Below are 72,089 nucleotides of genomic sequence, written 5' to 3' on the forward strand. Positions count from 1 at the left end.
GTTGTGCAGGACATAAAACTATAAAAGACAGAGCCTGCTGTGGGTTTTGTGTTCCATCTGTGGTTAGCTCTTTTGACTAGACGTAAGACAACTTACCTTGTTGGTCTCAGTGTTTTTATCTGAAAAATGGGAACTATAATCCTTACTTTGACTGTTTCATGGGACATTTGAAAGAACCCACAACACTGATAAAGGCGAACTAGCTTGCTAAAATATAAAGAGCCATAAAATATGTTGAATAGCTATTGCTATTTTAGTACAATTTGTTTTCAAATGTTTTGTATTATCTTCCCCAATAGGCTTAGCTGTTTGAGAAACATCAGGAGAGTTATTGTTTGTTTTATATTTCCTCAAAACTGCTGGTACAAAGGGACTAGACTGATTTTATGAACCATTTCATTTCATGGAGACACTGTGTTTTGTACCAAAGGTCTCAAACTCTAATTCCTACAGTGGCTACATGGAGGACATAAATTGGACCATGGTAGGAAGTGGCGAGAAATTATGGCCAAACTGGAGAGTGAATACTAGATTAAAGACATTCAAATTCAAGTTTAAAAACAGTGCTGAGTGAAGTAAACAAACAACTGAAGGCTACATTCAGTAACCTTTGTGCCCAGTTTGTGAACTGTGGTTATATGAATGTTACATTTGGGAGAGAAACCTTGTTTCTTTGCTTCATTCATACTCTGGATGACCTTAAAGATGTGGAATATTGGCAAACACAACCAAATCATTATAATGATCATGAGGAATCAGTAAACTCATTCTTCTTTTCCCTTTCTCCTTATTCCATTTTGCTTTATTTGTATACTACTTCAAAACATTTTTGGAAATAGGTGAAATATAAATGACAGAATTCCCAAAGTACATACATTTGGAGATATTAGAAAGTAACAGCTTTCATATTGTTGTCATTTACAAAGAAATGGTGCATGTAGCTGGTAGAACATTAGTTTTTTATAAAAAGACTCTTCACAATGAAAAATGCAGGTTTTCCTGTGCTTTGCTATTCAGCTGGCTTTTCTCAACCTTCCCTACAACTTATTTGAAAGAAAAAAAATAGTTCTTTTAGGGGACTAGGATGATCCTTATTTCTATTTCTCAACTTTTTCTGGCTCTTTGCCTTCAGAAACATTTTAGGACGGTATTTCCTGGCCTTTCTTTGCTGGGACCGCATGTGTAGCTCTAGCCGATGAGTTGTAAATAGAAATGCCTGGTACATGCTCTTCTGAGCAAGAGCATTGAATTGTCCTTGTGAGATGGTTCTGCACCTCCTTTCTCTTTGGCATGTTGACTGGCAACAAAGAGATCATGGCTGATCTATCCACCAGGGTCCCTGAGGGTAGAACACTATTATATCATATTTAGCCACTGGATTTTGGGCTTTGCTACCAAAATCCAATCTAGACTATCCTAAGAGATTCAAAGCCAATCCATAGCAAAGATCAGAGCCGTGGATTTCTTATCATTTATGCTTACTCCTTGATGGGTAGTGAAGAAAGAGTCAAACTTGAACAGGTATCAGAATTTACCGTGAAATTCAAAGGAAAAGAATACATTCATTCAGAATGAAAAATGTTACCTTTCAGGCAAGAAAAATTTTTATTTTTACCTGAACCTTTCCACTGTGCAGCTTTGCTTACATTAAAATCAAGAACAACAACAAAAAAAGCTCCCTGTGACAATCTGAGTATCTGGATAATATGTTTACATACTTTTCATCAATCCTGTGTTTGTGATGCTTCCTGCAGCTAGAGGTGAATGAGAGTCTAAGGGGAAATAATGAGTGGATTTAGCCCTCATTTGCCTTGACTCTACAGGCAATTTTTACTTTTTCAGAGACTCAAGGGTGTTATTTGGAGAAATTACTCAGGAATAAAGATATCCCACCAGGCAAAAGAGGATTGCATGTTTTTGAGACACCTCTTACTTCGATTTCCGGTTTGCAGGTGGGACTGGGGGACAGCAAAAGGAGTTAAAGATGTCTAGGCCTGTTACTAAGGGCGGCAAGCAACCCCGCCACGCTCAGCTCAGCGGTGAGTGAACTCTCAAAGCAAACAGACTGCCCACAGGTTTTTTGTTGTTGTTATTGAAGTATTTTGGAGAAAAGCATTAAGGAGGAGATGTGTTCTCCTTTGAAGGAATGTTTTTCATTAGACATTTCTCTATTCCTGGCATACAGGCCTGGATGCTGCTTTCAGAAATCTAGCCTTGGAGAAAGGATTCTCTTGTGCTCTCAACTTGAGGAAGAAGGTGTTCTCAAATATGACAAATGGCAGTGTGACCAAATTCAGTGAGATCAGAGAGAGAGACAGGGGTGTGAATGGAGACACAGGTGAGCCATGTCTCCAGATCTGAAAGATGCTCATACCTCATTAGGAGCGTTTGGATACTCTGACATTCTTTTCTTTTCTTGTTTTATTAATAATTGATGTTTAAGGTGTAAAGCATGATGGTTTGATTTATATATAGGGAAATGATTACCACAGTAGGTTTAATTAACACCCTTTATCTCATATAGATACAATAAAAAAGAAGAAATATTTCTCTTTGTGATGAGAACTCCTAGGGTCTACTCCTTTAACAATTTAAAAATACGGAACGCTTCACGAGTGTGCCCGTCCTTCCTGCGTGGGGGCCGCGCGCATCCCTGCAGTGGCCCAGGCTTTGCATATGGGCTGCCGCAGTGAGCGCCACCCTGACTTTCTTGGCAGGGCTGTTAGTGCAGGCTAACGGGAGAAAAGGTACAAAATAGAATGGGGCAGAAGTTCAAAAAATTCCTTAAAAGCCTCGTCCTCATGGAAACTGAAAAGCTTTCATTCCTAATGTTGAAATTGGTATCTATGCTGTTACTTGCAGCTTTAACTATTTAAGGTTGAAAGCAAAATCCAGACTTTCTTTTTAGTTGTTTGCAAAAATAAACAAAAAAAACCCCACTGCATTGTGTCTCTTTTCTTAGCTATAAGTGATATATTCATTTAATCGTTTGTGTACATTTAGCACATGTATCGTGTAGTGTTTCTTAGGAAATAAAACTTTCACTAAAGACATACAAGAGTGTTTATTGTAGTGCTGCTAATCGTAGCAAATATTAGAAATCACCTACATTTATAAAAATAAGAATTAGTTAATAAATTTTAGTATGGCTACAGAAAGCCACATTGTATGCTTATTAAAGTTCTTATCTCAGAAGGATATTTCTCTGAAAAAAATGCTTAAAATAGGTTAAGTTAAAATCATATTTAAAACGCTATAATTCAAAACTTAAATAAATAATAATTCTGTGTGTGTATGTGTGTGTGTGTGTGTACATACAGAAAAAGAACTCTTTGGTACTTTTCAATACTTTCTCCCTTAGTCATCATCCATTGCATTTAATTGAAAGTAAAAGGTAAGATTAAAAAATACATTTAGTTGTTTTCAGCCCAAACCTCCCCTTTGAGCACCAGATTAATTTATATCTGTCTTTGATGCCGTCACTTGGGTATCTTAGGGGCCTCTCACAGCCAGTGTGGCCCACACTGCCTCCAGTGAATCCGTGCCCCTCCGGTGCTTATGCCTTGGAAAATGACAACTATACTCATTCCAGACAAGCCAGCTAAGGGCAATCTTTCCACCTTGCACAGCGACAGCCATCTCCACGGCATCCAATTTATAACCACGTTCTGTTTCCAACACTTATTTTAGTTGTTATTCCAAACAGACTGTGAATACACCTGTGTCTCTCCATCTGAAATGATACTGCCTCAGTCCAAGGTTCCCACCATCTCTCACCTGGCTCACTGCAACAACTTTGTACCACCACGGTGTTTTCTCCCTTAAAAGTCAGGGACGGCCTTCTGACATATCAGAAGGTTAAACTCAATGTTCTGTCATAACTTACAGAGGCCTGAGGGTCTGGTTTTGCCTTTACTCCAGCCTCATCTTGTACTTGGTTCTCTTTTACCCACAATTCTCTGGCCTCTCTAGCTCCTCCTTGCTCCTTGAAGTGCTTCTCACCAAGTTCTTACCTTAGGGCCTTTGTATAATCTTTGCTCTCTTCTTAGAATGCTCATGTCCACTTTTCATGTTTAGTTCTGGTCCAGATGTTGTTAGTTTAAAACTCTTCCTTTTTTCAAATCCCATTATGGGTACTTGACTTATTATGTGTTCGTTGTCTACCATCTCACTAGAACGAATGCTTTGTAAGAGGGAAGGACTAAGTTGTTGCTCACTGTCTTAAATGTTGTGGCACAATTTCTGGGCATAATGGAGAAGCTAAATACTAAGTATCCATTGAACAAATAACTACATGAATAGATGTGTAATTGTGTCATTTTAATATTAAAATGTAAATTGGCAGCTCTTAGGCTATGATATAGTTGAATTTTTCTAAATTTCTTTTTCCGGTTTTGACTAGATAAGTAGTTGGAAATAAAGTAATATTTTCATCACTTCTTTTTCCATAAAAAATGATTAAGTGATTTTATGTTCAAATTGACAGCAAAAAATAATAGGAATTTTAATAAAAGTACAATGTTAACAGCCCACAACCTTTGAAATCTGAATCACACTGTGCTACATGATATTTCACTGTGATCCATAAGAATTTTAAAATATCAGACTAGCCGCAGGCATACTCCCCTATTATCCTCTGAATGTAATAGGAACATATTGAAAATTACAAGTTAAAATTGAATGTAAGTTCTACAGAGCTCAGAAAAAACCTATTTTCCAGTTTAGGAAAACTGGAATTAAATGTTGATCATGGTATATACATCAGATATGAACAAAATAATATTAGGTATTTAAAAAATGAGTAGGTTTATATATAATAGGATAAATAACATTTCAATAATGTAAATAAATTCTTGAGGTTATAATGATCTGTTTGATAGACATAGAGAATAGTAAGAACTTTACATGGAAATTCAACTGCCAAAGAATTTAAAGCTCATTATTTTTAATTTGCACATTTTACAGACATAGAATTTATGTTTATATTTCACTGACTAGCACACCATCCAGTTTTAACATCCCCTATATTTCTGTTAATAAGCTTTTAGAATATGTGTGAATATATGTTATAGTTAAAGGTTATGTCTAGATAATATCTATCAATGTTAAGCAAATTATTGTGTAAGATAGCATCTTTTTAAAACTCAATTTACCTTGTTGGAAATCTATTTGTACATCAAAGCATCATGGCATTTGGAATTAAAAATATTCAGTAGCAACTATTTGTGTTCATAAAAATATGTTATTTATCAATTTTCTGTAGTTAATAAATATAACTAGTAAGCTCACAAGTGATAGCATAAATGAGTGATATATTAACTAAATGTAAATACATTAATTCAAACTCTATGTATGTGTACATATATGTGAATATTCTTATTTAACTTAATACCTTTGAATAGGATGATGTCTATATATTCTTTTAAAAATTATGATTTTACTATATATACAACTTGAGATCACACCATTTTCCTATAGCATAATATCAAAGACATTTTCCCATGTAATTAAATTTTTCATCCTATATTTGTTTCATTATTTATATTAATATCTCACTTCACTGGGCATTGAGGTTGTGATTCTTCTGTGAATATCTCTGAGGTTTTCAAATCAGTGATCTAGCACTGTCTCTCTGTAACCTTCAGCTGCAGGAGAATCACCTATTGGGCTTGGTAAACCAGACTGCTTACTCCTGTTTCAAACCTTCTGCCTGAATAGGTTTGAAATAGGTCCCTGAGAATTTGCATGTGCTGGTGCTGCTGGTCTGGGGACCATACTGTGAGAACCGCTAATACATTTTTAGAAGTCAGATTAATGAATATACATATATACATAATATATGAAAGCTCTTGGTACATATTGCCAAATTGTTTTCCAGAAAGACTATGTCAAATTGTAATCCTACTAGTAAGTCTCATCTTCATGGAGTATTTTAATTTAAATCCCTTGTCTTTTTGAGGTACGAAAAATGTTATCTCCATGGAAGATTCTGTATAATAAGAAAACATTGCAAATATTTCCATCAAAAGGAAAATGAATAAGTAAACATAGGTATATCATTACAAGGAAACTTAATATTAGCAGTTTAAATGAATGAATTAGCTCACATGTATCAACATGGAAAAATAGCAGACCAATAATTTGAATAAAAACATTTTAAAACATGCTAGTAATACTGATTGCTTATGAGTACATATAAGTAGTAAATGTCTAAAGAAGACATATATATGTAGTAAGAGTATGAAAAACATATGTGAGAATAATAACACACCACACAGAACATCTGTCACTTCTGGGGAAAGAGATCAGCAAGGTGGCCATCAGGGACTTCCGCTGCATTGATGATATGTCTTTAAAAAATATTTGAAGCTAAAATGATAACATGTTAAGACTTGTTAAAGCTGGGCGGATGTTTTCTTTATTCAGCATTAAAAAGAAAAATGAAGTCCTACCAATGTTATTTGCATTTCTTTAATGAGTGGTGAGGCTGAATATTTTCTAAGACAATTGGCTATCTTTCCTCCTTCTTATTCCTCCTATTCACATGGAGTTAAATAGAAAACTTAATTTGGAATCCTTAGGAACAGAACTTATTTTAATTAAGCTCTTGTTATGAGCTTTAATTTTGTGGACATTATTGGTTGCATCCATATTTTGTTAAGCATCTCTCAATTTAAAAAAAACCTATGAAAATGGAAACAAAAGAAAAAGTTAACTAAATTACTCTAAAATGCACTAACAAGAATAATGTATGTAGCTATTGATTGAATGTTTACAATAAGAAAAAATTGAGAATAATCAAAACATGGCAAACTTAATGAGTCTCTGTAATATGCTAAATAATAGTCACACAAAGATAGCAGACCCTAATGCTTGGAACCTATAAATACCACTTTGTAAGGAAAAAATACCTTTGCAGTTGGGATTGAATTCAGGACCTTGACATGAAGAGATTATTCTGGATCATTTGGGTGAGCCCCAAATCCATTCACAAGTGTTCTTACATGAGAGGGTGAGGGAGATTTCATTTACATGGAGGAAGAGAAGGAGGAGGAGGCAGAAATTGGAGTGATGTGGCAGTAAGTCAAGGAATGCTGGCAGCCACCAGAATGTGGAATGGATTCTCCCTTAGAGCTGCTGGAGGAGACACAGCCTTGTGACACCTTGCTTTTAGCCTAATGATACTGATGGAAAATTTCTGCCTTCTATGACTGTGAGAATAAATTTCTGTTGTTTTATGCCACCAAGTTTGTAGTAATGTGTAAAAACAGCTATAGGAAGGAACACACTTTCAAATTCAGAAATTTCACTTTTCTAATGTCTTAAAACTTTTCAGTCATTTTTTCAAGAATATTAAATACAGTCTCAAAAACTGAATCTTTTAAAGGCATTTTTGGTTTAAGAAGTATATATAAAAATGACCAATTTTCTTTCAATTACCCTTTAAAGTATAAATGACACCATCTTTTATCATTTCAAAATGAACTATTTTGAGACTAATAGGATTCACTGAAAAAATGCTTTTAAAATGAAGAAAGTATAAATCACTTATGTTGCCTCCAAATGATTAACTTTTGTAATTTTTCTGAAACAGTTTAATCTTAATTTAGATATTCCTATGACCAAGATTACTAAATACTCTAAAAAATAAAGGGATTATAACACAAACAAATTAACTATAATAATCATTTGACAATTCACAACATTTTAAAGGGAGAAAGGGTTAAAGACAAATAAAATTGATGATTACATATATGGATTTTGACAAGCATGTGACCAAGTTAGTTTATGCTTCATTATTAATAAGAAAATGATATGCTAGCTGACCTTAAAAATAGTCTCCTTTCATAGAGTGATGTTTTAGAATATCTGTATTTGGCTTTGAATTTGAATGCATTTGAGACCTTATTTTACTTGTTTCATTTACTTTTTCGTAAAACTTTTTACTTTAAAATAACAATGTTCATAGCAGCACAATTTACAATAGCCAAGTGTTGGAAGCAACCTAAATGCCCATCAGTAGATGATTGGATCAAAAAATTATGGTACATATACACAATGGAATACTACGCAGCAGAAAGAAAAAAAGAAGTACTAAACTTTGCGACAGCATGGATGGAACTGGAGAGCATCATGCTAAGCGAAATAAGCCAGGGGGCGAAAGACAAATACCATATGATCTCACCTATAAGCGGAACCTAACCAACAATGCAAAGAAGCAAGGCAAATATGACCAGCAACACTGAAAGGAAAAGAAATCAACAGAGACAAGAGGGAAGGGGGGGGCAGGGAAAGGGAAGGGAAGGGGAAAGTCAAGGAACATATAGCAAGGACTCATGGACAAAACCAAAGGGGAAGAGCTGAGGGAGGGAAGGTGGGAGGGGGCAAGGGAAAGAGGTGGGGGGAAGGCAGAGACAAATGTATTTAAAAAGTAAATAAATTAATTAAAAAAAATAAAATAGTATAAATAAACAAATTTTTTGAAGTGTACACTTCTAAAATTAAATAAAATATGCATTAAAGTTATCTTCCAAAAAAAAATAACTATATATCCACAGGAATTTGTGAAGAAATTTACAGGGAAATCCAGTTCACCCTTCACCCAGCGTCCTATAATGTTAATGTATTTCACAAATATATATTATATCAAACCCAGGGAATTAACATTGGTACAAATCCACAGAGTTTATTAAGACTTTACTAGTTATACATGCAGATATGTGTGTGTGTTGGGGGGTAAAGGAATAACTATGCAATTTTATCACATGTAGCTTTGCATAACCACAATAAAATACGTTACTGAAACAATACTATAAGATTCTCTCATGCTACCCTTTAATAGCTACACTCATCCTCTCTCTCTTAATTCACAGTAACACTAGTATATTCTTAATGTCTACATTGTGTTATTTCATAAATATTATATAGATACAGTTGTGCAGTATGGATTATGTCATTGCCTTTTATTGTTCCACATAATTTCCTTAAGATACACCCACATTTTTGCTTTTTCAATAGTTTGTTCCTTTTTATTGCTGATTGGTAATTCATGGTATGGATATGCCACAATTTGTTTAACCATTCATCATGGAAACACATTTGGGTAGTTTCCAGTTATTGTAACTAAAGCTGCTATGAACATTTGTGTACATATTTTTGCATGAAAATAAATTTTCATTTCTCAGAGACATATGTCCAAGATTGTAATTGCTAGGTGATATGATAAATTCCATTGTTAATTTCAATGGGAATTGCAAACTATTTTCCAGAGTAGCTGTATCATTTTACACTTCTATCAACAATGTATGAGTGGTCTAGTTTCTTTGTAGCCTTGCCAGCATATGGTTTTATCATAGTTTTCTATTTTAGCCATTCTGATAGGTATAAATTGACATCTAATTTTAGTTTTAATTTGCATTTCCCTAATGACTGGTTATGTTGAACATCTTTTCATATATTATTTGTCATCTTTAGACCCCCTTTGATAAAATATCTTGCATACCTTTTATCCACTTTCTAACTTAATCATTTCTTAATGTTGAATTTTGAGAGTTTTTTTATAATATTCTAGATATTAGCATTTAATTGGATATGTAATTTATAAATATATTTTCTCTCAGTTTGTAATTTATTTTTCATCCGCTCAACAGGCTCTTTCACAGAGCAAAAAAAAATTTAATTTTGATGAGATTCAATTTATAAAATTTTCCTCTTTTGTATTGTGTTTTTGGTGTGAAGTCTAGGTTCTAAATATTTTCTCATGTTTTTAGATGTTTTATAGTTTTATGTTTTACAATGAGTTGATTTTTGTATAAAGTGTGATGTTTAGGTGGAGGTTCATATTTTTGTCTATGTAGGCCCAATTGCTTTAGCACTATTTATTAAAAAGGCTGTCCCCCCCGCCCCATTGTATTTCTTTTGTGCCTTTGCCAAAAGTTAATTGGGGATGTTTGTATGGATCTATTTCTGGGTTTTCCATTCTGTTATATTGGTCTAAATGTTCATTACTCTGTCATTAATTACCACTCTGCCTTTATTACTCTAGCTAGATAGTATGTCTTAACATTGGGAAGAAGAATTCCTCCCACTTTATTCTTCTTTCCAAAATTGTTAGGGCCTTTCAATTACCATAAATATTTTCAAATAAGCTTGTTAATGCTTATAAAAACCTTGTTGGGGTTTAGATAGAATTTCATTAAAGCTATAGATCAATTTAGGGAGAATGGGTGTTTTTATTATGTTGAATCTTGTAATCCAATGATTTTCAATCTTTTTCATATCATGGCACACATAAACTAATTAATAAGATTATGCAGCACACCAAAATATATTTTTGGCCAATATTAAAAATAGGTATAATTTTGATTTATTCACACTGGATGGCTATTGTGTTGGCTGTTGTCATTTTTTATTTGATAGTCTAAGGGAAAAGAGATCAGTGCCCCTGACTAAACAGTCAGGTATTGCATGTTGTAAAAATCCTTGTGACACACTGGTTGAAAATCACTCTTCCCATCTATGAACATATTTCTCTCCAAACATTTGTCTTTAATTATTTATTTTATTAGAAATTGATAATTTTTAGTATGTAATTTATATGCTTGTTTTGTTAAATGCATGCCTAAGTTCTTTTATTTTCTTTGGAGCAATTGTAAATGGCATTGCATTTTTGATTTTGATTCCTATTTGTTTGTTGACAGTGTGTAAAATGCAATTTATTTTTGTATGCTGATTTTGTGAACTTTCAGAGCCTAGTTATTAGTTATATGCTTTAAAAAAATTTTTTGTCGATACTTTGGTATTTCTGTGTAGACCATCATGGAATCTGCAAATGTAGCTAGTTTTCTTTTTCCATTATACAGGCACTTTTATTTCTTTTGCAGGAAATTTCATTGTAATGACTAGAACTTTCACTATTTTGTTGAATAAGAATGGTGAGAGTGAACAGCTTTTCCTTGATCTCAATATTAGAGAACATTCAATCTTTTACCATTAAGTGTGATGTGAGCTATAGGTTTTCTGTAAAGGCATTTCAGGGAGTGCTCCTTTATCCTTAGGGCACTGACAGTTTTTTTCATGAATGGGTGTTGAATTTTGTTAAATGTATTGCCTGTATCAATTGATTTTATCATATGATTTTACTTTTTTAGCCTGTTTGCATTGATTGATTTTCAAACATTAAACCAACCTTCCATAACTGAAGTAAACTCCACTTGGTTATGGTATATAATTCTTTATATACTTTGTTAGATTCACTTTGTTAATATTGTGTTGAGAGTATTTGCTTCTAAATTTATAAGAAATACTTCTCTATCATTTTCCTTTTCTATGTATTGTCTTCAACTGGTTTTTGTATCAGGGTGATGGTGACCTCCTAAAATGAATTTGGAAACATTTTTTTCCTGTTCCTAATCTTCTGGAATAGGCTATGTAAAACTGGTGTTAATTCTTCTTTGAGTATTGGGTAAAAATCTGCAGTAAAATCATCTGGGTTTGAAGATACTTGAGTGTGCTTATATGCTTTTAAATTACATATTTAATTTATTCAGTAGTTTCAAGGCTGCTCAGGCCATCATTTTCATGTTGGCTAGGATATGGCAGTTTGTGGTTTTTGCAGAGTTAGTCCATTCTTTCTAAGTTATTGTATTTATGAGAGTTAAGCTAGAGTATTCTCTTATCATCATTTAGTGGCTACAGAATCTGTTGTGATATCCCTATTTTATTTCATGTCAGTGATTTATGTCATCTCTCTTTTATATGTTTGTCAGTCTTGCTAGACAATTATCAATTTTATTTATTTTTTTAAAACCAGGTTTTGTTTTATTAATTTTCTCTTTTGTTTTCCTGTTTTCTACTTCACTGATTTCTGTACTTATGGTCATTATTTAGTTTTTCTACTTGCTTTGAATTTATTTTGTTCTTTCTCTTATTTATTCAGAGAGAAACCTAAACTGTTGATTTGAAAACTTTCCTGACTCTAATGCAAGCATTTAGTGGTATCCTTCCCTTTCAGTACTGCTTTTGCTGTGTTTTAAAATTAACATGTTATATTTTCACTTTCACTTAATTCTGTGTACACAGGTTCCAGCAGATGTAACGCCTGCTTGAGTGTGATTGGTAGGGTAATAATATGGGTGTAATAATTTATAGTTTTAATTTGAACATTTCACCTAAAATGTCATATGGTGTGCTTGAGTGTTACAGAATTACATGCTTATGATTTTGTAGTAAAAGATTTTATGATAAAAAGGGGCATTATTTGTGCTGGACCCTGTATTTTTATGGATATTTCCTCCAGGACAAAGATTACTTAAAGATATATTTTTAGTTAACAAATACTTGAAGATTTTCCTGTTATCATTCTATTATTAATTTCCAGTTTGAGTCCATTATAAGCAGGGAACATACTGTGTATGTTTTTAGTTTTTTTAAATTTCTTAACTTTTTTTTAACCATAAGAATATCATCTATCTCAGTGAATGTCCATGGACACTTCAAAATAACATGCATTTGCTACTAGTCGGCAGAGAATTCTGTATATGTCAATTAGATCTTGTGAATAAGTAGTCACAGCTTCTATATTGCTGATTTTCTGGAATCAGTTACTCGTTACCAAACGGTATTCACTAGGTTTAAAATACAATTATAATTCTGACTTTCCTCACAGAGATGTGATAAATCATCAATGAATGGTTTTAAAAATTCCTGCAATTAAAAGGTTCACATCACATTTAATGTAATGTAAAACATTTACGTTAAAGATTGAAACTTACCTGCAAATAACTTTTGAGGGAGGAAACAATCTTTCCATTTTTGTAGTTTTTTATATCTTCCAGCAGTTTAAAAAAAGATAAAGTTTTGTTGCTGGCCTCTAGCCTGAATTTTTCAGTTCAGAGCCTCAATAAATTCATTAAAATATAAAATGGAAGCAGAAAATATGAATAGGAAAAATAAAAAATAGTTAGCTACGGATTAATTATAATGTTATTTTATACCAAGGAGAACAGCTCCAAATGCCTTACCAACCCAGGCTCATTAAAAATCGCTTAAATTATTAAAATGAGTAAAAGTAGGAAGCATTCTTAGTTCCATTTTATGTAGAGAAATACTTAGATCCATAGAATTTAGGTAAGTGGGATATTGTTTACAATTCAAGAGAAATTGACAATTCTCACAACTTGCAGTGCCTTCTCTGCAATTAATGGAACAGGAGATTGCAAACATGAAGAAAATAAGAAATCTAGAACAGTGTAGAGAAAACAGAACACTAAATTATTTATTTAATCCACTATTTCAGCTACTAAATCCTGCTCTATTCTTACGATTCCTATTTAATTCTCTTCAGTGTCTACATCTAATATAAAACTTTAAGAGAACTTTATCTTTTCTTAAAATGAAAGAAAGGTCTTGGGAGTTGCTATATACACTGAAGACTAGATTGTTGATTTCCCTGTACTGTATTTTTAAGCCAAATGTTTTTCCAACTTCTGCAACACAAAAGAACAACAAAGGCTGAGAAATAAAACCCAATAAAAGGCAGTTACCATGGAATCTTTATCATAAAACTCGAAAAAGAAAGAGGGTTTTTAATTCTTTTGAAAGAAAAGAAAAAAACGAAACAATAGAGAAACAATTGTACACACAATACTTCATAAATCTGCCATTAGAAATGTAAACACAGGTTTAACAGTGGATTTTGTACTTTTACAGCTGTTCTTTGATAATGTAAGAGAAAAATAAATTCCTTATAGCCCATGATTATCTGGTTATAGCTTATTAAAGATATCAACTCTAGATATTTAATGCCTATATATTAAGTTGTCCTTGAAAACATAGTTTTAATTTAAAATAAACCTATTCAAAAATATGACAAATACTGATACAGTTCATAATTAAAGTAAATATTAGTCTTTCACAAAATATAACCAACCAACTTTTTATAGGGACTTAGATATTATGGGTTTTTATAAAGATGGAGATGAAAATAAGTTTATATTGCCAATTTTATGAGCTCAGGAATCTAGGTGAAGATTATAAGTAAGTGTATTCCTTATGTTATCAGCATTGTTGGTTAACATTTCAACTGTGTATGTGAGATTAGCCTGTGGATAACATCTGTTATAAGTTGATAAAAGAAAGTACACTAATTAATAATGATTGAAATCTGCTTTTTCTTGTGAATGAGTCATGCTTAATATTATTCAAATTTATTATAGTTTATATGTTGAAAGCTCACCATTTTACAACTATGCTACCTTTGCAGAAAGGCACTTGGGAGCGGCAAAGAGTAAGGAGGGTATGAAACTTTGTTATTGGGCTGATGAGGATGGCACAGTTTGTGTGGTTTTGTTTTCAAGTATTTGGTTTGTAATGACTTTGAGAAATTGTGATCAAAAGAACTACAGGAAAAATCAATCGTGAAGCTAAGTTTTCAAAACATACTCTTAGCTACAATAGAAAAGAGGGTTTGTTTTCTGATAAATCTTTGTCAACATTAAAAAATAAATTCCCCTCCCTCTCTCCCCCTCTCTTTGTCTCTTTGCCATTCTCTTTCTAACAAAATGAAAGCTCATTGCACCTCCTGGTCAATGGGAAGGGAGGGAGGACGAAATAAAATTAATTGGGTTCCTACTATGCGTTAGCTACTGTGAGATTTGATTGACTCCTTCCAATGAGTATCAATATAAATATTCCCTTTTTACAGATAAGAAACTGAGTCTAAGACAGGTTTGTTGGGAAGGGATGCAAATGAAGCTTACCCATCATCCTCCAAACTTTGAGTCCTAACTACAAAACACATTGCCTTTGAAGCCAGTTTCATCAAGATTTTACTGATTTAGCTTAGGAGAAGCTCTAGACCCTATTTTCTGTGAAAAATGATGTTAAAAAGCACACTATTATGTTTTCTGCAGTGAAGGTGCTAAAAGGTGTGAAGAATCTTGTTTTCTCTAAAGGATCACAAAATCAAACTCTACACGATGTTGACTTTGCAGATACTGCTGTGTTTCCCAGAGCAACAGAACCTGCAAATGGAGTGTGATGACCCTGGGGTGTGGGGAGAGGGTGGGCGGATAATGCCGTTCTTCCATATTCTCCCATTCATACAAGGCCCTGCATATAGGAGTAAAATCATGTTCTGGGAGTTCTTTCGCAAATAAGTGTTCTGGTACATGAAAGTCTCTTCTTCAGTTAGACAACATGAGAAGTGTTGATTCAGCCTTTTATATGAGCCAGTACCTTAGATAAGCTACAAAAAAAGAAGCAGGCCCACAGAAATGTGTTCTTAGGAAGATAAGCACTGATTTGAACAATTTCTAGAAGAAAGTACATGAATTTTAGTTTGAGGACAAAGGGAAGATTCTGACTCACTGGCCAGCCATCGTATTTCGTTCCTTCCCCGAGTCAGTACTTCCAGTCTCCTTCCCCTTACCTCTGCTTCCCTGTATGGCCTCAGTTTCCACTGAGGTGACAGAATCTGCATGCCTCCCACCTTGCTATGCCTTGAGCGGGCTGCTCAGGTGGGTGCACTATTTCTAGTTTGAGATTTCAGAAAGTTGGGTACTGCTATTAAAGAAGTGCTTGGTAGAATTCCATGGCTGATTATAATTAAAACCAAAATTCTTTATTTCACTCTCACAGGGTCTCATAGGCAAAAAGGGGATAGTGAAACAATCAATAGTAGATATTACTACTATTAGTAATACCTATTACTATTTAGGGCTTTCATACATAGGGTGGTAAAATATTATTATTTATGAAAGTTTTAACTCATATAAGTGATGAGCAATATGGTACACTTTTAAAAAGTGAGATTGGTAGAAAATATATGTCACAAAGTTAAAAAAAAATTTATGAGTGGCCAAAAGCAGTGGTCTTCAATGGGGCATTTGGCAATGTCTGGAGACATTTTCGATTATTGTGCCTGAGGAGGTACAATTGGCATCTAGAAGGTGCAGGTCTAACATGTTGTCCTTCAATACAGAGAGCAACCCCTACAACGAAGCATCACTCCTTCCAAATGTCAATGATGGAAAGGCTGAGAAACCCTGGACTATGGAAAATGAAGTGCTGAAATTTTATTTCAAGACCTCAGACCAAATTAGTTATTAACTAACATTAAGTGACATGCAGTTTTACTGCAGTAGCAGAATTGAGTTTGCGAAATGAATTGCTTATATTCCGTTCTTAGGTCCATATTGCTTTTAAGAACTCTCAGAACAGACCACAAATGTAGTAGCATATAAGCAAAACACCATTTTTTAATTGTATTACTTTGAGGGAAAAATCCTCTTCCCAAGCCTAGAGTATATTTTCAAAAGCTATGTCTTAGAATGTTTATTGTGAGCTATAGGATTGATGTTTTATTGACTAAGAAAGAGCTACAGAATTGTGGGGGCATCTGGGTTGCCCGAGACACATGGCTAGTGGGCTAGTGTGTGCAGGCCTCTTTGTCCAGGAGATCAGGACATCATTTCTTTGTCACAGAATATTTGGAATTCTCTACAGTTAAAGCCAATAAATCAAGCCAAGGGACTTGATATGTTGGTTGAAGGAACTGGGATAGATATGGGTATGAGTGGTAGCTGTCTTTGAATATATGAAGTAATGCAAAGGAAAATGTTTGTTCTCTGGGGCCCTGATGGGTAAAAATATGAGCAATGGGTAGAAACTACAGAGAAACAGATTTTATTCAATGTAAATAAAAATTTCATCATAATTAAGATTGTATTTTTAAAAAGTATTTCTTGTGACATAACTTCCACCCAGTAAAGTACACAAATCTTTGTTTTACAGCTCAAAGAATTCTTACATATATGTGTACCTGTAAAATCACCTCTGAGAAAAAAGATACAGAACATTCCTAACACCCTTGAAAACTCCCTTGTCTCTCTCTCTAATTAATACCTACTCATTTGACTATAGAAAACCAAGTCATTCTGATTACAGGAAAATTAAAGAAAGGTGATGACTGTATGAACCCAAGGGAAGGGCCACAAATATTTAGGGAAGTGATAATAAGGGTATGAACTTAGCAATGGAGCGGAATATAAGGAAAATTAGAGCAGTATTTCATAAGTAAACAACAGTTTTGTAGCACCATGTTTATGTTATGGTTTAGAGAACCTAAGATATCATCAATTATAACATGCACCATTATTTTATGTGCCTCAGAGTAAAACAAAAATCTGGCAATTAAACTATGATGCAATGTCCTAACAATAACAATAGTTCTGTGAGACCAGATCCCTGTTTCTTGAAATTTCTTTGATCCATTTTGAGATTTAGCAATTTCTTCAGTTTTCAATTAAATTTCTTCAGTTTTTAATTACACTGGTATGTCATAGGCAATATTTAACTATTCATCAGTAACAAAACATAATTCATCTACATGTAGAGAGTTCCTTCCTATGGTCCATAAAACAATTAGTTGATGTTTCATAAGAAAACTAAGCAGTTGCAGTTATTTCTGCAATGACAAATATTTGTGTCACTAAAATTAATTTATACCCTACTGCTCCGTTTCCACATGTGACTGCTTAAGAAAATTTTTTTTTGTTTCAATACTGAATTTTAGCATAATCTTTTTGAAGACATTTTAAAAGATAATTAAAATTGGCACGTATAATATCAATAAAACACAGCACTCAATTGTTACGATGAAAACATGCACAGTTATGACCATTTTGTGTATAAATAGGACTTGACCATTATCTACTACATCCGATGATTACCGGCCAACAGCAATTTTAAGATGCCATTTGTTATTAGATGCTGCCAATTGTCAAAGATGTTAAAATACAATAAACATGTATGTCTTAGACCTGATGAAATAATATACCTGTTTTGATGAAATGGCTTCTGTAACTCTGGGTTCACCACAGTTGTGCAAGTTTACTGCCAGACTTCACAGAGGCTTAAGTATGTTAATAAGGATTATGAATCTTTAGTTTGGCAAAAATTAATTGTCCATAAATATTCTTTTGGCTCTCATCTTTTTGGACCACTGCTTTAAAAAAAGAAACAAACCAACAACTTTTAAGAATGCCAGTATAGAGAGACTAAAAATAAGAATGGAAAGAATTTCAAGGAAGGAATTTTCAACAGTAACACGTTGCGGAGAAGTCAAGAATAGTAAGTCCAAAAAGCAAACCACTGGATTTGCTTGAAAGTCACTGTTGAGTTTTGAGGATATTGTTGGAGCAGGATAGTGTGGATTAAAGACATCACATGGGGCTAAAAGAAAAAGTGAAATTAGAGTTCATTAATACAAACCGTATTTTTGAGAAATTTTGGCAATGAGAAATGGAGAACCATAGCTCAAGTTTCCAGTGTCTAACAGGCTTTCACACAGTGTGCTCTGCTGGACTGAGGTGAATATTTCTATCCTCTCTGCTGATTTGCTGAATCTTAGTCCACATAAAGAACATGAAAAGCTATTATCTTAGGCCTGTGCTGCTCTCAGCTTCTCTCCTATTTCTGCTGTAAATCAAATGCATTACATATAGCAACTTCATTATGCAGGATCCTACGTATCCCTCTTCCTTCTTGAAGGTTGTTACTGAGCAATATGTTTTGAAGAACTGCAGAAAGAGAGCACCTGATTTATATATGTGATGGGAGTGGTGGGGGGGGTGTGGGAGGAAATAACTCCAAGAAGACCCTGACATCTTAGAAAACTAGGGTACACAAAGTGGAATGCTGAATTTCTACTTCTGGGGTGGTAGTGGTAATACAGACCCCAGAGCTACTACTTAGAGCCAGTACTAGTTTGGGTTCATTGAAGACAGGTAAGGTGGAGACGAGGCTGATAGACGGAGGTCCTGAATGTGAACACTACGTATGGATTTGCTGCGGATTTAAAAAGAGATTATTTCTATAGGTCAGAAATTAAAACATACACAGGGTGAGATAAGGAGACTTCTGATTTCTTTTCTTTTTCAATGCAGCCTCATTAAACACAGTAGACTGCCCCCTCACCACCGCCACATTTGACAACAGATTAGTCTTAGTTTCTAGAGCATTGTGAATAGCAATTGACAGTGAAAAGGATTTTCAGAGGAAGTTTGAGTGGTAAAATCAGTTATTGTTAACTAAACCTATTGGAATTCAGAAGACCTTTGGACATAATCATTCAAAAAACAGGAGGTAAATTAGGAGGAGGTTGAGGAAGAAAGAAGACAAAAGTGGGGGCGCTGTGAGCCTAGGGAAAATTAAGGTTTGTTTTCAGGAATCCATCCTAGAGAATGAATATGAAATGAATAAAATCTTACTTGAGGAACAGTAGGGCTCAGAGGAAATTTGACAACATGGATTTGTAATAACCAGGTCACTATAGTGACTTCAGAAAAAAGTGATATTGACAAAAACATATGACTTATCTTCAACTGTACACAATGTCATATGTTCACAAATTTATGTCAAATCATCAAAGAAGCTTTTAAGCATTTTTGTATATCTAACAATGTATAGACTGAGTTGAAAACTCATGGTTATTCTCTACAGAATAATCTAAAATATCATAATATTGTCATAGGTATGTTGACTATATATTAAACAACTATATAATAATTAACATCGAATATACTTTCTCCCATGAAAACAAATTAATTGGTGTAACCAAGTAAGGTTACTCTAAGAAAATAAATGTGAGTTGGAAAATTGGGTCTAATTCCTTTATGGGTGAATGGAGTTAGCTCCTGAGGTCATTACAATACTTTTGATTGCATAAATCTCGCCATTAATTAGTTAATCTATGAAAGACAGTTAAAGTGAAGACTAGGTAGATGGCCAGAATTTTTAAATATCAATGGATATTTACTTTTTATTGAGAATTTAAAAACAGATATTATTATAGTTCAGAAATTAAAACATACGTATAATGAGTTAATGATACAATCCATACAAGTCTTTAAATGCCTGATTATTTCAAACATTTTTGATGAAACTCTATTCTGAAACAGAGTGCATGTTTCTGTGATTCTAAAAACAAAGAATAGGTAGTATAATATAGAATTTCTTGGTGACTCTGAGTCAATGTATGAACTCTGTTGTAGTCAACTAGTGGGTCTGGGCTGAGAGCTACCTGCAGGGAGTTTACTCCAACACGAGATGCATTAAATAACCTCAGTGACCTCTAGGCCCACACTCGCCTGGCACTTCTAAACTTTTCATCGATTCTGTGACTCACTGTAAAATAAAAATACTATCCCAGTTAGAATTTTAACTAAAATAATAGTAAATATGCTCATAGTAAGGATCTGTGGTCTTCACATGAAATATACACAATTGTCTAGATGAGGCTGGGTAAAACCTATTCTGATTGCATTTATAACTTTTTATTTTCTGGTTCATTTTTGTAAAGTGGATAAATTAGTTCTGTATATGAGAAATGCTGATTTACTGATAATTTGCCCATGTAACATGTGTGCTTTGTTAGTGTGCACACTCCCTAATCCCTATAGAAATTATAGGAAATGAAGAGGGCATTGTAAGATTTGCGATAAGGAAAGTTACCACATTTTCTAATTAATTTGCAAATTTTAAGGAAAAAGAGCTGCTATATGTGCATATATATATTTATTTGGGGTAAAACTATCATCAATGTTCTCATGTTTGCATTTTATATATACATCATTTGTAATTCAAATATTCTTATCATTGGGTTTGAGCTGGCCAGCCAAGCTTTTTGTATATTAATATTGACTGGTTCTTGGGGAATAACCTACATTGTGTACCTCCTGCCATACAATGATGAAAAGCGATCATGAAAAGTGCTTTTGTTTTGAAACTGGTGAACAAAAGAAATACCATTTCAGTTTCCCCTCAGACAGATATCTACTGGTATTTATTAAAGGTACAAAAAAGAGAAGAAAAGTAAGGTGATAAAAGTCTTAGGGAGACTGTTAATATTTAACATAATGAAAAAATATTTTACCCATGATTCCATCTAATATTATGAGACCTCAGAGAACAAATAACCCTTGCACATAGTACTAACATTTATATTTATGTATATAGGTATATAAATTAAAATATTTAAATACTATTTAATGGAAATAGTATTTTTGATCCCATTATTAAACTTCAAATAAATTAATTTAGAAAATAACAATGAATGAAGACAAGTTTAAAGATTTCATCACAGTATAATTTATAAGACTAAAAAATGGAAAACCTAAATAAAAAGGAATAAGTGAAAAATTAAACACATCTGTAACATATTTAATTTCTATGGGAAAAGTAATGATAAGAGAAGAGCACTAAGAATTAATTGAATGTGAAAAGAACTAGACATAAAGCAATATATATTGCATAACCTGTTTCATAAAACAACTTTAAAATAAATAAATAAACATAAATAAAAGTGAAAAGTAGCAAATACCAACAGATGTTGTCTTTGCTATTAGAAATATGAGTGCATTTTTATTGTGATTTTCTACTTCTCTGTAGATTTTTTACATCGTATCTGCATTTTTATTGCTAAAATGTTTTTGCTAAAAATATTTTTAAAAGCAGAAAAATTTATGCAAATATTAAAGTGTAACATCTAAGAGATTTTTTTAAAAATGATTTCACTTGAACTAAAGTATGAATAATAAAAAGTTGATGACTTGGGTTTAACGTTGGTTTGATCAAAGAATACATATACTGAACAAATTCGTATAGAGAGCAGACACTACCCTTTGAATGTGACATATGTGATCCTACTCTCTACTTTTCAAGCTCTTTCACCAGAAAGAATTTATTTTCAGAGAAGCAAATTTCAACTAAAACTCAATAAAACAAAAATAAAAATTTTAAAAATTATTGAACTGAGCCATCATGAAGAGTTCAGCATGCAATTAAAAAACTTGTCATATATCTGCTTAATATGCTTCCAGCAAAAATTAGAATGCATTGAAAATCTCAAACATTGTGCCAAGGAGTCGGTTGTTGTATACTCCACCACAGTCTTGGTGTCTCTGCAAGAATGTATCACCTTCTGAAAATAGTCCCCAAGATGTTTACCGTCTGTGTTTCTGCTTCACCTGCCCTAGCAACGCAGATTCTCTCCTTCTTCTTTCATTGTGGTTGTGAGAGAAGTTCTAGTTAGCCACAAAGAATGAGTACTCATTATGGCAAATATTCCAATTATTTAAATTCTAAATAAATGTGTTTTAGGGTCTTGATAATGTGTCCTGCAGCTAATTAAGTAATAATTTTTTTTATATTATGAAATTTTTTTGATTTGTCATTTAAAGCACAGACTGGTAAATTGCATTGGTTAACACAGCATTGTAGAGACTCAGAATTATATTATACTTCACCCATGGGCTTGAGAAAGGGTGGGTAAACTGGATTCTTGTAGAAAATAGCTCTGACCCACACTCACAGATTTTCCTTTAACATCTGGTCTGTCATCTTACAAATGTGTTACAGGTAAGAAGTGTTATTGAATCTACATAAATCCATTCTTAAAATACCCTTTTATTTTTTTATTTTTATTTTTCAAGTTCAATCATTGTCTCAGTTTAATAGACAAGAAAGCTCTGAGAGTTTCCCTAATTTTCTCAAGTTTACATAGCTGGTAAGTAACGGATCAAACTTAGAAGCTGTAGTGTAATTCAAAGCTCATGTTCAAACTACCTTCAGCCTGCATATACTATGCTTTCTTTTTTTAAAATTTATTTTTTAATTAATTAATTAATTTTTTCAAATACATTTGTCTCTGCCTACCCCCCACCACTTTCCCTTGCTTCCTCCCTCCCTCCCTCAACTCTTCCCCTTTGGTTTTGGTGGGAATGCAGACTGGTGTAGCCATTGTGGAAAGCAGTGTGGAATTTCCTCAAAAAGCGGAACTGCCTTTTGATCTAGTGATTCCCCTGATGGGACTATACCCTAAGAATCCCAAAATGCCAATTCAAGAGAACCTATGCACCTCAATGTTCATAGCAGCACAATTTACGATAGCCAAGTGTTGGAAGCAACCTAAATGCCCATCAGTAGATGAATGATTGGATCAAAAAAATTATGGTACATTTACACAATGGAATACTACGCAGCAGAAAGAAAAAAAGAACTACTTAACTTTGCCACAGCATGGATGGAACTCGAGAGCATTATGCTAAGTGAAATAAGCCGGGGGCGAAAGACAAATACCATATGATCTCACCTATAAGTGGAACCTAACCAACAATACAAAGATGCAAGGAAAATAAGACCAGCAACACTGAAAGGAAAAGAAACCAACAGAGACAAGAGGGAAGGAGGGAGGGGGGGCAGGGGAAAAGGAAAGGAAGGGGAAAGTCAAGGAACATATAGCAAGGACTCATGGACAAAACCAAAATATCCTTTTAAATGTTTATTTCTGCATTTTTTATGAATTAGGCATTCATAAAAATCCAGTCAGGTGAAGAAAAATCTAAAATGCTGAAATAAATCTAAAAATAATATTTAATAATATTAGCATGGCAGGGAAAAAGTTAGAGGTCAAAAATAACATATAAATATAATTTAATAGAATTAGTGGGGCCAGGATGCAGGAGTTATCTGCATCCCAATACCTAACGCAAAAATGTGATTTTTAAAGATTATATGTAGAAATAGGAAAGAGAGGTCAGAAATTGATGAAATGGATACAAAGATATACAGGATCAACAAAACCAAACTTTAGTTATTTGGGTAAGGTATTGTAATTAACTCCTGGAAGACTGAGCTTGAAAAGAGAGAAGAAATAAGCAACATTAAGGATAAAAAAGCAGACACAACTATAGTGTTCCAGATATTAAAGAGAAAGAGATTCCTATGAAAAACTTTACAATACATTTGAAACATAGATGAAGTAGACAACTTTCTGGAATAATATAAATTAATGTAATTGATTCAAGGATAAATGGAAAACAATAGTCTATGATCTTTAATGTTTTCAAATGGAGATAAAAAATCTTTCTATAATGAAAACATGAGTTCCAGATAATTTTACCTGTGAGCTCTTAAAGAAATCAGAATCAGATTATTTTTATCTTACTTAACTAATATTTTATGCCTAGTGCATAACCTTGATTTCAGAACTAAAAATGGATAGTATGAGGAAAGAAAATTACAGGTTGCTATCATTCTTGAATATAGATGGTAAAATTCCAAACGATATATTTTAAAAATGAATCCAGACAGTACGAAAACAAGAACTTTAGGTTTATTTCAGAAATTTAAGTTTATATATGAGAATCTATTACTGAATTCATAATATTAAAAGATTTTAAAAATTAACATTTTATTAAATACAAAAATAGCATTTAATTAAGTTCAATAATCTTTCATGATAAAAATTCATAGAAAACTAAAAATAAAGGGGGAATTTCTTAATCTGATAATGATATCTACAAAAAGACTGGAATTAATATCACACTAATAAAGAAAAATTAAAAGCATTCACTTTGAAAACAGGAACAAGGCAAGACAATAACTATCACGTTATACTTGAGGTGATTCTCAACACTGTCTTTGGAGTTCTAGTTTGTACAATAAGATTTTTAAAAAGGCCAAGAATATATAAAGGAAAAATAAAAGTTTTTCATTTATTCACTGGTAAGATACTTGTCCACAGTGGAAACCCTAAATAACCCACAAACTATTAGTGTGTTAATAAGTTTAATAAGTTTACTAAGTTCATGTAAGTTATTTGTATTTCTACATACCATCTACAAACCCAAGTTCCCAAAAATTTTTCAGGAACAGGACAAATTAATTCTAAAATTTACATGAAAGAGCAAAAGGCTGTGAACACTAAGATACTCCTGGAGATCTGCTGGCTCTTCTTACCTAATTCCAAAATTACTGTAATTGCAATTTTTATAATAATTAACTTGATATTGGCACAGGAATAATAAAATCAACCAATCAGATAGTATAGGAAGCCCAGAAACAGAGTCACGTATCACTTGATATCTGATATGTGGCAGAGCTGGCTTTTGAGATCGCTGAGGATGTGGAGAAAAGGGGACCCTAGTTTACTGTTGGTGGCAATGTAGACTGGTACAGCCACTGTGGAAAACAGTATGGAGTTTCCTCCAAAAATTAAAAATGGAACTGCCTTTGGACCCAGTGATCCCACTTCAGGGAATATAATCTAAGAATCGTGGAGCACTAATTAAAAAGAATATGTGCACCCTTATATTCATAGCAGCATTATTTACATTAGCCAAGGTCTGGTAACAGCCCAAGTGCCCATCAGTAGATGAGTGGATAAAAAAGCTGTGGTAAATTCACACAATGGAATACTAGTTAGCGGTAAAATAGAAGAAATTCTTACCTTTTGTGACAGTGTGAATGGACCTGGAAAGTATTACGCTAAGTGAAACAAGCCAGTGAGAGAAAGACAAACACCATATGATTTAACTCATATGTGGAATCTAATGAACAAAATAAACTGATGAACAAAATAAAACCACAGGCATGGATACATGGAACAAACTGACAGAGCTGGGGGGGTGAGGGGGCTGGAAGAGATTAACTAAAGAACATATATACATGTATGCATAGCCTACGGACACAGACAATAATGTGGTGAAGGCCAGGAGTGGGAGGCCAGGGCTTGGTGGAAGGGGGAAAAAGGGGTAATGGGGGACTTCTGTAGTAGTGTCAATAATAACAAAAATTTTTTACAAAGACGTGGTTTCAAGAGATGTTTAGGAGATAGGATCAACAGAATCTGGCCATCTATTGGACATAGGGTAATGAAGGAGAGGAAGGAATCAAAGCAACTAATATTTCCAAATTGAGCAACTCAGTGGAGAGTGAAGCTGTTATCTGAAGCAGGGAACACAGGAAGAACAGAAGGTGTGGTGTAGTAGATAATAAATACTGTTCCCATAGGAATGATGGATAATTTGTAAAGAAGGGTTGTAGAAAAGAAGAATAAGGACCAACCTCTGAAGAACAGAAGCAGGATGAAAAACTTAAAAATAAGAATGAAAAGGAGGATCCAAGAAGGTAGCGTAGAAATCAAAGGGACATGTTATCATGGAAACAAAATTAAAAGTAGATTTCTAAGTTAGACTTGTAGAGGTCAACTGGAAGGAGTTCATTGGCCGGTGACAACAAAAGTTTTCTGGTGACTTTGGTTGCAACTATTTTCTCTTGAGTTTTGAACAAGTGTGAACAGAGAGTATAGGCCTTCCTTTGACAAAGTTTGGCTTTAGATGGAAAAAGAATTAGAGCAACGTGGGTTATGTGGGGTCACAAGTTGGAGGAAATTTTTTTGTTTTTATAAGTGGTAGAGACTTGAACAAGTCAATGCTGATAGATACAATACATGCATTAGATATAATAAAGTTGACAACATAGAGGAAATGGAGTTGATCACTATTTAGACAGGAAAGGAAAGGGTTTTGTATACAGGTGGAGGAATTGGCAGTTAGAATACAATTCTATAATTTCAATATTTTATAGGCACTGGGATGTTCATTATTAAAGCTTTTTTATTTAAATTGTATAAAATATTTTCATCTTAAATTTACTCCTTTAGTGTTTTGGAACACATTTTGGGACATTTGGCCTTGAACTCATTTGTTGAAGGAAGACTTGGAAAAAGTCTAGTGTGGTTTAGATTATCAAAAGACCAATTTCAAATGTAATCTAATGAATTTTCTTGGAGTCTGTTTTTTTTTTCTTTTTGCTATGGTGGCACTTTCAACAAATGGCACTTTGAAAACAAGTTTTTCATAAATATCTACCACTATTTTATATAATCAAGTGGCTATTTCTGAATTTCATCAGTAATCATTTCACTTTGATCCACTAATTGCTGATAGCCCAGATGAACATCTTGCATTGCAATTTTATTTAGCACATCTCTTAGAATGACTGAGGTGTCAGAACATCCCAGGTAGACTGCTGTAGGCACCAGCTGCACTGGAGGAGTGTTGCCCGAAAACATCTGGATCATTATTCAGTATGAAAGGGAATAAACATGTTTACGGAAAAGAGATTCACATCCTCTGTGATCAGGTTCTTTCAAAGATTCCAAAATCCATACGATTTCCATCAACTTTTATTTTTCTCTAGAACTTTTGAGAGAATTAAAATTTGTTGTTTGGATTCTTTGCTCAAAAGGAAAAAAACTAATACATTTGGAAGCTTGGTGTGAGTATTGTAACAAATAAAGCATTGTGAAGAATAAGTTTTAAGAACTGAACTTTTGTATGACTCAGGACACTCTAATATATATATTGTGTTCTTTCTATTTTCCTAACGATTTGGAGGGGAAAAAGGAAAGTATAACTGACCTCTGTGGAAAGGAGAGGGATAAAGTAAAATTCACGGGCTAAGTTTTCAGAACTCTATGATGATGATTACTATTTGTTGAACATCCACTCTGAACCAGGCACATACAGACATTTACTTTACATATTTTGTTATTTCCATTCCTTGTAGCAATTCTTGCAAGGTAAATATTCTTTTCCTCATGTTGCTGGTAGAGAAACTACTGACAAGTGATTAGAGAGATTCAGTAATTTATCCACGATTATATTTTTAGTAGATTAGGGATCAAATATTTGGGTCCCCTTCTATCTTACTATCTGTCTTTCTTAACACATTCTGCTACTATCCAAATAAACTGGGGAAGAATTTGGAAATAATGTTAATGATATGAGTTTAAATATACTAATGTATACCTGTAAATAACTATATAAAAAAAGCAAACATATTTCTGTTTTTATAATACACTACTTATAAATATTGGATAAAAGCAAAGTATGTGATTTATTTCTATTGTAACTGAAGACGAAAAGTAATTTGAAAGATTTTTTTTCTCACTTCGACTCATTCCTACTTAGAAGATGCTTAGTTAGCATGTTGCTAACCTGTGCAGGTGGCTACCCAGAGGAGGACACAGCTGCTACTATGAATGCAATTTTCAAAAGATGGGTCTAGACACAAACTGTTAACTAAAACAATACTCTTATGTGTTTTATTACTGATTGATGTTTTCTTTTTTTCTAAATGTTATTGATTATACTCTTTGTATTGTAGTTTACATCCCTGTGACTTTTTGTAACTACCAGTTAGCACTTTCTAATTCCTTCACCTTTTTCACCCAGCCCCCTTCAACTTCCCTCCCCTCTGGCAAACATCAGTTACAGTTTAATTTTTAAAAGCGATGAAATAATTTTTGTAGAAAATTTAGAATCATTTTCTATCCATGCTTCTCATATCTCTTGCCTCTGCATAAAACTTTGCCTGCATAATTTGGGGTATCCTAGAAAGAAAAGAGGCAGCTAGCCTCAGCATTGTTAATCTTATTTATATAACACCTTTTATTGACATATCTGAACCTATGTTTGTAAATGCATGTGAAAAAGATATTCCTTTTGATAAGGAAAGAATTATTTATGAAAACCTTCAAAAAGCTTCTGTTTTCTTAGAAGGTGATACATTACTTAACCCAGAAATAGAAGAATTTCTAATAAAATTATTTAGATTGGTCAAAGTGGTATATTCTCAGTATAAGCCTATCTGATTTGCATTGTTAGTAACAGAAAACTTGGGAATCTGTTATTTTAAATGTTTTTATTTGTCTTAACAGTCCTACTAACTGCATATTGAAGACATTAGTTATTGACAACATACATATAAAAACATGGTGTGATTTTTTAGTCAATACAGCACTAGAATTTAGATGATATCATTTTAACCAAATTTGCCTTAATTAATTAGTTAATTAATTAATTAATAATTAGAGGTTATAGTAACTTTTTACTCATCACATCTTTTCTGAAAGTGTGTGTTGATGACATTTATGTCTGGGAATGCTCTTGCCTCTAATGGCCTTTTGTGTTCCCTTAGAACTGGCTTAATTGTGTAGATCCTACACAGCTGGAAACTCAGAGAGCCTCTTAAAGGACCAATACACAAAGCTTTGTTCGCAGCCACTTACCCTGGGCTCCAGCCGAGGGAGGGCAGTGTGGACTAGAGACACATGAAGAAAGTCTGGGGCTGGTGGCTCTGGAGAGAGAACTGAAGGAACAGAAGCCAGGATTCATACGCTGTTATTCCCCAACTGCAGAGGCTGTCTTTCTCAAGCAGAGTACTCTTCTCTGAATGGTATCAGCCTGAGGGGAAGCCATAGCCCTACCCACAGGAATTACTCTGCCCTACCATGTGGAGCTCAAGCCAGGCTGCTGGGTACAGGTTGAGGTTATATCATCAATTAAGTTTAACAACTAAGGCAGATCTCTGGGAGCTTGAGACTTTAGCTGACCCTCTCCCTGGCCTGGTCCTGGTAAAAGCCAGCCTTGGTGTGCAGCCTGGTTCTTTCTACATGCAAACATGCCCAGCAGAGGAAGCTGCATGCTGTGGATCACTGATAGCTCCAAACACATTGCCCAAGGCCAGACACAGGTAACATCTGTCAAAGGTTTGCACCAGACTCTTTGCAGACCAACCTAACACATAGAAACAAATATAAAGAAACAGCCAAAATGGAAAGACAGAGAAACACAACCCAAATGAAAGAATGAGAGAATTCTCTGGAAGAATAACCAGATGAAATGGAGCAATTTATCAGATAAAGAATTAGAGTAATGATTATAAAGCCACTCAGGAACATGAAAAAAGATATAGAAACCATAAAAAAAAGAAGACCAGTCGGAAATAAAGAATGCAATATCTGAAATAAATGATACATTGGAAGACATAAACAATAGGTTAGATGAAGCAGAGAATTGAATCAGTTATTTGGAAGACAATGTAGAAAAACACAGCAGTAGAGCAACAACAACAACAAAGAATTAAAAAAAGAAGAGTGCTTAAGAAACATTTTGGACAACATGAGCATAAAAATATCCACATAATGGGAATACCAGAAAGAGAAGAGAGTAAGCAAGAGATTGAGAAATTTGAAGAAATAATGACTGAAAACTTTCCTAATCTGGTGAAGCAGAAAAACACGCAAGTGCAGGAAGCTCTGAGAGTCCCAAACAAGTTGGGCCCAAAGAACCTACCAAGACACATCATAATTAAAATGACAAGGCTTAAAGACAAGGAGAGAATCCTAAAAGCCACAAGAGAAAAGCAGATAGTTACATAAAAGGGAGCACCAATTAAACTGTCATCTGATTTCTCAAAAGAAACATTTCAGGCCAAATGGGAGTGGCATGAAATATTCAAGGTGAAGAAAAGCAAGAACCTACAATCAAGGCTACTTTACCCAGCAAGGCTATCATTTTAAATCAAAGGAGAAATAAGGAGCTTCCCAGACAAGAAAAAGCTGAAGGAGTTTGCTAACACCAGACCAGTACTGGAACAAATGTTGAAGGGCTTGCTCAAAGAATAAGAAGAAGGTACAGGAGGTGGAGGAGAAGGAGGAGAACAGAAGGACAAAAAGAGGAAAATATTCTAACAATAAAATGGCACTAAATACATATTTATTAATAATTACCTTAAACGTAGATGATTGAAGTACTCCAACCGGAAAACATAAGGTAGCTGAATGGATAAGAAAATGAGACCCATTCATTTGCTGCTTCCAAGAAACCAACCTCAGACTGAAAGATACACACAGACTAAAAGTAAAGTTAGAGTAAAAGATATTTCATGTAAATGAAAGGAAAAAAAATCTGGGGTAGCAATATATATACCCAACAAAATAAACTTTAAAACCAAGAATATAGTAAGAGACAAAGAAGGGCACTACATAATGAAAAAGGAAAAATCCAACAAGAGGATATAACACTAGTAAATATTTACACACCCAACATGGGAGCACCTAGATATGTAAAGCAAATCTTGATGGACATAAAGGGAGAGATTGACAGAATACAGTCCTAGTAGGGAACTTTAACACTCCATTGGCTTCAATGGATAGATCTTTCATACAAGAAACCAACAAGGAGACGGCAGCTTTAACAACACACTAGATCACATGAATATAATTAATATCTTCAGAGTGTTTTTTCCTAAAGCAGCACAAATGAATATTTTTCAAATACACATGGAATGTTTTCTAAGGTAGACCACATATTAAAGCACAAAACAAGTTTCAATAAATTTAAGAATATTGAAATCATATCAAGCATCTTTTCTGACCACAATGCTATGAACTAGAAATCGTTCACAAGAAGAACACTGATAAACACACAAAGACATGGAATTTAAATAGCATGTTATTATACAATGAATGTGTCAAGAATGAGATCAAAGAAGAAATCGAAAGATACCTTAAAACAAACAAAAATGAGGATACAACAATCCAAAATCTGTGCAACACAAGTAAAGGAAACCTAAGATGGAAATTCATAGCATTAAAAGTCTATCACCAAAACAAACAAACAAACAAACAAACAAAACCCCTCAAATATCTAAATTTACACGTAAAAACTTGAGAAAAAACAATAAACAAAGCCCAAAGTGAGTAGAAGGAAGATCAGAGCAAAAATAAATGAAATAAAGTCTAAAAAAATGATACAAAGATTAATGAATCCAAGAGCTGGTTCTTTGAAAAGATAACAAGATTGACAAACTTTTAACCAGACTCATCAAGAAAAATGAGGGAAGACCCAAATAAATAAAATCAGAAATGAAAGAAGAGAAATAACAACAGACAGCAAAGAAATACAAAGGAGTGTAAGAAAATATTATGAACAAATATATACCAACAAACTGGACAGCCTGAACTAAATGATGAATTCCTAGAAACAATCTTCCAAAAATCAATCACGATGACTCAGAGAATCTGAATAGACAGCTTACACCTAGTGGAATTGAGGCAGGAATCAAAAAACTCCCAACAAACAAAAGCCATGTACTGGATGGCTTTACAGCTGATTTTTACCAAACATTCCAAGAAAAACTAGCATCTCTCCTTCCCAAAATATTTCATAAAATTCAACTGGAAGGAAGGCTCCCAAGCTCATTATAGAAAGCCAGCATTTTCCTAATTCCAAAGCTAAAGACACTACAAAAAAAGAAAATTATGGACCAATATTCCCAATGAGCATAGATACTAAAATCCTCAATAAAATATTAGCTAACAGAATACAGCAATGCATCAAAAAGATCATACACCATGATCAAATGGGATTTATTCCAGGAATGCAATGTTGGTACAACACTCACAAATCAATAAATGGGATTCACCATGTAACAAAATGAAGGATAAAAACCACACAATAATATCAATAGATGCAGAAAAAGCATTTGATAAAACCCAGCACCCATTTATAATAAAAACTCTTGGCAAAGTGGGAATAGAGGGAACATACCTGAATATAATAGAGGCCATATATGACAAACATACTGCCACCATCATACTCAATGGGCAAAAATCAAGAGCATTGTTCTTAAGATCAAGAACAAGACAAAGATGTCTGCTCTCAACTCTTTTATTCAACATAGTACTGAGAGTCCTAGGCATAGCAATCAGACAAGAAAAAGAAATAAAAGGCATCCAAATTGGAAAGGAAGAAGTAAAACTGTCTTTATTTGCAGATGACATGATACTATAGAAGAGAATCTCAAAGATTCCACCAAGAAACTACTAGATCTAATAAGTGAATTCAGCAAAGTAGCAGGATACAAAATTAATATTCAGAAATCAGCTGTATTTTATGTGCAATAATGAACTAACAGAAATGGAAATTAAGAAAACAGCCCCATTCACAATTGCTTCAAAAAGAATAAAGTACCTAAGAATAAACCTAACCAAGGATGTAAAAGACCTGTACTCAGAAAATTGTAAGAGAGCAAAGAAAGAAATTTAGGAAGATACATATAAGTGGAAGCACATATTGTGTTCATAGACAGGAAGAATTAACATCATTAAAATGTCCATATTACCCAAAGCAATCTATATCAATGTGATTCCTATCAAGTTTCCATATTTCACAGAACTATAACAAATATTTTAAAAAACCATATGGAACCACAGAAGGCCCCACAGAGCAAGCGTGACCCTGAGAAAAAAGAACAAATTTGGAGGAATCATGCTGCCTAATATTAAACTGTACTATAAGGTCATAGTAATCAAAACAGTATGGTACTGGCATAAAAACAGACACATAGATCAATGGAACAGAACAGAAAGCCCAGAAATAAACCCATACCTTTATAATCAATTAATATTAGACACAGGAAGAAAACACATACAATGGGCTAAAGATAGTTTATTATATAAACGGTGTTGGTAAAATTGTACAAATATATGCAGAAAAATGAAACTAGGTCACTTTCTTACACCACACACTATAATAAATTCAAAATGGATTAAAGACTGAAATGTTAGACCCCAAACCATAAAAATCATAGACAAAATAATAAAGCAGCAAAATCTCAGACTTTGTTCATAGCAATATTTTATTGATATATCTCCCAGGCAAGGGAAACAAATGAAAATGTAAACAAATGGGACTATATCAAACTAAAAAGTTTATGCACAGCAAGAAAAATAAACAAAATAACAAAAGACAACCCATGGGATGGGAAAACATATTTGCTGATACATCTGATAAGGGATTGATATCCAAAATTTATAAAGAACTTACAAAACTCAACACCAAAAAAAAAACCCAATTAAAAATGGGCAAAGGATCTGAATAGACACTTCTCTGAAGATGACATATAGATGGCCAATGTCACTAATCATCAGAGAAATGCAAACTAAAATCACAATGAGATATAATCTCATACATGTCAGAATGGCTATAATCAATAAATCAACAAACAACAAGTCCTGGCGAGGATATGGACAAAGGGGAACCTTTTGTACTGTTGGTGGGAATGCAGAGTGGTGCAGTCACCATGGGAAGCAGTATGGAGATACCTCAAAAGATTAAAAATGGTTCTGCCTTTTGACTCAGCTGTATCTGAAGGGACCTCAAACACTATCGAAAGAACATAAGCATCCCTATGTTCATTGCAGCAGTATTTGCAATCACCAAGTTATAAAATCAGCCCAATTGTCCATCAGTAGATGAGTGGATAAAACAACTATGGGGCATTTACACAAAGAAATACTACTTGACTGTAAAAAAGAAGAAAAATTTACCCTTTGCAATATTATGGATAGACCTGGAGAATGTTACGCTAAGTGAAATAAGCCAGTCAGAGAAAGAAAAATACCATATGATTTCATTCATATGTAGAATCTAATGAACAAACTGAACTAGCAATCAAAAATTGAGACAGACTTATTGAGACCAGGATGACAGCTAATGGGGGAATATTTGGGGGAGGACAGATTGAGCAAAATGAAAAAGTAGTTGCATACATGGACAACAGAGGGGTAATTGCAGAGGTAATGAAGGTATAAGGGGACTAAATGGTAATGGAAATAATACAATAAAAAATTATAAACAAAAACAAAGTCTGGTCTTCTTTAATGATATTCCACATATTAGCTTTTTAAACTTCTTTGAGTTTATTGGGTGACATTGATTAATAAAATTATACAGGTTTAAGGTGTACAGTTCTATAATACATCATCTGTATATTGTGTGTTCACTGTTTCCTTAAGATTGTCATGCAAATTTTCATTTTATAAATTTTCTTTTGTTAAGTTGCCTATTTATCCTGAATATAGAAGGAGAAGTCCCTTCTCAGGCAATTGCTTTCTTACTCATTTCTTATCCTTAACTATTATTTAGACATTGGTGGAGTTACCGCTCTTCCCTCTTTCACCTATGGCATGACTTTTCACAAAGTAGAGAAGATCCATTTGGTCTTCGTCTTTTCTGAAAATCCTTGCTTTACTTGCTTCAGTGACTTGCTCAAAATGTTCTTTTATACCTTAGGTTCTTCATCTAAAAATGGCATACTAACTAATAACTACTGAGGCAGGTCTCCTGGGGGATTGCGTGAGCTGTTACATAAGAAGATAGTGTGTTAATACTTGGCATAGATTAGGTGTTCAAAAAGGATTAGTGTAATATGAATCAAAATAGCTCCTGTTATGAAACTAAACTTCATAACACCATGATGGCTCTTTCATTCTGACATCTCAGCCCTTCTGACTTTGGTTTCATCCATTCAGCATCCATTTCATGGAATCTGTGAGTCATTGATTTAGGTGTTGGGGATATTAATAGACAAGACAGATACATTTTTTTGCCCTCACTGAGTCATATTTTTTAATAAGGGAGACAGACAGAAAACAAGAGAAATAGGAAAACATAAGGCATATTAGACAGTAAGTTCTGAAAAGGAAATAAAGCAGGGGAGGAAGAGCAAATATAGAAAGAATGAACTTGTGATTTATATGGGGTGACCAGGGAAATGCCCTGAGGAGAACATTTGAGTAAGGGCATGTGAATAAAGGGCTGAGTTCTGAGACCCAGGCATAGGGAAGGGCAAATACAATAGATCTGAGGCAGGAGAATGATTGGCAAGTTCAAGAAAGAGCATGGAGGGTGATGTAAAGTGTTTTTATATCCATAGGAAAGTCTGGAAGTTTTACCAGATAGATTTGCTTCTCATATCTTCAGGGATCCAGCTCTTTTCCAGTTTGTCTTTTTTCATTCCTAGGGAATGGTCATTATCCTCAGAGTCCAAGATGACCATATCTACATCCTCGAATCCAAACTTAGTGGAAACTTGAAACAAACAAAAAAAGAAACAAGACATGCTCAGTAGCTGTACCTATGCAGAGGTCACAGAGACTGCCAAAGCAATGTTTATTTATCTGCCATTTGCCAAAATTTAGTAACCTGCCTTACTTTGTTATAAGGGATAAGCTCAGATTTGAATAGTTCTGCCTGGATGAGAGGTGGAAGAACCAGCAATCTCCCAAGAAAGCTGGTATTTTTGGCTCCTGCTCCTGCTTAGTTTTGCAAATTCAGCTGGCCTGTACAAGATTCAGATAAGCAACTGAACTTTTATTTCTTAGACCTACCGAGCCTGAGCTCTGAGCTATCTGAGATTTACTGACTCTTAACTTTATGTGTCCCTTCACTGTACAGTACTTCTTCGGAAGAGGAGATTGGCCTTTTCATGATCTAGTTGACTTTCCACCCTCTGATTCAAGTCCTATTTCCCATGTAATTCCATATATCCAACTTAACAGAACCCTGTAACTCATGTTTTGAATGCTCCACTAGCATTTAAGTGTTTTCTATTCATTTCCCCAATTGTTGGTAATTCTCTTTTCAGAAGGTCTATAATTTGGGGGTGAGGTAGAATAGTTTGTTTTTTCTAAAAACATTCTCAGCTCTTAAGAGTCCTATAATTGAATAGGTCTTGGAATAGAATAAATTCTTGGAAAGGTTTTTTTAATGACTTGTTATATTGTTCTTGTTTTGCTGTTAATATAAAAGACCTCCCAAATTTAGGTTCAATAATGTTCAATTGTCACAGATTATATTGTAATGGCTCTGCACAAAAGATCTATAAAACAAAGTATATTCTTATACAATGTTTAGTCAGCCAGTCTTTTAGTAGTTACCAGGAACATTTTTCTTTTCCCCATTAGAATAAAGGTTTGTCTTTATCATATTGGAAGTGATACAAAGTTAGCAGGTAAGTAAAATTTAGTCTTTTTGACCATAGATGTCTTTCCTCCTTCCATACACCTTTTGGCTTTTTTCAATCATTCTTTGTCAGTTTGATTAAAATATGCTTTAAGGATCGCTGAACCACAATGTGGTATAACATTGTCATTAACATTGTCATAATAAACATTGTCATTAGAATTTGGGCCAGGTTGAGAGGAATTTAATGTGCATTGTTTAAACATCCAGTATTGAAGTAGATGAGTATTTACAGAAAGCTTGTTGACCAACATTGTTAGCCTTCAGAGAGGATTACATTTAAGTTCACTAACTGACGTAGCTCTGTGTGCATCAATGGTTGGGTGTTGTCAGCATTTACGAAGAATGAAAGGCTGTGCTCCTTCAGTCTCATGTTTACTTATTGTCATAGTTAGCAATTAAATGCCTTCTTCCCCTCTTGATCTTGGTGATATTGTTATTTTACAAAATATTTTCTCCTTATTATTACAAAAGAAACACCCATCCGTTATGAAGATTTTGGAGACGTCAGAAAAATTCAAAAATGAAAATAACAGTCTCCCCATTCAGAAAAAATCAGGGCTAACATTAATGTTACTGTAATTAACATTACAGTAACAGATAATGTTACTGTTCAGTACAGTTTTACCTTTCTGAATTACTTCTCTTTGTTTCCTTGTTTTTTGAATTATTTATTTTTATTTTATTTTATTTTTCAACCACAATTTACATTCAATACCATTCCACACCAGTCTCAGATGTGGCCAGAAAACCATGCAATCTACAGAGTGGTCCCCAACTGCCCCAAACACCCACCTGGCCCCATACTCAGTTACAATGATATTATTGATTATAATCCCCATGTTGCAAACGACATCTCTGTGGTTATTCTTTAACTACCAATTTGTACTGCTTAATCCCTTCACCTTTTCCACCCAGCCCCTCTGACAGCTGTCAGCCTGTTCTCTGAACCTACTAGTCTGTTTCTGTTTTGTTTGTTTGTTTATTTTGTTCATTAGATTCCACATATAAGTGAAATCATATGGTATTTGTCTTTCTCTAACTGGTTTATTTTGCATAACATAGTACTCTCCAGGTCCATCCATGCTGTCACAAAAGGTATATTGTATAAATGTACCATAGCTTTTTTTATCCACTCATCTACTGATGGGCACTTGGGCCGCTTTCAGATATTGGCTATTGTAAATAATACTGCAATGAATATAGGGGAGCATATATTCTTTTGAATTAGTGTTTCATGTTTCTTCGGATCTATTCCCAGAAGTGGGATCACTGGGTTAAAAGGCAGTTCCATTTTTAATATTTTGAGGAACCTCCACACTGTTTTCTATAGTGTTTGTTCCAATCTGCATTCCCACTAACAGTGCACTAGGGTTCCCTTTTCTCCACATACCTGCCAGCACTTGCTTGTTGACTTATTGATGATAGCCATTCTAACAGGTGTGAAGTGATAGCTCATTGTAGTTTTGATTGGTATTTATCTGATGATCAGTGTTTTCACTTAAAAATACTATTTCTCTTATAATATAGCTTTTTATTTTATAGACTCAAGCAGAACACCTGGGTTCAAATCTTGGCTCTAATACTTACCAACTCTATTCATTTGAGCAAGTTTCTAAAACTGTGCTTTAGTTCCTTGACTATAAATTGGGAATAACCTTGACCTATTTTATAAAGTTCATAAATTAATACAAATAAGGAATTAGAACACTGCCTGATCTATGCTAAACATTCAATTGTTTGCTCTTGCTGTTATCATATAGGAGGAAGAACAACTACAGCTATCTTTTTATACTCTATTAGGCAGAAGAATATAACCAGCCTTTGTTATACAAAGGACTGCCCAGTATCCATGCTCTTTTCCTTCTTTACTAATCTTAGACAATTGAAAAACTGTATCACCCAGCCATCCTAGTGGATAGGGATGAATAATGAAATGTTAGTGGAAGTTGTTAGTGGGATTTCTGGGGAAGCCCTTCTGTTCTGAACCATCTACTTTTCTTCCATTTCTTGAAATGTGGATGTAATGACTAGAGCTCCAGCAGCCCTACTGGATCTTGAGGTAACCTTAAAGATGGTGCGGGAGAAAGCCTGAAAGACCCCAGACTCATGATGACCATGAACATCCATACCAGCTTTGACCTGTCAAATTTATGGACTTCTTTTATTTGAGAGAGAAATTAGTCTGGATATCTGTTACTAAGGTCAGAATTTACTTTCTAACCTATACACTGAATAAATAGTCAGTAATTGAGCTTTTTAGATCTGCTTCCATGGCTCTTTTCACTTTTTGTCTGACAATAGACAGCATTGCTTATAGGGGTCCGTAGACTGTCTTTCTGTGCTTTCTGAAAGTTTCATCTGTTAGGCTTGTATTCTTTTTATTTTGTCTCAAATTCTAACAGGAATGCATAGTGTAAAGAATCACTCCTGTCTTATTAGCAGTAAGTACTGACACATTCTTACCTCAGACCTTAGGTATTAAATTACAACTAATCACAAAAATTTCTTCAAGACTGTTGTACACATCCAAAGAATGTATATCAAATCATCATGTTATCTTAAAATTCAATAGTGTAATAAACATATCATTTAAAAGTGTTTATTATGGAAAGGACATTTAAAATAAGATGTATTCTCTGTTGATTATTTCCTTTTCTAGTCGGAAGACTTTTAGTTTAATATAGTCCCACTAATTCATTTTTGTTTTTGTTTGTTGCTTTTGGTGTCATATCTAAGAAACCATTGCCAAGATCAATGTCATGGAACCATTCATGTATGTTTTCTTCTAGGAGTTTTATACTTTGGGGTCTTATGCCTAAGTCCAAGTTATTTCAAGTTGACTTTTGTATGTGATTTAAGATAAGGGTCAAATTTCATCCTTTTGCATGTGGTATTCAGCTTTCCCAGCACCATTTGTTGGCAACACTATCATTTTCCCATTGTGTATTCTTAACACCCTTATGGTACATAATAAATGTACACCAATAAATACTTGTGGAAAAAATGAACAAATGAGTGAATGAATGAATGAATATGCAAGGCAATGAAGTGGTTTGTCTTTTTTGAAATGTCTAATAAGGTTCTCAAGTTTCTTGAGATTTCTCAACTTGTTAGTTATAACCTCTGTGACTATTAAACCATTTGAATGATTTTTAACTTCACCTGTTGAATCTGGCTACCTCAACATTGGTATTAATTGCCTAGGAAGTATATAGTATATTATGTCTGACTTTCAATATTGGGATTTATATTTTGACCTTCATGTCTTTTTATTAGTGAAACTGGAGGAATACTTTTGAACTTTTATGACTTGTGAAGACTCTGTCATGGGTTATATTTCTGCTTTTTTTCTTTCATGATTTATTTCAGCTTGTTAAAATAAAATATTTTGTGTTAATTATTTTGTATATTCATTTTTATTATGCAAAATTATTCAGAATAAAACATGCATATTCTAAAAAAAAAAAAGGTAACATGCGGACAGTGTTGCAAAACTCCAGGTGGGAGCTGTGACTGTCATGTAAAAATGACATATGTAAAAGTTATAAAATATACAACTGAAGTGTTTGAAGGAGAAAGGTGTCATTTGAGGGAGATTTATTCTCAAAGTCATAAGAAAAAAAAATGGGAAGTGATCCCACCTGTTCCTTCTAGAGGTTCTCATTGCATTGCCATGTTTAATGGCAATTTATGTGCTGTATTACAAACAATTTAAATTTAAAAAAAGACAAGCTTGCCTTCTGGAAAATAGACCAGTTACAAAAATGATGCACAGTTGTAAATTAAATATGTTCAGTGAGTTGTTAGAACCACTTAAGTTCACAAATAGCGATATGGGAAGGCACATAAAAAAAGCCATACTGTCTTTGGTTTACTTGCATGACATACTTTTAAAAAAGCTTTAAAAATATAGACATTTACTCTTTTTGAAATAGCATTAATTTACAGTGAAATGCAGACACTTTAAGTGTACGGTTTGATGACTTTTGCCAGGCGCACGTTGCCGGCCATCTAACCACCTTTCTGTGCAAAACGGATATTGTCATCATCCCAGCAAGCACCCTCCTGTCCTCTCCCATCAATCCTCTCCTTCACCCAGATGCAGCCCTTTCTCTGATTTTTAAAAAATATTGATTAATTTTTCTAAATATTGACTTTCGTATAAATGGAATTGTGTGCTGTTTTGTGTTTAGCTTTTTTTTTTTTTGCACAGCATTGTCTCTTGGATTTATTCATGTTATTGTGCATATCAATATTTTTTTTGCTACTGGGTAGAATTCTGCTATAGGAACGTACTAAAATTTGCCCGTTTTCCTCTTGATGAAATTTGAATTTCCAGTTTTTGCCACTTATGAGTAAAGCTTCTATAGCACTCTTGTGAAAATGGTTTTGTGGATATATGTTTTTATTTCATTTTTTTGTAAATATCTAGAGGTGGAATGACTGGGTAAAAAATTGAGAGTGCATTCATTTTATAAGAAACTGCCAAACATCTCCTGAAAGTGGGGGGTACTATTTTACTTCAAGTTAACCATTTATTTTTATTGTTTTTTAAAAAAGATATAGACTTCTATAATTCATAACAGAAAACAGAACTCAGAGCCAAAGTCATTCTGTGTACACAAGGTAATTTTAATTGTTGTCTTAATGAACATCTACTGTGTTTATTGTCTCCTGAGAAAGGAAAGCGGACTATTTCTTAACTCCTGTGGACCAGCTATGGAACAAAATGTTTTTTAAAATCTACGTGTTAAAAGAGTACTTGAAACTCACTTAATATGTAAAAAGATAAGACAGTTTTGAACTACGGCTATTGTGGGATGATTAATTGAGTTCACAATTTCAATTTTTAGCCCTAAACTTTTTTTTTGCATGTAGCACTATATAACAATCCTCATTACTTGTGTTTCTAGGCACTTCTCTAAATGCATTACAGAATGGATTTCACATTCATTTCCTGTAAGAAAAACCAAACACAACAAACCTCTTCTCAAGGAAGATGCGAATAACATTCTAAAAACCATTTACATTACATGTGTTTTTAAAAACATGAAACATGGAACACTTCATGAATTTGCATGTCATCCTTGACCAGGGGTCATGCTAACCTTCAAATCATTCCAATTTCAGTATGCGTGCTGCCCAAGGGAATAGCCCACTCCCCCGCCACCTTGAACTTTTTGAATTCATTAAACCCAATATGCACTGTGATGAACCACCCTTAATTTTTCACCTCTATATTTGATGGACTTTTGTATTTCTAACTTTTTTCATTCAACTCATCCAAATTCTTCAATGTTGAAAGAGCATAGATTTCTGAAACCCCCTTTCCTCTCTGAAAGCATATTGAAAGGAGCTCCATTCTCTAAGAAGCAAAAATCAGTTCTGAATTTACTGTCCAGAACACCTAGCAAAGCCAACCATCCTCGCCCTTGCCTGGGCACCACTAAGGTGAAGTAGCTACCAGTAAGGTCCTTAAAACGCCTATGCTTTTACAAACCTGTTCTCATCAAAAATGTCATATTTTTCCTCAGAAACATATTGGTGTTTGAGAAAAAGCAACTTCAGGGCAAAATTTTGAGGGAAGATTGAAAACAGGTACCATGGAAAATATTGTTATTGATTTTTATAAATGTATTTGGCAGTGAATGTGTACTGAGTTGTCCAATGTAAGCATCCAGAATTTTTTTTTAATATTGGTAGTATAGTAGACTCCTCTTTCAGTAAACATTTGCTTCTGGAAAATATAAAAGGTCAGTTTTGGACAACTGCATCTGTACTTACGCTGCCATCTGTAAAAACTTTAGACTTTGCCTTTTTGAATGACCCTTTAAAAATACACAAGACCTAATTCTATCCTTTAGTCTCATAAAACTCCCATTGGACTTCAGTGGGAACATTTTAAAGTTAAGTTCTGAGGAATAAGGACATTTCATAATGCCTTCTTGTGAGAACTTCCTTGGGCAGAACTTGGCCATCTCATTCCTCCTGAGAGAGTGCTATGATCTTACTGGTGTCAGAGCTTTCAAATAGACTCCATGCTATAGACAGGTATGTAACTGCTATTCCCTGTGAAATTCTAATGCAGTGAACATCCAGTGCAGGTGACTCAGTGCACTGAGAACCTGCCCTCCTCTCTCAGTCACGCTGTGATCGCTAGGTGTATTGAGTCTCAATTCCCTATTCCATGCCTCTCTAGTGCTCTATTATAAAAACAAAACATTTTTAGTCCAGCACTGTACTAAAGCTTTACATACATTATTTCACTTAATTCTGTGATTCACTTTGGAGAAATTTTAGATGGCTAAAAATAGACTGAGATCACACAGCAGAGCCGAAATTAGACCACACTTTCTCTGACTCCAAAGCCACGCATCTTAATTGTTGCTCATCTTGCCTTATACTGTATTGCTGCCCTTTACACACCTGTTTTATACCAAAGGAACGGTCAATGCTTTACAAGGACCTTGGTTATTTACCTGTCTCTCAAATGAAATTGACTGGTGTGAGAAAGGGTTCTTGTTTTCGTCTTGTATGGCTAAAGCAGGATTGATAGAATTTTAATAAATAAATCTTAAATTAAAAAATGACCCTTTCTTCATGACTACAAAAGTTCACATCCTTTTTATAGAAAAATGAACAAAAAACAAGAAAACAAAAACAAAAAAACAAGCTTTTCCCAAATCCAATCATTCAGAAATAACTGACTAAATGTTTGATGAATGCGTGAATTCCAAAAAAAATTTTTTGAAGTACCCTTGATCTTGTTTTGTTTCTAATATACATTTATATAACAGTGACGCACCATGCAGACTTGATTGCTTGATGTTAACTAAGCGCGATTACTGAGTAATAAAGTTTTTAGCTTCATAAAGCTTGGAGGTGAGAAAGAGGGAAAATAGCAAATGTTTCAGTGATAAAACTATTTTAATATCACAATATAAACTTCCTGAAGTAAGATTTTATTTGTGAACATACATTTTTGAGTTAATTCATTTGGAACTATTAAACTGATCTGAGTTACATATTGAAACATTATCTTTCTTATGATCAGAAATACATTTCAGGGTTAACAAAAAACTTTTTATCTGTAGGCTAAGTAAATAGGACTTTAAGTGCTATAGTTAAAAGCATTTTATTGGTGAAAGTCTAGCCCCTAGCGGACAGGAGTCTTTGGTACACGCCCACACACTGTGCCAGTCAGGGACAGCGTGCAGGGCTGCCTGCTAAAAACTTCCAGGGCTTCAGAATGAAACAGTTTTCAAAACTTTTGATGTTAATATTTTCTTCCCTTTTATTTTTTCCATAAAATATGCCACAGATGTATGTCCAGCTTATAAGAACTTTATGGTATTTTAATGAACGCTAAGACTTTTCTACTCTACTATTTTTTTTAAGCACTGATTTCCTTAACTTCTTAGGGGAGTTAAAAGACTAAGTGTCTTCCCTTCTCTTGCTTTCCCCTCCCTCCTCCCTTCCCCCTCCCCTCTCTACTCCCCTTCCCCTCCCCTCTCTCCTGTCCTCTCCTCCCTTCCCTTTCTGTTTTCATTTTACTGTAAGCATCCAACAATTAGGCAACATTAACACTTTTTATTCAGGATGAATTTAGATTGCACTTAAAACTTTATCCCCAATATGTAAACACATACACACACACACACACACACACACATGCCCCCTCCATGAAACTATTTCTTTTATAACTAAAAGGAACTTCTCTTTAGTTACTTTTTTCTTCTATGAGATGTAAAAAATGATAAAACAATAAGAGTGAAAAAATTAAACACCTAAATAAGATAGAATGGCCATACTTGTGAATGAAATAATACCTAATATGTAGTATCCAATTAGTTGTGATTTTCTCAAGTTTGTAACGTCTTTCTCATTCTAAGTACTTTTATTAAACCTATCTTATGATTCAGAGACACTATATAATTAAGTTTCTCTAATCACCCCAGTAATTCTAGATGTTCGCTAAATTTTAGAAACAACCCAGAAAGACTATATTTGAATTTCAAAGGTAGCCAGTTCTGCTCCATGTGCTCCAGGGCTTCTCAGCATGTGGCACTTAGGGGCATAACACTCAAAAATGTTGCAGTGACACACGCGATAAGAACCTAATAAAAATCGTAGCACTGTTTCACACACAGTAAATTGTTAGGAAATACATAAATATTACAATAAATATGATTCTTTACCTTGCAACAAACCTGAAGTTTGCGTGTGGGCATTAGAGGGGTGGCAGCTTCTGAGTCACCGTGAAGTGGTGGCAGGAGGGTTACCTGAAATCACTTGGGAAGTTTTAGCACCAGCTGTGGATGGGTGTGGCCCACAGCACAGGCTGGAAAAAGGAAGTAGCAGATGTTTGAGGAGCATGTGGGTTGTGGATTTCAGTGAGGTTTTGATCCATTGGGTGCAGTGTTCTGCATTCATCAAGTGGTGCTCATGGATGAGATGGTACGTGAGCAAACATTATATTTGCATTGTCCTCAGATTGTCCCTACTATATCAGATGCATCAGAACAAATTCCCATTTTCCAAACAGGAGCAGAACTGATTGTACTCTTTTCAAAGACCTGAAAGAGAAGAAAAATGAGTCATGTGGAATAACTGCTACTTAATGTTTAAGAAATGGTATAAAACATTGCATGTAAGCTGTTCTAGATTTTGCTAGCCCCTGTGTGGTATATGTTTGGCTGCCACCATCCTCAGCACAATTACATTTATTTATTCCATGCTGCTTTAAATCATACTGTGGTTTTGGTACAATGTAACTTACACAGATATGGGTCTTAGTGAGTTCATGCTCTCTAAAATTTTCTGCAGAAAGCTCTAGGGGAAAAGAGATTGTAGAAACAGTGGGGGTTTTTTAAAACTTTATTTTATTGTTGATACTATTACTATTACAGATGTCCCCATTATCCCCCTCGCCCCCGCTCCACGCAGCCCCTGCCCCCTCCCCTCTGGCCGTCGCCACACTGGTGTCTGTGTCTGTGGGTTGCGCACACAGCATGTTCTTTGGCTCATCCTTTCACTTTCTTTCATCCAGTCCCCACCCCTCCACCCTCCTCTCTGACAGCTGTCAGTCTGCTCCAAGTATCTATGCCTCTGTTTCTATTTTGTTTATCAGTTTATTTTGTCGATTAGACTTCACATATAAGTGAGATCACATGGTCATCTTTAAATTTGAGTTGTAATATAGGTGCAAATGGAACATAAAACTCAATAAGTAAAGGGAGGGTGGCATTATCTCCTTGGTCAGTTAGGATTAGCTTCTTTGACTGCCTTTGCCCAGCTGCCAGGGTGACTGTTGAGAATCATAACTCAGATTACATCTTTCCTCACTCTAACCTTCCAATGGCCTCTCCTCTCATGTAGGATACAATAGAAAACTGACCAAGGCCCATGGGGCTCTGCACAGTCTAGCTCTTGACTCTGTCTCAGACAATATCTCCCATTCTTTGGTTCGAGCCACTTTGGCCACACCAACCTTCTTCCTGCTCCTTGACACCAGAGCTCCTCTCTGCTGGAGTGTGTTCTGCCCAGACTTTGCCGAACAATCTTCTTAATCAGACCTCAGCATCAACCTCACTGTTAGAGTAGCATTGCCTCACCATGAGCCTGCCCCTACACCTACCTATTATATCACTTTGCTTCATTTTCTGCACAGTTCTATTACTATTTGATATTATCTTCATTATTGTATTTGTTTATGGGTTTATTTTCTCTCTTTTAGAATTAAAGCTCCTTGGGAACTTAAGCTCTCTTACTGGTAGTCAGATATCCCAGGCACATCTTCTAGTACATGGCACTTGGGTGCTCAATTTATATTTGTGAAATAGATGCATTGAGGTTGAAAAAAACTAAAGAAAAACATTTGTTCCTAGAATATAGACAAACTTTTGTGTTTAATAATATAAATACTTTCAGACTTTAAAAAATAGTATTGAGCCTGTGTGGTTTTTCCAATCCGCTTAATGAGAATTAATGACGGTAAACATTTAGAGGTAACTTACTGTGTTCAAGGAACTCTCCCAAGTCCTTTTCCTATGTTAACTTCTTTAAGCCTTACAATACTATCTGAGGTACGTATTATTATCTTAAATTTAAAAGACAAGAAAATTGAGTTCCCTGGTGCAGTTAGTAGGTGTGAGGGCTGGGATTTGAATTTAGGCAACCCTACTAGAAAGAAATTGGCTTAGCCACTGTACTCTCTCCATAGGGCATTGGGTCACGTGGTCATGTTTTCTTACTATGGGAGCTACTGCTTAGCACCTAATACAGCTCAGAACATTTGATTCTTGTTGACTGTATAAAAAGGATAATAATCAGTTAGCTACAAGAACCATTATATACAAACTATCACATACAAACCTAACATCAGTGTAAAGAGTACTCCCCTATCCCTCAAATGCATTTGCTAGACTCTTGACAGAGCCTTAAATATGAAAAGCAATATATTGATCAGCAAAGTAAGATTTTGGGGGGATAGCCATTCAAGCTTACTCTGGATCAGGTGCTGACTATGTTTTCTTACTAGGCGTATAGCTTTTAGGAAAGACATCTGGAAAGTGGCTTGAAATTAATTTTAAAGCTTATGATGCCAGCCTTGGCATAGCCTATGGATGCAGAAGCAAAAGAAAAAAAAATGAAGACTTTCAGGAAGGACATTGGAGGGAGAGTGCTAGGTAGAAACACATCTGCTGATAATAAAGGACTGCCAAAATCTGGGGGTGGGGAAGCAGTAACACTGAGACGTAGTTTGCATCTATTGGAACACTTGCTGGATCTGCTGAATCTACTGAGTCAAAGCATGGTGCCAGGAATCAGGAGATAAAGTTCTTGTCTTTCTCCAGCAAATGGTATAAACCAACTCTATGTCTGAATCTTAGCTACTGTACATGTAAGTGGTGATACTATATTACACTTAACAGCTTTCCTGTGTGGAGGAAGAACACTGTAGTAGGTGCTCTCTTAAGGAATATTCTAACTTTCATGGACATGATGATAATTCTTTGTAGTTCAGAAGAAGAGGAGTGGAACAATGGCCATGAGATTAATTCGGGCAGTTAGTATACACTACCACTTTAAGTTGGGAAAACGTTGAGATGGAGAATCAGTCCTTACTGTCAAACACAATTTTATATATAAAAGCACTCGGGGAAACCCATGAACAATTTCTGGGGCTGCAGAATCATGGGACTATGTACCAGCTATTTTGTACTGTTCTTTTAATTTTAAAAGTGTGAAATTGCAGAGTCAATACAATGTGTTTTAACATGTCCTTATTTCTTCCTTTGAGTTAAATATTGGACCCACATAATGAAATTCAACATAAAGAAATTTAGTATTAAAATTTTTGCCAGCCCTTGACACCATATATATATTATCCAATGAATGAGAGACACACCCCATTGAATGAGGGTGTAGACTTAAAGTGTTCTTCATACAATGGAGGTGAACATTTAAAATTTTTCCTGATGTTTTGGGGAGACAGGATTTTGTGAGTTCAAAAATGTGGAGCAGGGGGAGGTGTCCAGAGAGGTAGTGGCCTGGCTGGAGATCAAGGTCTGCGATAGTGGGGTGGGAGTGGGGAGGGGGATGGGGATGAGATCAGCAAGAAATTAACTTTGACATATGGCCAAGAAATTTAAGAATAATAATTCTTCACTTCAGCTTTAATTTATTCCCTGATGTACCCTTTTCTGTGATCATTTCTTATTTCATCTAAAGTTTTACTAAAATTCACAAACTATATTCTATTTTGAGGAGTAAAAGAGAGTAGCCGGAGGGGTATGGCAAGAAGATAACAACTGTAGAGAGTGGGAAGGTAGGGGATGAAAATGGCCCACGTGAGAGAGGCTGAGGAGACTCCATGAGAATATGTGGAATATTTTGGGAGAGTTCTGGACTTCCCCAAGGACATAGGATGGGAACTTAATTCATTTAATTTGATTATGTTAACAATACATTCTCTAAAGGCTGGAAGACTTGAGAGTATCCAGGTGGCAGATACTTTGGATTATATATGTAAATACTTGTATTATGGAATCTTTGGAAGACTTTAAGCAAAAGCACTGCATAGCACTAAAGAGAAGTGAGTATGGGGAGAAGTAAGATACAAGAGGATGCATCTTCTCTGCATCCATTCCCTTACTCCTGGCAGTAGTCATTTGGGAGAACTACTCCTTCCCTTGTTTGGTCCATGTGTTTTGGCAGAGCATCTGCAATTTCTCCAAGGATGGAATGTGTGATTTAGATGTAAGCCAATCAATAAATTTAGTCCTCTGACCATAGCAGTTGATTAGAAATGTATGCACTGACCCAAAGTGGTACCATACAACATACAAGGAGTGCAAGGAGCCTGAGACTCCCAAGAAACCTTCATTTGGACTTTCCTCCTAGGCCTGCACTGGCTTTTTTTCAGGATCCACAGACCCTGATGCACCATTCTGTTACACGTAGAGCCTAAGGAACAGTAATGGCAATGCAACAACTGATGGTAACACAGGAAGAAGAGAACTTGAGTGAGGGAAGGGAGAACAGGGTGGAGAAACAGAGAATTTAAATGCCTGGTGCTATATTTAGGCTCCATGTCCTATTTCTCTTAATCCTCAAAGTAATTAATATTTCCATGTGGCAAATAAGGTACTTAAGTCTTAGAAAGGCTAAGCAAATTGCACAAATAAGAAAAAAGACTTGAATGCTCTAATATTTTACCCCATTCCAGGCTCTGATGTTAACTACCTCTGAAATTCTACAGATGAGAAAGGGAAGAACCTGTGGGCTGATGGGTTACAGGGATTTCACTTAAAGGCTCAGATAAAAGATAATCATATTCCTTGATTCTTGGAGACTCTATACTGCTGCCATCCTTCCAATCCTCTTTTTCTCTGCTGGCATAGTATAGGAAACGTGAGTTATGTGTATTTAGTACTCTAATTGTTTTCATGGGAGTCTTATATTTCTCTTGATAATCTAGGAAATGGTTTGCTTAGTGGTACAAAGAGTTTTAAAATTATAGAAAAAATGCTGCTACTGTTTTTTAGTTATTCTCATTGGTTCTTAGCCCTACTGAATCTAATTTACTCTCATCTCTACAGAGGATTATATAAAGAATTCAAGTTACTGAAAATTTTGAATGATCAGGGTGTGAGTTAATGAGGTTTTGTCGGTGGTAGAAAGCCCTTTTAAGTCTGGAGAAAATGGTGAGGGCATTAATACTGTGGGGATATGCACTGTTGCACCAGAAAACTTAAGCGTTATTTTTCCAAATGGGCAAAGTGAACTTTTGCAAATAGTGAAAATAGTGGAGACAACGGAGGCTGGAGCCCACTGGTTAACCCTGTGTGAAGGCTGCAAACTTTTATTTCTGTGTTTAAAAAATAGTCATAAAAAGGTGGTTTCTAGAAATAGATGTGATTACAATGCCTGTGCTAACTGCTGATTTCTAGTTAGGGAAAAGAAAAAGAAGATGCCATCTTCAGCATATGGAACTAATGTCAGGAAAGCCTTTTATTGTCTAAAAGGGCAATTATGCATTTGGGAGCTCATCCCTTTCCTCTCTCCCTAATACAATCAACAGCAGAGATTTAAAGGGGAATTTATACAAGACATTTCTTTCATTGCTCCATTTTCTGGGTGTTTTTTGGATTACTCTAATACAGAAACCATCTTAGTGCTCATTATCAATTCTGAATGGGCATTAGTTGGACTGAATGGCATGTTAATGATTAAGATTGAAAGACAACTCTTAAAATTCAGTGCTTTCCAGAGAAGATAGGGTACTTTCCTGACAGACAGCAGCCTTTACTAAGTGGGCAAGAGAAAGCCAAAGTCTTGGGAAAACTGACATTAAAAAAAATAAAGAATATCTTCAACCATATTGTTGTGCTTTTATTTTAAATGCCTGAGGAGAGCTTATAAAAGAATCACTTGAGTCCCAAGTGAGATCATTGGATCAAAATGTTGTAATTTTAAATTGAAAGTGGTTTAGGCAGAACAAACATTCTTTTCAAGTGCACATGGAGTATTCTACAGAAAAATTTGTGGCCTTCTGTTAGGCCACAAAACAAGTCTTAATAAATTTAAGAAGATTGAAATTATATCCAGCACCTTTTCTGATCACAATTATATGAACCTAGAAATCAAATATAGGAAGAAAACTGGGAATTTATAAATATTTGGATATTAAATGACATGCTACTGAACATTGAATCAGTCAAAGTAGAAATCAAAAGATAAAATACCTTGAGACAAGTTGTATTTTAAAAATGGGAATACAACATACAAAAACTGATGAGATGCTGCAAAAGCAGCTCCATATAGATCATTTCATTCCAAAGAAGCAAAGTATACATTCTCCTCAAAGGCATATACATCATTTTCAAAGATAGACCACATGGTAGGACACAAAACAAATCTTAATACGTTCAAGAAAATTGAAATCATATCAAGTATCTTTTCAGATCACAGTAGCTTGAAATTAGAAACCAACCTCAAGGAAAAAAAAATCAAAAATATTCAAATATATGGAGACTGAATAGCATGCTATTAAATAATGAATGGGTCAACAAACTAAGAAAAAAGTCCCATTTACTATGGCAAAAGGAAAAATAAAGTACCTAGGAGTAAATTTAATGAAGGATGTAAAAGACTTGTATTTGGAAAACTATAGAACACTGGAGAAGGAAATTGAGGAATATAGAAATAAATGGAAACATATACAGTATTCACAGATTAGGATAATTAACATTATTAAAATGTGCATACTACCCAAAGCAATCTATAGATTCAATGCAATTCTTATTAAAATACCAATGACATATTTTGCAGATCTAGAACAAATATTCCAAAAATGTGTTTGGGATCAAAAAAGACCCTGAGTAGCCTCAGCAAACCTGAGAAAGAAGAACACAGTTGGAGGGAATCACAATACCTGATATTAGTATGATACTATAAGGCCAGTGTAATCAAGACAGTCTAATACTGGCATAAGAACAGAAATATAGATCAATGGAACAGAATAAAGAGCCCAGAAATAAAGCTATGTCTCTATTGTCAATTAATATTCAACAAAGGGGTCATGAGCATACAATAGAGTAAAAATTGCCTCTTCAATAAATGGTGTTGAGAGGACTGGACTGGTACATGCGAAAAATGAAACTAGACCACCAACTTACACCATACACCAGAATAAACTCAAAATGGATAAAGGAATTAAATATATGTCACGATACTATAAAAGTCCTAGTGGAAAACAGGCAATAAAATTTCAGACATCCCATGTTGCAATATTTTTGCTGACATATCTCCTAGGGCAAGGGAAATAAAAGAAAAAATAAACAAATGGGAATACATCACATTAAAAAGCTTCTGAATGGCAAAGACACCATCATCACAATGAAAAGGGAGCCAACTGTATGGGAGAACATATTTGCCAATAACACACCAAAGAAGGGTTTAATCTCCAAAATATATAAGGAACTCATAGGACTCAACACCAGAAGACAAATAACCCAATTGAAAAATGGGCAAAGGATCTGAATAAATACTTCTTCAAAGAGAACATACAGATGGCCCATAGGCATATGAAAAAATGCTTAACATCACTAGCCATCTGAGAGATGCAAACTAAAACCACAATGAGATATCACCTCCCACCTGCCAGAATGGCTATTATTAATAAATCAACAAACAACAAGTGCTGACGACAATGTGGAGAAAGGGGACGCTAGTACACTGTTGGTGGGAATGCAGACTGGTGCAGCCACTGTGGAAGACAGTATGGAATTTCCCTAAAAAATTAAAAATGGAACTGACTTTTGATGCAGTGATTCCACTACTGTGACTTTACCCTAAGAATCCAGAATCACTAGTTCAAAAGAACTTATGCATCCCTATGTTCCTAGCAATGCTATTTACAATAGCCAAGTGCTGGAAACAGCCTAAGTGCCCATTAGTAAACGAGTGTATCAAAACACTCTGGTGCATTTACACAATGGAATACTGTGTAGCAGAAAGAAAGAAGGAGCTCCTACCTTTTGTGACAGCATGGATGGAAATGGAGACTATTATGCTAAGTGAAATAAGCCAGTTGGTGAAAGACAAATACCATATGATCTCACCTATAAGAGGAATCTAAGGAACAAAATAAACTAATGAGTAAAAGGGAACCAGAAACATGGTAACATGGAACAGACTGACAGTGGCCAGAGGGGAGGGAAGCAGGGGAAGAGGATAATGGTGGAGAAAAGGAGAAGGAGTTAGTCAAAGAACATGTATGAATGAACCATGGGCATGGACAATGGTGTGGGGATTGACTGTGAAAGCAGAGGGTGGGCTGGGCAGAGGAAGGCAAAGGGGGAAAATTGGAACAACAATAATACAATAACAATAAAAATTTTAAAAATATTTTTAAAAAAGCAGCTCCAAAAGGAAGGTCATAATGATAAAAGCCTTCCAAAAACAAAACAAAACAAAACAAAACAAAACAAAACAAAACAAAAAAACCCCCCAAGAAAGATCTCAAGTAAACAGCCCAACTTTATCCCTCAAAGAACTATAAAAGGAACAAACTAAGCAAATGAGAAAGGTCAGGACAAAATAAATGAAATAGAATGAAAAGAAAATAGATGAGATCAATGAAACTAAGCTGGTTTTTTGAAGAGATGAAATTTACAAACTTTTAGGTAGACTCACTAAGAAAAAAGAAAGAAGATTCAAATATATAAAATCAGAAATGAAAAAGGAGATGTTACAACTGATAGTACAAAATACAAAAATACTATGGACAACTTTATGTTAACAAATTGCACAACCTAGAAAAAGTGGATAAATTGCTAGAAACACAATCTACCAAAACTGAAAAGTGAAGAAACAGAAACTCTGAACAGGCTGATTACTAGAGAGAAGATTGCATCAGTAATAAAAACACCTCCCAACAAACAAAAGTCCAGGACCAGATGGCATTACTGGTGAATTCTACCAAACATTTAAAGAAGAATTAACACCAAAGTTCCTCAAACTCTTCCAAAATATAGAAGAGGAAGAATTATTTTCAACCACATTTTATAAGGTTAACAATCTCCTGATACCAAAACCAGACAAGGATACCACAAGAAAAGAAATTTATAGGCCATTATCTCCAAAAATCCTCAACAAAAAATCAGAAAACCTAATTCAACAATTCATTAAAAGTTTATACACTGATGACAGGTACGATTTATTCCAGAGATGCAAGGATGTTTAAATCATGTGCATTCATCAATGTGATAAATTGAATTAACAAAATGGAGAATAAAAATCATATGATTATTTCAATAGATGCAGAAAAAGCATTTGAAAAAATTTAATATTGATTTATGATAAAAAGTCTCAACAAAGTGGGTATAGAGGGAACATATCTCAACATAATAAAGGACATACATGACATGCCCACAGTTAACATCATACACAATAGTGAAATGCTGAAAGCTCTTCTAAGATCAGGAACAAAGTAAGAATGCCCACTCTTGCCAATTTTATTCAAAATAGCAATGGAAATTCTAGCCAGAGCAATTAGGCAAGATATGAATTAAAAGATATCCAAGAAGTAAAACTGTCTATTTGCAAATGACATGATATTATATGTAGAAAATCCTGAAGATTCCACCAAAAATATTGTTAGAACTAATAAAAGAATTTAGTAAATTTGCAAGACACAAAATCAATTTATGAAGAACAGTTGCATGTATATACACCAATAACAGGCTACCAGGAAAGGAAATTAAGAAAATATTGCCATTTACAATAGCATTAAAAAGGATAAAATAATTTTTTCTTTATAAATTTATTAAATTTCAGAACAAATTTAACTTAGGCAATGAAAGATTTGTACATAGAAAACTGCAAAACATCAATGAAAGAAACATACAAATTGATGAAACACTATATTCCATGCTGTTGGATTGCAAGAATGAGTATTGTTAAAATGTTTATACTACACAAAGTGATCTACAGATTCAGAGCCATCTTTATCAAAATTCCAATGTAGTTTTTCACAAAAATAGAACAAACAATCTTAAAATTTGTAAAGAGCCATAAAAGACCCCAAATAGCCAAAACAATATTAAGAAGACCAAAATTAGAAGAGCTATGGTTCCTGACTTAAAAGTACATTACAATGCTATAATAATCAGAACAGTATGGTATTGGCATTAATACAGACATTGAGCAGTGGAACAGAATAGAGACACAGAAATAAACTCATGTATACATGGTCAATTATGACAAATAATTAAGGAATATACAAGAGGGAAAGGGTAGACTCTTCAATATATGTGGTGTTTGAAAAACTGAATAGCTACATGCAAAAGAATAAAAGTAGACCCCTGTCTTACACCATACACAAGAATCAACTCAAAGTGTATTAAAAGCATAAAACCTAAAACCATAAAATTTCCAGGAGAAAAAGTATAGAAAAGCTGCTTGATAATGGTTTTGGCAATAATTTTCCTGGATTTGACACCAAATGTACAGGCAATAAAAGCAAAAAGAAACAAGTGAGACATCAAATTAAAATGCTTCTGCACAGCAAAGGCAACCATCAGCAAAATGAAAAGGTAACCTATGGAATGGGAGAAAACATTTGAAAATCATATATCAGAGAAACAACTAACCAAAATATGTGAAGAACTCAATAGTCAAGTGTTGGAAGCAACCTAAGTGCCCATCAGTAAATGAGTGGATAAAAAAAATCTATGGGACATTTACACAATGGAATACTACATAGCAGAAAGAAAGAAGGAGCTCCTACCTTTGCGACAGCATAGATGGAACTGGAGAACATTATGCTAAATGAAATAAACCATGCAGTGAAAGACAAATATCATATGATCTCACCTATAAGTGGCACATAATCAACAAAACAAACAAGCAAACAAAATATAACCTGAGACATTGAAATAAAGAACAAACCGACAGTAACCAAAGGGGAGGGGGAAGAAGGTAATGAGGAAAAATAGGAGAAAAGTCATCCAGGAACACATATAAGGGATACATGGACCAAGCCAAAGAGGAGTAGGAGGCGGGGATGGATTGGGTGGTGGTGGGGGGAATTGAGACAATTGTACTTGAAAAGCAATAAAAAAAGAACTCATACACCTCAAGAGCAAAAAACCAACAATCCGGTTAACAATTGGGCAAAGGAACTGAATGGACAATATTTCAGAGTAGACATACAAATAGCCCACAGGTAATGAAAAGGTTATATCATTAGTACTCATGAAGGAAATTCAAATCAAAACCACAGTGAGGTACCACCTCATACTTGTCAGTATGGCTATCATCAAACAGGAAAGAGAAGTGCTGGTGAGGATGTGGATTAAAGGAAACCTTTGTGCACTGTTGGCGAGAATGTTAATTGGTACAACCACTATAGGAAACAGCTTGGAGGTTTTGCAAAAAATTGAAAATAGAACTAGCATATGACCCAGCAATCCCACTTCTGGGTATATATCCAAAGGAAATGAAAACCAGATTTCAAAGAGATCTCTTCACTCTGCACTCATGTTCATTGCAGTATCATTTATAATAGCAAAGATATGGAAACAGCCTAAGTGTCTACCAGTGGATAGAGAATGGATGAAGAAGACTTGGTATACATTCAGATAGATATATAGTAATATTACTCAGCCATTAGAAAGGAAGTCATCCTGCTGTTTGTGATAACATGGATAGGACTTGAAGGCATTATGGTAATTGAAATAAGTCAGACAGTAAAAGACAAATACTGTATGATGTCATATACATATGAAATCTAATAAAGTTGAGCTCACAGAGATGAGAAGGGTTATCAGGAGCTAGGGGATCAGGGAAAGAAAAGTGGAGGGGTTGGTCAAAGTGTACAAATTTCCAGATATAAGATTGGTATGTTCTGGGGATCTGATATACAGCATATTGATTATAGTTAACAACAGTGTGTTATATACTTGAAAGTTGCTAAGAGAGTACTGTTTATATGTTGTCATTACAAAAACTGATGTAATTATGTGATGTGATGTAGTTGTTAGTTAACACTATAGTGGTAATCATTTTGCATTACACAAGTGTATTAAATCAGTACATTGTATACCTTTAAGTTACACAATAAAGCTGAAAACAAATAAAAACAACAACAACAAAAAAATAAAGTGACAGTCAGTGTCCTGAATTTTGCTGGAGCACCTTGTTTCGCCAATCAGAATGCTATCTCAATCACAGGATTCATTTAAAATGCATTTTTATTTTTAAAAAATTCATGCAATGTCCAAACAAATTTTTGCATCAAATATTTAAAGATATAATCACCATTCTTTTTCCAATATGACTCCCCTTCCCATTCTTAATAGTGTCAACATAAAAAAAATCAAAACCTGTAGAAAATTTTTATAAAAGTTTATTTGAGCCAAACTAACAACATATGCTGAGTAGCAAGATCTCAAATTCTTCTTAAAATAACCTTTTTGCAGCTTCTTTTTTTTTTTTTCTCGTACGAAATTGAGAGGCTGTAAGGAAGCTTACATGGAGGTGGGAGGAAGCAAGGTAGAGGCTGGATGATAGGAAAGTTAACAAGATTATGTGCTGTCTTGAAGGTGGTTATGATTATTCCAAAGATATTAGTTAACTTAGATGCACATAAACAGTGGACAGGGCTTGCTTTAGGCAAAGATAAACCTTTTGCTAACGATATATGTCTGGGTATGACTACTCACCATGACCTGCTGATTTAGGAATTTGTGATAAGATCACCCTGTGAAATGGCTTTCTATAGAACCTCTTTGTATCATCTGCAGTCTACAATAGTTTGTTGTATATCTTTCTTAACCCTTTTCTAAGCATTTATGTATATCTATGCTTTTTCTACACTATACAGACATCATATAATTTTCTTTAAAAAAGTCTCATATTGTATATACAAGTCTGCAACTTCCTTCATAACAGAACAAAATGTATCTGAGATATTTTAAGATTATTATTTATAGATTATCTTATTTTTAACTTCTACAGAGTATTCCCTAGTATTGGTGTTTCATAGTTATTTATTTCTGATAATAGGTTGTTTTAACTGTAATGTTAAAGTGCCATCTTTGTTCATACTTGAGGTGAATTTAGCAGTATTTCTTTAAAACGGATAACTAGTAATAAAATTTTAAATCAAACAAAATATGTATGTATACTCTTTTTAAAGAGTATATATAAGTATACTCTTTCTATATATTATACTAGAAACATTCAGATTATACCGTAAGAGTCAGTACCACATCACATTCCCACCAAAAGTATGTGTGTTTCTCCATCCCCTCAATGACACCAAATATTATAATTTTCCAACTTTTGTCAATCCAGTGGGGTAAAACAGATCAATTTTGTTTTAATTTGCTTTTTCCTGATTACCTTGATGTTATGCTAGTGAGGTATAAAAAATTTTTATATGCTATATTTTTCATTTTTCCCTGAATTGCCTGTTAATATTCTTATTTGTTTCTTTCAAACTGTTTCTTCTTAATGATTATTAGGAGTCTTTTTATATAGTTTCTATTTTAAACCTTTATCAGTTTTCTCCTGGTGTGTTGCTTATTTATTAACTTTGTTTACAGTGTCTTTTTAAGTGCAAAAAATATTAACCTGTATTTAATAAAAATTAGCATTATTTCTCTTAATGGCTTTGGAGTTTGTTAATTTTTTTTACAGCTTTTTTTATTTATTGCTATTCAAGGACAGTTGTCTCCATTTTCCTCGTACCACTCTCCCCCGCCCCACCCATCCCCACCTCCTACCCCCAATTCTACCTTCCTTTGGTTTTGTCCATGGGTCCTTTATACATGTTTCTTGATGGCCCTTTCCTCCTTTTCCCCGTTACCTCCTTCCCCTCTGGTTACTGTCAATTTGTTCTTTATTTCAATGTTTCTGGTTATATTTTGCTTGCTTGTTTGTTTTGTTGATTAGGTTCCATTTATAGGCAAGATCATATGGACTACGTCTTTCACTGCCTGCCTTATTTCACCTAGCATAATGCTCTCCATGTTCCTTCCATGCTGTTGTGAAGAGTAGGAGTTCCTTCTTTCTTTCTGCTGTGTAGTATTCCATTGTGTAAATGTAAGATAGTTTTTTGATGAGTACGTTCATTTCTTAAGAAGGATTCTTCTCCTGAATGTTCCCTAAGTAATAGTTGAGAGGTTGGACTTTTGTGTCATAATGCCTCAGGTCAAATCCTAGGTAGATCCTTTTCTGGTTCAGTGATCTTGAGCAATACACAACTTCTATGTGCCTCAGTCTCTCATCTTACAGTGCAGATCATAATAGTCCAATGTTGTAGGATTGTTATATGGTTTAACTGAAGTTCTAGGCACTGTGATAAGCACAGTGCCTAGAACTCAATAATGTACTATTTTTTATTATAATTCAGTACTTTATAATTATAAAAGTGTTTTTCCTTAAGTCATCCTGAATTTATCTTTGCATATGTGTTAGAAATCTAATTTTATTTTTATTCAAAAAGACAACCAATAGTCAAAATATATTAATCATATGGTTTATCTTTTCCTGCTCATTTGAAATGTCACCTCTTCTACATATTTAATTCTCATGCCAACATAAGTTTTATTTTGGGACTCCATTTGGTTTTCGTTATCTATTTCTTTATTTTGGAAACTGTATCATACTGCTATAATGATTATTAGGACAAGTATCAATCATTGTTCTTTTTCAAAAATCACTTAGCTATTATTGTTAATTATTTCCAGATAATTTTATACTTAGTGTGATTTTATTTTTCCCTTCTTCCCTCCCTCCCTCCCTCCCTCCCTTCCTTCCCCCCTTCCTTCCTTCCTTCCTTCCTTCCTTCCTTCCTTCCTTCCTTCCTTCCTTCCTTCCTTCCTTCCTTCCTTCCTTCCTTCCTTTCCTTTTTTCTTTCTTTCTTTCTATGGTGGTAGTGGTGATTATTCACTTGGATTCTGTACAAGAACTTCATTGAATTTATAAATTAATTTTGAATGAACTAATAGTGTTGCCTGGGAATATAGTGCATTCATTTGTAGGAGTTCTTTATGTATTCTGCATGTGAGCCTCTTTTTAATTGTTTATTGGGTTAGGCTGAAAAATGTTCTCCCTCCTAAAGACATCCACATTCTAATGTATGGAAGCTGTGAATAAATTAATTTACATGGCATAATAGAATTTGAAGATGTGATAAATTAAAGATTTTGAGATAGAGAGAGTTTATTGTAGATTGTGAGGGTAGGGCCAATGCAATCACTGAGTGCTTGTAAAACAGAGATAGGAGCATTACTCAGAGACATGAGGACCATTGCAGGGATCAGAGTGATGTGGGGGCATGAGATACAAGGAATGCCTCTAGAAACTGAAAAAAAAACAAAAAAGGAAGTGGATTCTTCTCTAGATCCTCCAGAAGGAACACAGTTTTGCTACCATCTTGAGTTTAGCACCATAAGATCCATTTCAGACTGTTGATGTACAGTATTGGAAAGTAATAAATTTGTGTTTTAAGCCACTAATTTTATATTAATTTTATTACAGAAGCAATAGGAAATTAATACTGCATTGCAACATTAGAAATTTACTGCAAAAATATTGCAGTTTTTTGGTATTAGCTATTTTGATTGTGTGGAGAAGATGCCCATGTAGTTGTGCCTATGCATAGTTTCCAAATTGTTCTCTATGGCTGTTTTATTTATAATCTCATTGAGAAAATGAGCAGGAGCAGCCAAGGAAGAAGACTGACTGACAGGTAATCCTTTCACATAATTATTAATCACTTCCTTTTGCAGTGAGAGCCTTTTAGTGAACATTTGTATATTCTAAAACTATCTCATGACTTGGGCAGATTCCAAAAGGTTATCCTTGTATTTCTTCCTCAATCCTCCTTTTCATCAATCCTCCAATATTATTAATTTCAAGTCCTTAATTTTTTGACAATGATTAGCTACTGTCCATGAAATAGAGGTTGTAACCAGAGGAAAAGTCTTCCTCTAGGCAAAGTGGATGTGTACCATGTGAAATTATGTTCATGTTAAAACTATTTCTTCTCCATCGGTCTTGAGAGCCACTCTAAATAGGGCTTAACACGACATCAGTCTGTTTCTGAAAAAGAAAAAAAAATATAGCAAACTATGTCACATACTTTTTCTTGGTACACTGGTTGAACTGAATACGTCATGAATCCACAGGTATGTGCTGAAGCAGAATATTGATATACTAGACACAGACATACTGGGAGTATAAGCTACTTGCTTATGAAACTTAGTTATGCCTTCAGGTTCTCCTTGGAATGGATCCCTCTTGTACTTAATGATGGAATTCTGTTAGGCACACTTGATTTTATAATCAAATGGATCAGATAAATTGGTTTCATAATGGGAAGTATAACTGCATGGTAATCTAGTATCCAATGGTTAGGATCCAGTATCAACCAGGACCCTCTTAAAAGCCAAGAGCTATATTTCGAAAGGGAATATCTATATGATAAAAGGGCACCATTTTGCTCTAAAAAATGATTAACAAACTTTTTTTTGTGAAGAGACAAATTATAAATATATTAGACTCTGTGGGCCATGTGGTCTCTCTCATAACTATTCACCTGCACTCTTGTAGCACAAAAAGAGTTATGTGTAATATGTAAATGATTACATGTAGTTGTGTTTTTATAAAGCTTTTTTTAATAAAAGCAGGTGGCAGGGTGGATTTGGTCTATAGGCTCTAGTGTGCTGACCCCTACTTTTAAAACTTCAGATCTTCTGCTATGATTTTCCTATCAGAGTTTACCAAAATATGCATATAGCATCCTCGTTGCCCATCAACACTTCAGTAATATTATAGCTTCTGATGGATCAAATGGCAGAGCTGCCTTTACTACAGTCTGGACCAGAAAAATTACTTTCTCTTGTTTTGGGCATCATTCAAGCTTATAGCCTTTGATATCACCTGGTGAAATTATCAGTAGTACATCCAAGTATGGTATTTTTGGACCTCTAAAATTCAAACAAGTCTGGTTATTTGGATGAGGAAAGGGGTCTATTTGCCATATCAAAATGAATCAATCTGGAATAATTGGTGGGACCATTATCTCAAATAGCTTATTTGAATCCTAACCTGATTATATTTCATATAATAGGCAACTACTCCCCAAATCCTATCTCTATTCTGGAGGATTAATTGGGGCTGTGATAAGAATAACCTTCTTTATATCATTTGTTTTTTATGGTGGCATTATTATTTGTGATTCTCTTAAGGATGCAATATTTTTGAGATTTATTATTTTAATAGACAGAAGGAGCTCCAGCAGCTTCTACTAAGCTCTTAATGATATATCTTTCTGTCATAGGTCATATTACTTAATCCATGGGTCATGGGTTCGCTGTAGGAATTCATGTAGTTGTTGGCAGATTAAGTGTTCAATGAAACACTTAGGACCTGGGGAAACAGATTTGGGATCCACCATGTCTATTCTAATGGTACCAATTCATAACTGATCACTATGAGCTTCCCTCTAATCCATGGAATTGTTTGTGTTTGTATTTCAAGGAATTATTATTGGCTCATAGCCAGTGCTTAATAGTTCCTAAATATTTAGATATTTACCTTTTACAAGTGTAGTTATCCTTGTAAATGGCTATAAGCCCTCTTGTAGAAATTGAGGAATTACTACCTGAAGGGTTCCTGGTTACCTTTTTATATAAGGATTACTGGGTTTATGAACTCACTCTATCTGATACATGCTTGAATGGAATGTATTTAAAAAGTGTTAGATGACTCTTGTAAACACTAAGAGCATGGGATAATTAGCCTCAGAGACATTACATTCAGGAAAAACACAAAATCACTGCACAGAAGTCATCCACTTAGAGCACTTTAGTCCCAGGATGCTAGACAGTGCTACTTTTATCACTGCTATGCTACCTGGGAATTTGGTTACATTGCAACCACTATTTCTGCTAGAGATTATTCTCTTTAGCCATGTTTTAGCATTATGAGCTCCCATTTCAAAGTCCAGGACGGGAGAGTCTGATTACTGTTGCCTAAATCATGCATCCACCTTATAGATACACTATATGAACTTTAGGATTTAAAAGGTAAAAGACAAAATTTTCATTATATTTTCACATGTTTATATACTTCAGTTCTTATAAAAGCTGAGTGATTTTTGAATTTTTGTATTTCTTAAATCGGTTTGATTCAAGTGGTAGATTAAAAAGAAACTTTATCTCTTTAGTGTTGAAAGGATTTGGCTGTTGGATTAGGATATATTTATAATTGTTTGTTTCTGGGAATGAATAGGAATACCAAAAGCTTCTATTTGTCTGTCTTTCTTTTTTGTGATGTCATATCATATAGTCAGCTTCTGTCTCCCATCCTCTTCTTGAAGGCAAGGATAAGGCTCCCCACTGAACAAAGACATTGAGCAATTTCCTGAATATATTGTATATACTGTTTCTTATTAATATTTCTTTTCAGAGGATAAAATTCATTGGAAGTAGGACTTCCCTTTCCCCTGCTACCCAATATCCCTATATTAATACCTAACATTGAACTTGTTACTAATGACAGCTATACCTGGAGAGTAGAGGGAGCAAAGGATAATATAATTGGGTACTGATGAATTCTTACTACTTAAAGATCCTCTAACGGGAAGACCCAACATGGCAGAGGAGTATGTGGAAGTTACATTAACCTCCTCCCAGGACCAAACTGGAATTACAACTAAATTATAGAAAAATCATCCTGAATAACCAATCAAACACTAGCTGAAGAGAAACCTTATAACCAAGGACATATGGAACAAACCACTTCACCACAAGACTGCTGCAGAGTACAGAGGAGGCACAAGAGGGCTGGCTGGGCCACCATGGGCAGCAGCTGAATTTCTGGATGGATATTTCAATGGCCAGGGGGTTTGCCCTGAGAAGTGTGGGGCCTAAACCACAAGCAAGCCTCCCCAGCCTATTACACCAAAACTAGGAAAGGAACCCAAATAACATACAGCTGTGAAAAGCAGTGGGGTTTCTCTCTGCAAGGGAGAGATTGCTGGAGAAATAGAAAGCCTCTTAAAGGGTCAATGCACAAAATTCCATTTATTGCCACTTACCCTGGGCTCCAGCAGAGAGAGGGCAGAATGGACCAGACACATGCGAAGAGTGGGGACTGGTGGCTCTGGAGAGAAAACTGAAGAAATAGACACAAGGATCCTTGTGCTGAGTCATTCTACATACTGTGGAATATATATACTTTTCAAATGCACATGGAATGTTTTCTAGGATAGATCACATGTTAGAACACAAAACAAGTCTTAATAAATTTAAGAAGATTGGAATCATGTCAAGTATGTTTTCTGACCACAATGCTATGAAACAAAAAATCAATCATTAAAAGAACGCTGAAAGATATACAAAGACATGGAAGCTAATAACATGTTATTAAACAATGAATGGGTCAACAAAGAGATCAAGGAAGAGATCAAAAGATACCTTGAAACAAATGAAAATGAAAACATAAAAACCCCAAATCTGTAGGACAAAAGCAAAGCAATCATAAGAGGGAAATTCATAGCATTGCACGCATATCGCAAAAAATAAGAAAAAGTTCAAAAAAGCAATCTAACTTTGCTTAAAGGAAGTTGAAAAAGAGCAAAGTACAAATGTGAGTAAAAAGAAGAAAGTAAGATAGATTAGAGCAGAAATAAGTGAAATAGAGTCTAAAATAATGATATAAAAGATTAATGAATCTAAGAGCTTGTTCTTTGAAAAGATAAACGAGATTGACAAACCTTTAAACAGACTCATCAAGAAATAAAGTAGAGAGGACTCATATAAATAAAATCAGAAATGAAAGAGGAGAAATAACAACTGTTAACAAGGAAGTACAAAGGATTGTAAGAAAATATTATGAACAACTATATGTCAACGAATTTGACAACCTGGAACAAATGGATAAATTCCTTGAAACATGCAGTCCTCCAAAACTAAGTCAGGAAGACTCAGAGAATATGAATAAAAAACTTATACCTAGTGAAATTGAAGCAGTAACCAAAAAATTCCCAACAAACAAAAGCCCTGTACTGGATGGCTTCATAGCTGAATTTTACCAACAATTCCAAGAACACTGACACCTCTCTTTCTCAAACGATTTCATAAAATTCAAGAGGAAGGAAGGTTCCCAAGCTCATTTTATGCCAGCATTATCCTAATTCCCAAACCAGATTGGGCTACAAAAAAGAAAATTGTAGCCCAATATCTCTGATGAACATAGATGCTAAAATCCTCAACAAAATATTAGCAAACCAAATATAGTACTGCATTAAAAAGATTATATACAATGATCAAGTAGGATTTATTCCAGAAATACAAGGTTGGTACATCATTCACAAATCAATAAATGTGAATCACCACATAAAAAAAATTAACGATAAAAATTTCATGATCATATCAATAGATGCAGAAAAAGCATTTGATAAAATCCAGCACCTATTTATGATAAAAACTCTCAACAACGTAGAAATAGAAGAAACATGTCTAAATATAATAAAGGCTATATATGACAAACTCACTGCCAGCATCATACTCCATGGGCAAAAACAAAGAGCATTCCCCTTAAGATTGGGAATGAGACAGGGATATTCACTTTCACCTCTTTTATTCAACATAGAACTCAAGTCTTAGCCATAGCAATCAGAGAAGAAGAAGAAATAAAAGGCATTATCCAAATTAGAAAGGAAGAAGTAAAACTGTCTTTATTTGCAAATGACATGATATTGCACAGGAGAACCCCAAAGATTCCACCAAGAAACTACTAGGACTGATACATGAATTCAGCAAAGTAGCAGGATACAAAATTAATATCCAGAAATCAGTTGCATTTTTATATGTCAATAACAAACTTACAGAAAGAGGAATCAAGAAATAATGCAAATTACAATTGCTTCAAAAACATTAAAATACCTAGGAATAAACCTAACCAAGGATGTAAAAGTCCTGTACTTGGAAAATTATAAGATACTGAAGAAAAAAATTGAAGAAGATACAAATAAGTGGAAGTACATACCTCATGGATAGGATGAATTAACATCGTTAAAATGTCCATACTATCCGAAGCAATCTATAAGTTCAATGCAATTCATATGAAGATTCCAATGACATATTTCACAGAACTAGAACAAATATTTCAAAAATGTATATAGAACCACAAAAGGCCCTCATAGCAACAGTGATCTTGAGAAGAACAAAGGTGGAAGAATCATGCTACCTATTATTAAACTATACTATAAGGCCATAGTAATCAAAACAGCATGGTAATGGAATAAAAACAGATGCATAGGTCAATGGAACAGAATAGAGAGCCCAGATATAAGCCCACATCATTATTGTCAATTAATATTCGATAGAGGGAGCAAGCACACTTAGGTTGAAGATAGTTTATTTAATAAATGGTGTTGGTAAAATTGGACAGATACATGCAGAAAAATGAAACTAGACCATGTTCTTATACCACACACAAGGATAAATTCAAATAGATTGAAGACTGAAATGTTAGACCCAAAACCATAAAAATCTTAGAAGAAAATAAAGGCAGCAAAATTTCATTGCTCTTAGCAATATTTTATTGGATATGTCTCTCCAGGCAAGGGAAACAAAAGAAAAAAAATACATGGGACTACATCAAACTAAAAAGTTTTTGCACAACAAAGGAAAACATAAACAAAAGACAACCCATGTATTGGGAGAACATATTCACCAATACATCTAATAAAGGGTTAATATCCAAAATTTCTGAAGAACTTACAAAACTCAGCACCAAAATAACAAACAACACAGTTAAAAACTAGGCAAAGGACCTGAATAGACACTTCCCTAAAGGGGACATGCAGATGGCCAATAGACATATGAAAAGATGTTCAAATCACTAATCATCAGAGAAATGCAAGGTAAAACCACAGTGAGATATAATCTCATACTTGTCAGAATGGCTATCATGAATAAATTAACAAAGAACAAGTGCTGGCAAGGATGTGGACAAAAGGGAACCCTTTTGCACTGTTGGTAGGTATGCAAATTGGTGCAACCACTGTAGAAAGCCATATGGAGATACCTCAAAAAATTAAAAGCAGATTTGCCTTTTGACCGAACAATCCTACTCTTGGGTACATAATCCAAAGGAACCCAAAACACTAATTCATTAGAATATATGTATCCCTTTGTTCACTGTGACACTATATACAAGCACCAAGATATGGAAGTAGCCCAAGTATCCATCAGTAGATGCGTGGATAAAACAACTACGGGACATTTACACAATGGAATACTATTTGGCCATAAAAAAGAAGAAAGTTTTACCCTTTATGACAGTTGGATGGGCTTGGAGGGTATTATACTAAGTGAAATAAGCCAGTCAGATAAAGACAAATACCATATGATTTCACTCATATGTGGAACCCAATTAACTGAATTAACAAGCCAAATAGAGACAGACTTATAGCTAGAGAGCAGGATGTCAGCTAAAGGGGTTGGGGGAACTAGGGGATGAAGTGATTGAGCGAAAAGGAAAAAGGATTCATGGACATGGACAACAGTGTGGTGATTGTTGCGGGGAGGGAGGTGTAAGGGGACTAAATGGTCATAGAAAAAATGTAATAAAAAATGAAAATACAATAAACATCTACTATCAACTAAGAGATAACAAGTGCTATTCACTTCTCAATGTAGAGAGGATTCAAGTAAGCAGTCTTGGATATAAAACATAAATATAATGGATTTTTGCTAAATAGAATGTCCCTGTAATATTTAGCAACAAATAGACCCTTCATATTTCTTTATTTCACTTATTGGAAAGGGTAAAGTAGTACTGAAGGATGCTGGAATTTATTGTTGGAAGAATATCTTTTAAAGCAAAAATGATATAATGACAACCTCATAATATATAAAGCTTTTGACTGTCAATTTAATTAAGTGCATGAAATCACATCTGTTTATTCAGTATTGTTTGCAAATTTATGTACCAATGAGGAAGTTCTAAATTCTACACTAGATTCCACATTGCATCATGCATCCTCTTGTGAGAATCTAATGTGCTAAATTAATACATAAGGTGACGATTTAAAACTGTAACATCAATGAGGTTAGGGACATATTTCTCTGGAGTTATTGAGAACCTCTAAGTGTTTAGCACTGTGTAATTCTCAAAATGGATACTTTGTGAATGCTTTTTGGGGTGGAGTGGAAACAGAAAAAGTATGGTTTGAAAGAATATTAAACTTTGTCTTTTTGACAATCTTAAATTTAAAATTTCTACATTAAAAATTTTAAAAAAGACTTTAAAATACATAACTGGTAAATTGATAAGGTTATTCAAAGACTTTAGATATGCTCAATCAATTTATATATTTTATATCATATAACATGTAAAACACACACATTGCAGCCTGAGGAGATATGATAAATCATCATGTATTGTTATTTATTTTGGAGAAAATTTGTGGTATGGATTTTGTCTAAAGAGCTTGTGAGCTATGAGGTAAGTCATATATATTTATAAATTAGATCCATTTGGGAAGAAAAGTAATGCTATATTATTTTGGTTTTGCTGATATGGTTTTTAGTTTTTACCTAGAGGCTGCCTCAAATCTAAAAAATAAATGGCCCTTGTTTAACAAAATTCCTCAACTGTGTATTTGAGTCTATTTACATTTAACAAAGTCCAGGCTTTACTGATGCAGTTCAGATAATTGAGAAATAGAAGGGAAGTTTGGATTTCTTTTTTGAAATAATGAAGACAATAAAAATATAGTTATTTGTAAAATTGATTCAGTTGGCTGCATTATTAAATTAATTCAGTTTCAACATTGGCAAACAAAGTCAATTTTTGGTCATTATTTGGAAATCAGGAAACGTCATGGAAAAAAATAGGACAGCGCAAAGACATTTGTTGCATAGATACTTGTGAAAGGGCATTTCTCAGCACCTTAGATTTGTCTTCATTAAATACTTCTTGAATGACACACTTTACTCAGGAGGCAGGTGATTAATGCAAATTTGTGGTTTTTCAAGCCAATATTTAATTTTTTTACTATGGGCTCTCATGCACCATTTTGCTTTATGGAATATTGTCTTATTCTAGGAAATATACCCATTAGAGGAATTGTCTTTCTTATAAGTAATTCTACCCATGTAAGATATCTGTGGAAACCTGAATGTGTTTCATTCCTGTTCTTTATTTTTGAATATTTATACAGGCAGAAAATCAGGACACTTATATTGTGGATGAAGGTCATGAGAAGATTACTGCCTCAGGATATCCTATTTAAAAGTTAACTAACCAAAAGGACAATGCAGTATCTCAGAAGATAATTTCTTCCTGTAAAATAATAGCGAAGTTAGTAAACTTATTTTAGAAAGCATAACATGAGCCACTAATTGCAATCAAGTCTAAGAGAGGAGAAATCTTGAGTGTAGTGAGTTTTGGTATGTGTGTAGCCACAATCACTTAATTATCTATCTTAGAGAAAATGGAAAACTGTGTCCCAGAAAGAGAGTGATGGCCATAAATATGAGCTGAGGTGGAAACGACTATCTTATTGTTAATTTGCTCAGGTGTAAATTTGCTCTACAACCTTTGAAATGAAAAAATAGCAATCACATTCCTATTCCCACTATTTGGGCCATTGTCTACTGGACTCAGATCTTGGGTCTCATGCCCTCTTAGACAGTTTGGATCTTGAGTGCCTGAGCCTATGATTTGGGAAACCAATTCCCTTGGGACCAGGAAAACAGAGATACAAGAAATGAAAACTTGGCTTTTTTTTTTTCAGGTTATGAGTGAGGGACAGTTTTTTTCAATGTTTAAGTTACTTACAATAAAAAGACCAAGATAGCAATTAATATTTCAGCAGTTATATTTATATAACACACTCATAAGACAGTAGGTATATTAACATTGTTAAAACCAGGTAAAAATATAAGGCAATGATAATTATTTCCAAACAATCTCAAGTGTTATTAAGTGAATACCAGATACTTAGCGGTTCATTTATTTTTATGGCGTTTGGTTGCATTGTAACATTATGCTTAATTTGCCATTGTTTTATGAACTTGGCAGTTTTTCAGAACCGAAACACTTAAAAATTTAACAAAGTAATTTTTTTGTAAAAATATTAAATCTGTACAAAATCAACTAGAGTACAAAATGTGTTCTGAAGACTTTTAGAAATAAATAGAAATGAAAGGAACATTATCATTTTTGGTAATATTTGGAGGATATAAAATGCATTTCTTATTTTAGATAGAAAATAGAGATGCAGCAGCATTTGGGAATCATGCTTTAAAATATATTTATTGGATTTGAAAATTCCTGCAAATTTAAGTGTAACCTCTTTAAAAAATAATTATAAAAATATTTATATACGTGATTTCATATGTACCACCTCTAAATGAGATGAAATCAACTGAGGTCATCTTTACTTCTCCAAAACTTCCAGGCTAAGTTAGCATGGCCCAAAGACTAGGAGGGCTAATGACCCCACAGTCAGATGCTATTTGGATTAACAGTATAAAGTTACCATTTATGCTGGATTCAAGTTGAAATTTCTAAGAGCAATACTATGTTCCTGTGGGCATGTGTTATGTAGAAAAGGCAGTTAAGAGATGGTGAACATAGACTGTAAAAATGTTTTAAAATCAAATCAATCAGTGTTCATGCTAGGTTATGTTTATATTCAAGTTTCAGGGATCTCTTAAGAGCAGCTTTTAATTGCATAATGCCTAACACATAAAGTGTGTGCTTCTGAATGTCCTTTCTATATTATTTAAAGGGTTATGATATTTGTGTAGTCCAAGGGCAGTGGGACCTCTACAGTGACACCAAATCTGACACATTTCACCCACCAGCAATGCCTTTTTGCAGGCTTTTCCTCTTTACGTGAACGAGAAATTCAGCCCTGCTTTTCTTTTTTTTCCTGTCTTGTTTGTATTGATACTTGTTTTGGTTGCTTTAATGTGACTAATGGATTGAGAGACACTTTATTTTTCTCTGTATTGTCAATATTTGTTACTGTTTCACCTGAATTGAAATTAAATCTCCAACCTATTTGATAAACACATCGAGAGGCCTCTGTGCTCAGTTTAGCTAATAGTCACTTTAAACCAAAAAGGTATTTTTCACATGCCTAAGGCTATGAAAAGTTTTGTGGAACATTTGTGAAAAAATGTAAGATGGAAGAACTGCATGAGGAACTTGAAATTTCTTATCAAGAGTATTTGGAGCATTTTGAAAACAGAATATAATAAAATGAACAAAATGTGTAGTATTCAAAGAGAAGCTCCATTGGGGTTTGAATAACAAAGAAAGTTTTGTGAGGGGCTCTTAATCATACCATTGTAAGTTAGTGGAATTTAGATAAAAAGATGGGGAAAAATGATAGAAAAAAACTGAAGTTAGTTTGCATTGATTCCTTCCACAATTTAGTGTTTCTGTTTTATTTTGTTTTCCCACTAATTTTTTGCTATTGAGACTTAGTTGATATTTCTCTTTCTCTATTAAAACAACATGCCAGGAATTGGATCCACACCATAATGAGTTCACCTTTTATTTCTAGGCAAAGTTCTACAATTTCTTATATGTCATTAAAATGAGTTGCAGAAGTCCATTTCCTTTCCTAAAATCTTGTGGTTTTATTGGGCTCCTAGTGAAGGGCACAGAAACAGTAGAGATTTGTGGGTGAATGGTGGCAAAGCAAGAAATTAAAATTTCTAAGACCAGCTCTCTTTCAGATATGTCAAGGGATCGTTCCCACTGAGGTATTATTGGGAAAAGATAACACGAAGAGTGTGGAAACACAGAAATGGTTAATTTATGCAACAAGTATTGCATATTTTCCTTCTTGGTGTCTGCCATGATCAACACTGAGATGGTCAGAAAGTAGGTCTCGTCCTTGAGAAGTTCACTAACCAGTCCAACCTCCTAATTTATACCTGAGAATACCAATATTCACATAGGAACTAGGACTCATCCAAGGTGATACAAAAACAGCATGGTGAGAATACAATTACAGGTCTCTCTAGTCAAGGGATGAAGCACGGGGGGGCACTCTTTTTCGTGGACTCACATAAAGTAGGAATATACAGTTAGATACCCTGCTACCAAATGCTTCTAGTCAAGAGTTTCTACATTACCCAGGTTGGCAGAAACCAGGAGGATTGTCCACAAATTCCAATTTAATGAATGCAGGATGAATGAACGACATCCCACATAATAGTTTTGCTAACCGGCATTCATTCCTCTCAAATTCTATTGATGTTTTCAGTGCCCTGCTGTATTAGTTTCCTTGGCTGCTAACAAAATCACCAGCTTAGTGGCTTATACGACTACAAATTTAATATCTTACAGCTCCAGAGATCAGAAGTCTGAAATGGGTCTCGCTAGGCTAAATCAAGGTGTCAGTGGGACTGTGTTCCTTTCTGGAGGCTATAGGGGAGAATCCTCTTCTAGTTTTTTCTACAGTCTCGCAGCTGCCGTCATTCTTTGGCTCATGGCCACCACCCATCTTAAATACCGGCAACAGTGTCA

The 72,089-nt window shown here is 34.4% G+C and overlaps 1 non-coding gene across 1 annotated transcript; it reads right to left on the reverse strand.

Annotated features, from left to right (window-relative positions):
* Window positions 1-41,553: 41,553 nt before the first annotated feature.
* Window positions 41,554-41,660, reverse strand: LOC129080824 (U6 spliceosomal RNA). Its single transcript, XR_008530222.1, has one exon. It is a non-coding gene; the product is annotated as a U6 spliceosomal RNA (small nuclear RNA).
* Window positions 41,661-72,089: the final 30,429 nt, after the last annotated feature.

This window comes from Pteronotus mesoamericanus, unplaced genomic scaffold (assembly GCF_021234165.1).
Source record: "Pteronotus mesoamericanus isolate MK-2021 breed Mesoamerican mustached bat unplaced genomic scaffold, CSHL_Meso_final contig_90, whole genome shotgun sequence".
In the NCBI taxonomy this organism is placed as follows: Eukaryota; Metazoa; Chordata; class Mammalia; order Chiroptera; family Mormoopidae; genus Pteronotus; species Pteronotus mesoamericanus.